Below are 72089 nucleotides of genomic sequence, written 5' to 3'. Positions count from 1 at the left end.
ATTGCTTTAAACAAATTATTAATTCATATGGTCTTGGATTCCAAGATTGAATCAGAGGGCAGATTTTTTTTCTTCAAAATAGGTGTTGGTTCCACTATATTTACTATAGCTAACTGGTACCTGCCTAATAGAGATCCAACCTTGGCATGTTCCCCTATGCTGTCCTTGTTATCTGATTTTGCAGACTCTGGTGGAAGGCGGCGACTTTAATTTCACTCTTGACCCGAAGATAGATACCTCTTCTGGCCGTTATTATATTTCCCTTAAACGGATCAATGCCCTCAAATGTTCTATTCAGGGTTTACGCCTGGTTGATGTATGGAGGGCCCTACATCCCACTGAGAGAGATTATACTTATTTCTCTACTACTCATTTGTCCTATAGTCAAATTGATATGCTCTTACTCAGTCAGCATGCTTTAACATGGCAAGCTAAGACATCGGACCAAGATATTTGACCAATCACGCTCCTGTTTTTCTCCACCTTACTGTCCCTGATGGCCTCCGTCATCCATGGACTTGATGACTTAATGATAATTTGCTTGATGGACATTCAGAATTCTATCGCTGAATTTTTGGAAATACATTTTAAGGACCCTACATCTCATCCGATGCAGTGGGAGGCGCTTGAGTGCGTGATAAGGGGTGTCTTCATCAAACAAGGTGCGAGGCTTAAAAGAGAGAGCAGCTGGCATTGTCTCTTTATTACAAAAGATAATCGACCTTGAAAAATGTCACTAAAGGTCTTGATCTTCTTCTGTTTTCGGTGACCTTGTCAAAGCTAGGGACGACCTTAAAAATCTCTTGGATCAGAGATTCCTTCATCATAAAACTAGACTACATAGATTCCTAAACGAACATGAGAATAAATGCGAGAGACCTTTAGCTAGGGTTCGACATCCCAGAAATGATCCTAGTCACATCCCCATAATCTGAAAACCCGAGGGGTCTACTACTCAAGATCCAAACCAGATCACGAGAGTGTTCTTTGAATACTATAGAGACCTATATAATATCAAGGGCCAATTTATTGATATGCCTCCTTCGTCTTTTAACCATAAGATTAATGAATACATAAAACAAACCGCTCTTCCCATTATTTCTGCAGGGTTAGCAGAGACAGTGGACGAGGACTTCTCAGAAGAAGGGATTATATCCATAACTAAGAATTCCCCGACAGGGAGGAGTCCAGGTCCAGATGGCGTTACCCCCAAATTTTACAAGGTATTTGGTGCCCAACTCGTCTCTTTCCTAACTAAAGTTTTTAATTCTGTCTCTGAGGGTTCCCATTTTGTTGCCCAGTCCCTAGAGACCCACATAAGTGTCACTCCTAAGCTGGGGAAGGACTATACAGTGGTCTCTAACTATACACCCATATCGCTGATTAACGTTGATATAAAAATTATCTCTAAAGCTCTGGCTAATAAACTAGCTCCCTTTCAACTAGGAATTATACATACTGAACAAGTGGGGTTTTTGATGGGTCCCGAGGCCAGAGATAACACTAATAAACTGTTTCTTCTTATGGACCGGGAAGAGCCAAAGCTTTTTCAATGTGCCTGCTCTCTATAGACTCAGAGAAGGCTTTTGACTGGGTCAACTGGAGTTTCATGCGGTCCTCTTTACGTCAACTGGGTAACAAATTTATTGAGAAAGTCTCTTCACTCTACAGGAATCCATCGGCCAAAGTTAAGGCAAACGGGTTTTTATCTTCCCCAATCCCTATTCACAAATGGTACTAGACAGGGATGCCCATTGTCTCCTCTGCTATATGTAGTGATAATAATGGAGCATCTGGCAATAGCTATCAGAAATAACTCTAATATTCATGGTATCCCGGTGGGCAATGGACAATGTAAATCTGCTATATTGGCTGATGATCTCCTTCTGTTCATCTCGCAACCTTGGATCTCCTCGGATGACACTAACTCAGAGGGGCTCAATGTTACGCTGTCCAATGTTACGCAGGTAAAACATATAACAAAAAATTTCCCTTTCAAATGGCAGAATACTGCTTTCAAATATCTGGGGGTAGCAGTTCCCTCAGACCCTTCTAAAAATTACTGTTTAAACTATCAATCTCTGTTAGACAGTACTGCAAAAGACTTAGATAGATGTGATAAAAGAAGGCTCTCGTGGTTTGGACGTATTAACGCTCTTAAAATGGATGTCTTACCCCGTTTTTTGTACATATTTCAAACAGCTTTTCTTTTCTAGACTCAATCGGTCATTTTGAAATTTGTTTGGGGAGGCCATAAACCAAGGATAGGTATTAAAGTGGTATTCCCATCCCCAATATCCAATCCCAATATGTAGGTGTAATAATAATAATATTAGCAATTACCGGCAATTAGAAATGTATAGTTTTTCTGATTCGCTATGTCTATTTCCTCAGGTGCGGGCATTACAGGACCTTAGGTATCCATAGTTATGACCACTAGCAACTAGCTAATTACATGTCACTGTATCAGTGGTCGTTACCATGGATACCTAAGGCCCTGCAATGCCTGCACATGAGGAAAGAGACATAGCAAATCAAAAAAACTATACTACATTTCTACTTGGAGATATTTGCTAATATCATTATTATTACACCTACTACATATTGGGATAGGATCTTGGAGATGGGAATACCCCTTTAACATCCTATATAGTCATAAAAATGCAGGAGGGGCCAGTCTTCCTAACTTTAAATTGTACAACAGGGCAGCCCTTTTGATGAGACTGTTTGACTGGCAGTTTCACAGCACACATAAGCAATGGGTGAATATCAAACAGGATAGCTCAAGTTTGCCTTTGCGGAACCTCCCTTGGATTAGTCCAAAAAATAGAGGTCAAATTGAACAAGAAGCTGACTTTTTAAAAACAGCCTTAAGATCCTGGGATCTGACAGGTAAAAAGGGCTCTCTCTCTCTCTTAACAGAGGACCACTTACACCTCTCTTTTCTTATCCGGAATTCCCTCCGGGGTTGAATACTAAACATTTTATGTGTTGGAAGGCCCCTGCTTTTATCATGTCCATAAGGGAGCCGCACTGCCCCTCTCTCTTCCTTCCAGTCATCTGAGGGTAATACTTCATAGCTGGAATACTCTTAATTGAAATCTTTCCTCCTCTGCTCTGGTAGAGAATTGTTGCGTATGTCTGCCCGTACCCAATTTGAAAAATTATTTTTATTGAAGTCGCCGCCTGCCCATGTTATTTCTCCTTTATATGCTTTCCTAAACCAAAGTGAGGAATCGGATAGGCCAAAATACATGGTGAGCGGGGAATTGACATCTCGGAGGCTGAGTGAAGAAAGGCATGTATATTTTCACATAAATTCTCTATAGCTTGCTCAGCTCAGGAGAAAAACTATAAAATCTTGACACGCTGGTATCGGTGCCCAGCTAACCTACATGCTGTTTTCCCCTCGGTGTCTGATAGATGCTGGCGCTGTAGTAGAGAAAGAGGCACTATGCTGCATATCTGGTGGAGTTGTAGCGACATTCAGCCATTCTGGGACTCATTTTTTTCTGTTTAACAAGCTATTGACAAAAATAGAATAGACAAATCCACTCAAATGGCTCTATTATCTATTTCCCAGGTTCTATTAAATCTCAAAAAAAAAGGGCTACTGAGATTTTTCTTATTGGCAGCACGTTAAGTTATTCCGAGACACTGGAAGTCAACTCAACCTCCATCTTTGAATGAGTGGTTTAAGGAGATGACCCGTCTTCATAAAATGAAAGACATTATGGCTGAGATTTGTGGCTCCAATGAAAAGTTTTTGCAAATTTGGAGCCCTTGGATTATGTTTTTGGATTCCCCCAAATTCGACCAAATCTTTAATGATCCATAAGAGGTCTTGTCATACCCCCTAGCCCTTCACTTAACCCTATAACCCTTCTTCCCCCTTTCTTCTTCCCTTCTTCTGTTTCTTTTCTTCTTACCCCTTCATTTATTACTCATCTTGTCCTTCACCTCTACTTAGTTTGCTTTCACATGGTGATTGGTTTCCTTCATGATTATAGCATCCTCAATTATTGGTCTGGAACTGGTTTCCTCACCAGGCCCGGCGCCAGCACCCGGGCAAGTGCCGGGGCCCTGAGTAGGCGGAGGGGCCCACTCGCCATCGGGCACCCCGCCGCGATATGGGACCCATGAGCGGAGGAGAGCAGTGCCAGCGCCCGCCCCCCCCCCCCACTTGCTCAGGGCCCTGTCAGCCAGCACAATACTTACCTCTTCCCGTGCCTCCGCAACAGGTCAGAGGGTGCGGTGGCGTCTTTCCACCGTGCCCTCTCCTGAGCAGTCACAGCGCAGAGCAGGAAGACGCCGGCGACGCTAAAGTCCAGAGCTGAGCAGCGGCAGCAGGTGAGGAGAAGTGAGGTGAGTATTTGTTTTTTTAATGTATGGAGGCATGAGGCATTATAGGGGGGGGGTGACATCCTGCATGGGGCATTATAAAGGGGGGGTGACATCCTGCAGGGGGCATTACATGGGGGGAAGCGACATCCTGCATAGGGCATTATATGGGGGGGGAGTGACATCCTGCATGGGGCATTATATGGGGGGAGTGACATCCTGTATGGGGCATTATAAGGGGGGGTGACATCCTGCATGGGGAATTATATGGGGGGAAGTGATATCCTGCATGGGGCATTATATGGGGAGGAGTGACATCCTGCATGGGGCATTATAAGGGGAGATGACATCCTGCATGGGGCATTATAAGGGGGTGACATCCTGCATGGGGAATTATAAGGGGAGATGACATCCTGCATGGGGCATTATAAGGGGGGTGACATCCTGCATGGGGCATTATATGGGGGGAACAGCCTGCATGGGGCATTATAAGGGAGGGGGGGTGACATCTTGCATGGGGCATTATATGGGGGGGAGTGACATCCTGCACGGGGCATTATATGGGGGGGAGTGACATCCTGCATGGGGCATTATATGGGGGGGAGTGACATCCTGCATGGGGCATTATGAGGGGGCGGGAAGTGACATCCTGCATGGGGCATTATAAGGGAGGGTGACATCCTGCATGGGGCATTATATGGGGGGAAGTGATATCCTGCATGGGGCATTATAAGGGGAGATGACATCCTGCATGGGGCATTATAAGGGGGTGACATCCTGCATGGGGAATTATAAGGGGAGATGACATCCTGCATGGGGCATTATAAGGGGGGTGACATCCTGCATGGGGCATTATATGGGGGGAACAGCCTGCATGGGGCATTATAAGGGAGGGGGGGTGACATCTTGCATGGGGCATTATATGGGGGGGAGTGACATCCTGCACGGGGCATTATATGGAGGGGAGTGACATCCTGCATGGGGCATTATGAGGGGGCGGGAAGTGACATCCTGCATGGGGCATTATAAGGGAGGGTGACATCCTGCATGGGGCATTATATGGGGGGAAGTGATATCCTGCATGGGGCATTATAAAGGGGTGGGGGTGACATCCTGCATGGGGCATTATATGGGCGAGTGACATCATACATGGGGCATTATAAGGGGGGGTGACATCCTGCATGGGGCATTATAAGGGGGGGTGACATCCTGCATGGGGCATTATATGGGGGGAACAGCCTGCATGGGGCATTATGTGGGGGGAACAGCCTGCATGGGGCATTATGTGGGGGGAGGAACAGCCAGCATGGGGCATTATGAGGGGGGAACAGCCTGCATGGTGCATTATGTGGGGGGAACAGCCTGAGTGGAGCATTATGTGGGGGCACAGCCTGCATGGAGCATTATATGGGGCCAGTTTTCTGTATGGAGCGTTATATGTGGGCCAGTATCCTGTTTGGAGCGTTATAAGGGGGCCAGTATCCTGTACGGAGCGTTATATGGGGGCCAGTATCCTGTATGGAGTATTTTATGGGGGCTAGTATTCTGTATGGAGCGATTCGCTAGTTTCTGAGCTATGTGAAATTTACAATAGATATCGCTCATGTAATGTAAGAAGTGAAATCTTTGGCCTTGTACTATATATATATATTTCTCTGCTGTATCTGTGCATGATGAATCGTGGTATGTGTTAAAGGGGCCCACTGAGACTCTTTCGCCCAGGACCCACAAAAACCTGGAGCCGGCCCTGTTCCTGACCATATATGATTTGATCCCAAATACGACATTCTGTATTCTTGTTTTACCAATAGAGTATTGTATATCCTGTGATTTAAAAGGAAACCCTGTCGGTTCTTTGTATTTAACCATATATTCATAAGGTACATTATAAAAACCACTCTAATGTAAGGTCCCAAATATTGGAAAAGTGGAGATTTATGCCACTCTATAAAGCTAATATATATGCAAACACGAAAAACAGGAGTTTTTTGGCAAAAGTTTGACAGAATATTTTATTAAACACTTAGGACAAATTACGTACAGCAAGGAACAACCCGGCACCAAAGTTGGGCAGCATACATAAGTATATTCATGTTGATACTCACAGAAGATAGAAATCTCAATGGAAAAAGTGCAGCAGTGCTTATTCCCAAGTGGGATAACTGTTTAAGGGCTACATACGACAATCAGAGTCCATAAATAAATTCATTGTCTATGCAAAATAATGTAACGGTCGTGTCAGCACATAAACACATAAAACCATTTGTTGAATCATAATATTGCACTCTTACCCACTGCTTAAAAGTAGCAGCCCAACAAGAAAAGATCCCCAACGCGCGTTTCGCGTGGAGTATTTGACAGCTTCCTCGGGGGGAATGCAGAAAAGGACCTTCCATGCATGTTTAAATGTGATCAGGACCTGCGGTCACATGGTCGCGATGGACCAATCATATCATGGTATATCGGCGCATGCGCACTGCGCCGTGCGCGTCAGCCGCACAGCCCACAGCCATCAAGGCAAACCGCGCATGTCAGGAAGACCATGGTGAGTAACCATGGCACTCAGACAACACGCAGGCTCCATAAAGATGCCAGGGGCAAAGCGGGGACATCAGACAGCGCAGCATGCACGTGCACACCATTTGAGAGAAGTTTGTGACAATAATATATATATATGTATAGATAACACAAAATATACATTCGTATTGATGACATTATTAGGTCCAATCCAAATGGTGTAAATTCATATGTGGAGAGATGATATTGATTCATACCGCATGATTATTAATAAAGCTATGGAAGAAAAAGAGAAAAATATAAAAAGAGACAAGAGACATTAGAAAATAAAAATATAATTAAAATTGGTTAAAAATACCAAAGGGTTACTATATATTCACAGAAACGGGGCAGAGTTTCATTGAGGCCATTAGGAGTCACAGTTCCCAGTTCTACTATCCATTTAGCCTCTTTTTGAGCTAAAAAAAATTTTATGCTGCCTCCTCGAATACCGCCATGGATGACTTTAATCCCCCGCACCATAAAGGTTTTGGGGCTGCTACCATGATATTTACCTGCATTTCTCTTATGTCGATACTTGTATTTGATATAATTTATTACTTAATAAAATAGATTAAACATAAAAACAGGCAGTGAAATGTTTTACTCACAAAAAGAATCAGCTGTGATCCCATGCTGTAATGTCTGTATACTCTTTTGCTTCCCCCCCGCCTAGGAGCTGTGGTATGATCAGACCATGTTCCTGTACGGTGAGACACAGCCATTACACAGTACACAGCAGGGGCACATTTATAAGGTTATCTCAGCACAGGAACATTATTTTTAAACACCTTCAATTGTGGAGCTTATTTTTATTCCAATATCTGTTGATCACAATATACTTTTGTTTGTGGCTCAACCCCTTTAACCCCTTTACGACATAGGGCGTATTAGTACGTATCTGTGCCCTGGGCCTTATGGACCAGATACGTGCAGGCTGTGCGGGCGCGATCGCCGCCGGGTGTCAGCTGATTGTCACAGCTGACACCCGGGGCTATGAGCAGGGAGCGGTCCCGCACCACTCCCGGCACATTAACCCCCGCAATGCTGCGATCGAAGTTGATCGCAGCATTACGGTGGCTAAGGAGAGGTGATCGGTGTACTCACCTCCTCTTCCGGCCTCCAGCGCTGTCTTCCGCGGCTTCCTGGATGTTGCCATGATGACACGATGTCGTCATGACAACATCCGGGTCACCAGACAGCAGGAAGATTTTTTGGACATGCGCAGTGCATTTCCAAACTATCTTCTCCCTGTCCAGCTCTCCAAACGCAACATGGTGTCCGCCGATTTTCCATTCAATTTGTTAGCGGACACCATGTTGCGTTTGGAGAGCCCCTGTGTGCCTAAACATTGGAGCTCCCCCACAAGTGACCCCATTTTGGAAACTAGACCCCCCAAGGCACCTATCTAGATGCATAGTGAGCACTTGGAACCCCCAGGTGCTTCACAAATTGATTTGTAAAAATGAAAAAGTGGAAAAAAAAATACTTTTTAATTTTTACGAATCAATTTGTGAAGCACCTGGGGGTTCCAAGTGCTCACTAGGCATCTAGATAGGTGCCTTGGGGGGTCTAATTTCCAAAATGGGGTCACTTGTGGGGGAGCTCCAATGTTTAGGCACACAGGGGCTCTCCAAACGCAACATGGTGTCCGCTAACAATTTGAGCCGATTTTCCATTCAATTTGTTAGCGGACACCATGTTGCGTTTGGAGAGCCCCTGTGTGCCTAAACATTGGAGCTCCCCCACAAGTGACCCCATTTTGGAAACTAGACCCCCCCAAGGCACCTATCTAGATGCATAATGAGCACTTAGAACCCCCAGGTGCTTCACAAATTGATTTGTAAAAATGAAAAAGTGGAAAAAAAAAAACTTTTTCATTTTTACTAATCAATTTGTGAAGCATCTAAGGGTTCCAAGTGCTCACTATGCATCTAGATAGGTGCCTTGGGGGGTCTAGTTTCCAAAATGGGGTCACTTGTGGGGGGTTTCCACTGTTTAGGCACATCAGGGGCTCTCCAAACGCAACATGACGTCCGCTAATTATTCAAGCAAATTTTACAATCAAAAAGTCAAATGGCGCTCCTTCCCTTCCGCGCCCAAACAGTGGTTTTTCCCCACATACGAGGTATCTGTGTGCCCAGGGGAAATTGCACAACAAATTTTGGGGTCCATTTTTTCTTGTTACCCCTGCGAAAATAAAAAAAATTGGGTCTAAAGTAACATTTTTGTGAAAAAAGTTAAATGTTCATTTTTTTCTTCCACATTCCAAAAATTCCTGTGAAGCACCTGTAGGGTTAATAAAGTTCTTGAATGTGGTTTTGAGCACCTTGAGGGGTGCAGTTTTTAGAATGGTGTCACTTTTGGGTATTTTCTGTAATAAAGACCTCTCAAAGTGACTTCAAATGTGATGTAGTCCCTAAAAAAATGGTTTTGTAAATTTTGTTGGAAAAATGAGAAATCGCTGGTCAACTTTTAACCCTTATAGCTCCCTAACAAAAAAAAATTTTGGTTCCAAAATTGTGCTGATGTAAAGTAAACATGTGGGAAATGTTATTCATTAACTATTTTGTGTGACATACAGTATCTCTCTGATTTAAGGGCATAAAAATTCAAATTTTGAAAATTGCTAAATTTTTCAAAATTTTTGCCAAATTTCCGTCTTTTTCACAAATAAACGCAAGTGATATCGAAGAAATTTTACCACAATCATGAAGTACAACATGTCACGAAAAAACATTCTCAGAATCAGGGGGATCCGCTGAAGCGTTCCAGAGTAATTACCTCATAAAGTGACAGTGGTCAGAATTGTAAAAATTGGCCTGGTCATTAATGTGCAAACCACCCTCGGGGGTAAAGGGGTTAAGGTAGCCAGACTCGCTCATTGTTCTTTTCCAGCTATCGCATTTATCCATATGTACGGGGACAGTGCATGCTCATCATGCTGTCATGCCAAAAAAGGAGATTTGGGGCCCCTCATTCTTGACAAAGATAAGGGTAACTGAGGTTTATTGTTCAAATGATTGATCACTTCACTAAGGTAAAAATAAGGTTGTCTTAGGGCAACCCATCTAAGTGTAGGTGATAAATGCTTGAACCTGTTTTTGAAATTAGATTTATGTGTAGTTTTATCATGCAGATAAGTGTTGGCGTCCATGAAGACAACCCTATTGTGAAATGTACAGCTACTGAGAGCCCCCAAGATCAGGTGCAATGGAAGTGTAAGGGTATGTGCACACGTTGAGTATTTTGTGTGCAGAAATTTCTGCACCATTTCTGCATCTCTTGGCAGGAAAACGCAGCCTAAAAAACGTTGCGATTTTGCCGGGTTTGAGAATTGACATGCTGCAGATTATTTTCTGTACTAAATCTGCAAGTCAAAAATACTCATCGTCTGCATGACACTTCAGGTTTCTCATTCACTTTGCTGGCATCAGGCTTTTCTAGCAAATCTGCACCAAATCTGCAACGTGTGCACACAGCCAATGTAGCCATTAAAATGTTTTCATTTTTTTTATTTTTTATTATGGTCACCTGTGGTCCTCCAGAACATAGAGACTTGGCTTTTAGCTTAGCATCCCTAATAAGATACATAAGAAAAATTATTAACTAGACAACAATGTTGCCAACATACAGTATTTTAAGTAAACCTTTACAAAGTGTGATCAAATGACTCTTTGATGATTATCAGCCAGACTTGCACACCTCACATATTTCTCTGATGTAATAAACAGCTTTCTATCTGGTCAATGAAGCATCCATTATTATCGATTGATTAGTACGATTAAGAGACCTGTTTCTTGTAAAAGGTTTCCATTCTGAAATCCCCTATATAAACACCACATGGTGATTTACATTAGATAATTACGGTACAGCAGAGCCTGTGCTTCATGTGTGATTGACTCAATTGGTACTAATGAAGCATATATAATGAGTCCGATTCTTGTACAGCTGGCATGTTCCTGGACAGCCAATAGAGATATGTCATGGGGTATATAAACTTGTGTTATTCACCAAGCGAGTCAGGAGTACAGGACACTGCTCACGGTAAGCAACATGGCGTCCGCCTCACCAGTCGCCATTGGCGTACAACATTGCAATGCGAGTTCTTATGGAATATTGATAAGGTTGTTGGTAGATGTACAAGGGCTAATGCTAGGCATAGAATATTAATTTACACCTGCTTACTCTATTATACTGATTTTCCCATCCATGACTCTTTAAATGGACACTTCATTTTACCTGCACTATAAGAGACCATGATGCTGCTGTATAACGCTGATCCAGACTTTTCCTGGACATGATACATTTTTTTGAAGATATGAGTATGTGTGTGTCCTCTGTTATGCATGTCATGTAGTTATTTGATCCATCAGATCACTCCTGTTGATGATGCAAGGCATTACATTGTGTGACATCATTGGAAAACAGTGGTTTTATCTAAGCACTATATAGCAGTATTAGGTTGGCATTGTGTGATATAAATATTTTATAATGAGGTATAACGGCTAACAAATGACTTCTTCTATGCAGATTAGAAACAAAATGATGGCTGCAAAATTTTTAGCTGTCTTTCTCACCTTTATTGCCTTGCACACCATTGATTGTGAAGAAACAAATATAAGGTAAATAGGAAATGCACACAGATCCGATATGCTTCTATTTAATGTGTGGAGTCGCCAATAAAGTATCTGAACAAAAACTGTTAAGGCTATAAAATAAAACTGCTGTGCTTTTATGTTAAAATCAATCGGTAATTGATAAGAGATCATATGTGAGAGCAATGGGAGGAGGTGGGTTCTCATTGTGATTGGCTGCCGGGAAGACCTAGATGATGGAAAGCCTATGTATATAACAGATAAAGCATTCATTGGAAGCTTTCATAGACAGACCGCTACTTCCAGTCCTATGTAAAGTGGTAACTGACTATATAATTGTAACCCTTCTCTCTCTTTTAGGGCATCAGCAAGCAGTGAGGTGGCACAGCCCATACAAAGACGATACTCAGAGGCTACTTTAGCCAATGACTACAGCAGATCAGTTGATAATATGCTCAAAAAGAATTTTGTGGACTGGTTGCTGGGCCGAAGAGTGAAGAAAAGCGAGTATGTTGTCAAGCTTTGTTTTACATAATGGATATCTCAAATCCTTGTTATTTTATCTTCACCAATGCATGGCTGTATGGGTCCATCATTATGGTGCTGGGTGTTGCTACGAAGGGCAGAAATACCTGGGGTTTTCTTCTTTTCATGATCATGGAGCAATCTCTCACCATCTTGTTTGTAATACAGTAATGAGAGTCCTTTGCATGTCCTCCCACCAGGAACACATATTTTGAAGTTGCAGGAAGGTTATATTAGTGCAGATTTCACTATGTTTTGTTTATTCTCAATATAGTGCATTGAATATGTTTTCTCCCCATAGACAATGATGATATATCGTTGGAAGTCCAACCTCTGGGTCCCTATCAATCGCAAGCCATATTTTTTCTTACACAACAGATAAACCAAAGCCTTATAGGAATTGCAGCACAGACCCATTCACTTGGTTGGATCTGTATTGTGATGCCAGGCACCAGGCAGATAACCACTATTGCTGCATGGAAGCAGTCACCCAGAATCATGTATGTTTGCCATCTTTTCCCTGGTCAAGTTACATAAAGAAGCACTCCCATCAAAGTTTTTATCCTAATACATTGCAGTCATCATATTATATAGCTCTGTGTACTTACAATTGCTAATTCTTGTCTTTTCCCATTAGGTCTATGATGTCATGTGATTAAAAACTGACTAGCTGAATCCTTCTAAGCTCTATGTAGAAACAAGAGGTCAAATTTCCCTGCACAAGTCATGAGTCACTGCAAAAGTCCCTGGTAGAGAGGAGGAGGAATCAGCTGAGTCAGGAGTTGAAGAGGGGAGTGATTGATGCAGGGACAAGAGATTTCCTGTTTCTACATAGAGCAGAGAAAACAGAAGAATTATCTGGGTAGAAAGGCAAAATGAGCAATTGTAAGTACACAGTGCTATATAATATGACTGCAATATATTAAGTGGGTAAAAACTGTAATAGGAGGAGTGCTTCTTTAACTCAACCAGCTGGTAACTGAGCAGTTACTTCATTACTAGAGCTGTGGCTTCCATCCTGGGACGGATGGTGTCTGTATGTGGCTTTAATGTGGCACATAATAATAAAAAAGGTCAGTGCCCAAATAATGTTTGTGCTTATTTCTTCTAAAGAAACCTATTATAACCCTCTGACACCGTCTGACCTGTGTCCGTTCTCTTCCATAGCAATATTTCAGACTTTGCCAAAAGACAGGTGGACTTCCAATTTCCGGACTTTAATATGGAAACCGAATCAATGGAAGGTTTTGAAGGAAGTAAGAAATTTATGCCCTGGATCTTGAAATACAGACAAATGAACAGGTAAATTAGTGAAAAGCCGTATTCTGTAATATACTTTATATTGCAGGAATTGCCTGAACAGACAATATGTAATTTCATTTGCTTCTGTTTCGATTGATTCTTTACAGTGTTCAGAATAACGTGAACGCAGCAGTGTGTCAGCAAACCTTGGATCTACTCATGTCAATGGATTTATGCAATGCTAGGTGGGATTTATATAACTAAGTATTAATCTAACTAATCAGAATAATAGTGCATTGGATAATATGGCACACTATGGGCCCAATTCATCACTATTTAAAACGTTGTACATTATGAATTAGGCAAAAACATCTGGAAACCCTGAATCAGGCCCACATTGGCACACTAGAAAAAAAACAGGTGAACACATTTAAAATAGACTTAAAAAGGGCGCAAATAGAAGGAGGAATTTGATGCAAACAAAAAAATAAGCACAAAACACCAAAAACTCGACCAAAAAATAGGTGCAAATAGAATAATAAATTGGGCCCAAATGTTCATAGGTATGATAGCATTATGCCCGCTATGTCCTTCAAAGAAATGTCAGCCTTAGGGCTCATTCGGACTTTCATTTTTCACATACGGGTTTTATCCGTATTTTTCACAAGTAGCACTCATACCTAGTATAGTCTATGCGGATGTTCACATGTCCGATTTTTTTTTTTACGTATCCACGCAAAATCATGAAGACATGTCCAATATTGATCCGAGTGTCACATCAAAATTAGCAATGCAAGTCTATGGTGCATGAAAAAAAATCGAACAGCACTTGGATGTCATCTGACTGCTGGCGGTATTTCACTAGATAGTAGATAGGAGAAGTTAGAGAATCTTTTTTTTTTCATTTGAGAAAAACTGATGAAACACGGACCAAATTTGAATGACATTCTGATAAAAAGCTGATGAAACGCTGAACAAAACCATTGATCAAACTAGGATTTCTTTCATATGTGAAAAAATGGCATCTAAGGGGTAAGTTTTCATACTCTACACTGACAAGTGACAGTACCCCGAAATACCGTGTCTGCAAATTGAGATTCTAGTTTGGCTTTTATCATAAGTCATATTACAAGGCTTGTTAAAGGGTCGATATTGACTTGTAGGATTGCTGCTTCCAATGGGTGGCGCTAGAGTTTTAGTCCTCTTCCTCTCTGAAGAGACAATTTGCATATGTAAAAAAACAAATGTCTGAATGTGCCCTTACAGGTTATCCCTCATGCTTCAAAACATCTGTGAAGACGGAGGAAATTGGTTCAAAAGTAATGAAATTTAGAGGAATATGAAACTATAGATATGCACACCAAATATCTCCAAATATCATGAACAATGGTTTACAAAAATAACAAGTCACTGGTAATATTAATGCTTCATTGACATCACTTTACATAGCTGGAATACCCCTTAAAAGAGGACCTGTCCGCTCACCTTACAAGTCTGTTGTAAGTTATTGCATTCTCCATAATATAACGTTTATTTTCTTACAGCTCTACGTTGTACCATTCCTCAGTGATTCCTATAAGAAATTCATGAATACATTGACAACTGGGAGTTGCCAATTTGGAGTGTGTCCCCTGCACACTGACACTGTCCAATCAGTGCTGAGAGTGTCAGACTGGGTAGGAATACACCATTATGACCAGGGAATTGGCAAAGCCCAGTTGACAATTTATTGAGAAAATTCTAGGAGGAATAACAGAGTTGTGAGCAAAGAAGCTCCAGAAACATTAATTCCCTGTGAAATAACTTATTTACTAAAACAGACACGGCATGAGAGGCAACTGGTCCGCTTTATCAGAGCCATGACAGGTATGACAATTATTTTAAAGCAGATCTCAAAGAAACCCAGCAGATCCCTTTGATGTAATTTGGGGTCGGTCAGGTTTCCTATCTTTTTCAATGTAAGAATATAAGAACATTGCTGACTGCTCCTGCCTTTGATAACATTGGAACTGAGCCCCTGAAGGCTCTGTACTATGAGAAAGGATGGACATTTTTCTGATTGCAGGATTTTTTTACCTCCACAGATTCCCCTAATTAATATCGCATCATCCAATTCAGTACCGGATTTTGGAGAGACAGTGGAAATATTTGCAGCTTTCAATATGTACTCACAATGCAATGTAATGCAATAAAACCTTCATATAAAAAATAATCAGCTTTCTGGTATTTCTTGAACTCATGAATGATGACATTTACTCTTAAGAGACCATAATGCCTGACTTCATAGCACATACACCAATATCAGCAGGCTGGGCCTACTAGTAATAGCGCTTGGTTATTTTAGACTTATCCCACAGAACCTCTGTCACCACCAACAAATGTGAGAGGTTGTAAAGAACAGCACTGGTATGTAAGCGACAATACCCGTCCTGCTTCGTATACAAGGACAACATGAAAATTGGGGGGTATCAGCTAATAGCGTGTTGGCTGAACAATGAACCAGTTATCTAAGCCGTATGTCACTTCTAGTAAACAAGTTGTCTGGTCCACCACATTGGCAAACAGCTTATTTTAACAGGTTAAGCTATGGCTGGTAAGAAATGAAATATAACAATACATGGCAGTTATTCCATTTATTAGGGGTCCATGTAATTCAATAAATAATCATTTTACTTCTATAGCGCCAATATATCCCGCAGCACTTTTACAATTCAGATGGGACCTGTAAAGACAATATAAGACATTACAGAGTAACGAATAATTCTACGATTACCAAAAGGCGTGAGGACCCTAATCTATGATGAAATAAGATGGACACAAAAGAAGTGCTTGAAGCGTATGGTCCAGCCATGATTATAAGAAATAGGGATATTCAAATAAGGCTGCATGAACCGGCCACCAGCCAGTACCTGTATAAGTACACGTTCAAAGTGCTAGTGAGTGCATGGAGGGTGAGGATACACATGATAGAAAGGACCAGATTATGAGGAAACTTTACGAAGACATTACAGTGAACTGGGGTAGCGTGAAAAAAAGTTTTGGAGATGTGAGTGTGATTTTGGATTATAGAGGATGCTAGTTTTTAGAACAGATGATAGCAGAATAGATAGCATGGGTAGGGTAGTAGACAGAGATAAGCATAGAGATGTAGTGGAGTACAGGACTGTGGAGAGCTTTGTAAGTGAGAGTGATAAATTTATATTGTACTCTGTAGTGGATAGGCAGCCAGTGTAATGACTGGCACAGGGTAGAGGCAGCGGTGTACTGGTTGGACAGAAATATGACCCTGGCTACTACATTCAGGATAGAGTGTACAATATGGGTGGTGTGTAGAGAAAAAAGGGCTGAACCTTAGGGAACCCCAACAGTCAGGTGAAGAGGAGAGGAAGATAAGTTGGCAAATGATACACTGCAAAAGCAGTCAGAGAGGTAGGAGGAAAACCAAGAGAGAGTGGTATCCACTATGCTAAGATTGAGCAGAGCATAGTAAGGAGGAGCTGGTGATCCACAGTGTCAAATGCTGCAGAGAGATCCAGGAAAATCAGAAGAGAATAGTGACCATTAGGCCACATTCACATGTTCAGTATTTGGTCAGTGTTTACAATCAGTATTTGTAAGCCTAAACCAGGAGTGGAACAATCAGAGGAAAAGTATAATAGAAATGCAGCGCCCCGAGGGTTCGGCCGCTACAGGGGTATTGCACCTCAAACCAGAGGTGTGATATTCCACTCCCGGGTAAGGATGGAGTGTGGACCAGGGCTCGTTTAGCTGCATGCATCACACACACCCCATTTCCGGGGGACAGCTCAACGGTGCTCCCATTAGACAGTAATGCAGGCACGACAGAATCTGTCCCTGGCTGGAGTGGGGAGGGGGGAGGAAAACCCAGTGATGTAGGAGCAGGAGGGGACGGTTTCTGGGCATAGGTAGGAGCCCATTGGTTGCAAGTCACCTGGGCTCATACACAGAGAGGGAGGTATATAAGGTGGGCACCATCTTAGAACAGTGTTCAGTCTGAGAGAGGAAGTGACAGAGCAGGGCCTCTGTGGAGCTCTGCTCCGGAGGCGGGCCTAGCCTGTGAGGCCCAGCCAGCACTGAAAGAGAAGTCAGTGCAGAGAGTTGGAGAAGAGAAGGAGTTCAGCCAGAGAGGGCTGACAGGGAGCTGTGGCTCAGTCTGGGCCCAGCTCCACGAGGCAGGCCTGGAGTGGAGGCCAGAACCAGCAGAGAGGACAGATACTGAAAGGAACAGAACGCCCAGAGAGGCCCAGAGACACGAGGGCAGAAGGAACCCCAAAGACCCAGGAGATTGTGGGTGACGGGTTGGCAGAACAGCGTACCGGATCCCAAGTTGGTGGAGGTGACTAATCCTCAGCCAAGGACCGGCGGTCGTGATCACATCTTGGTGCGACCCCTCGCTACACCTACTAGAAAGGCACACCACATAGGGTCAGGGAGGTGAGCACGAAGCCCGCCCAAGAGAAGGCCCGCGGGAGCTGGACAGACGTAGTGTCACTGGTGGGGCCCGGCCAGAGAAAGGAATAGAAGGGAGTCCTGTGACAGACTCTGGAATTGCCTGGGGGTTGACCGAGCCCCGCATCTGGTGGACGCAGCACGGCTCGGGCAGTCATTGTCGGCGGAGTGACTTGGAATATAAAGAACTGTGAGTAAAGAACTTGAACTGCAACCCCACGTCTCTGTGCTTCATCGCCGCACCAGCACTACTAGTGCTGGGACGCCCGTGCACCATCACTCCCATCATCCACTTTTACTGCCCTGGGGCTGCACTCTTCCCGTGGGGAGTCACACTACCTCAGCTGCATACACCATCAGCCCCAGCGGTCTAACTTGCAGCGGCGGTCCACACTGACCGCAATCCACGGGTGGCGTAGTCGGACAATTAACTTAAAACCCTATAAAGACTGCCACCGAATTGACCGCCCTGGGCACGGACCGGGTCATCGCCACGAGGACTACAACCCCCAGCATTCATCCTAAGAAGGCCCGCTTCCGGGTTCCCCACAGGCCCAGGGGGCGCGTCAACTTTGGCATAGTCGGCAGGATCGTTACCAACCCGCCACAAACGGGTATTGCGTGCCTGAAAAAGACTTTGCACTTACCTGAGGGAAGTTTCCCGCCATCCGGAGATGTCTCCCGCCATCTTCAGTCGTTTCCCGCCATCTTCAGCCGTTTTCCCGCCATCGGACGCCATCTTCAGGACGCCTCGCGGGAAGAAGAGGGGCGTGGACGTCAAAAACGCACGAAGTCCGAAGCCCCGCCCCACGCGCTGACGCCGCACAAGGTCCTGGAAGGAGCCCAGCGAGCTCTGACGTCAGCAGCGCGCGAAGTCAGGTCCTCAACGCAGACCATCGTGAGCCGAGCCGCGGCCTACAGAAGAGGATCGGCGGAAGGTAGGCCACGGTTAACCGGGGGGGAGGAAGACAGCAGGAACGGAGAGCAAGATGGAGGACCGGCAGCAGACTAAGCTGCCCAGCATCGGCAGTGCCCCAGCCGTCGCGGGTCCCGACCAGCGCCAGGAGAAGATGCGTGATGCAGGAGCAGTCGCGGGAGCAGGTAAGAGGAGTCTCCCTGTCCCGGACGCTGCCAGCGTCAGCCTGCTCCCGGGCCCGCTGGTGGAGCCGCCGATCCCGGGCGCTGCAGACACCGACCTGCTCCAGACCCCGCAACAAGCCCTGCAGCCGCGCCCTCAAGCCCTGGGCGCTGCCACCACCAGCCCGCGCCCTCTGACCCCGGGCGTCATCAACAGCGGCCCTCTCCAGGCCCCGCCGCAAGGCCCACTGCACCGCGGCGCAAGGGGCGGGTATGCCCTCAACATCCACCGAGTGGGGGCATAGAGTCGCACTGCTGAGGACCCGGACGGGTCTGAGTATCGTCGCCATGAGGAGCAAGGCGCGGCTGGAGGGTATCGCTACCAGTGAACAGTGGCATACCATTGTATATAGTTACCCGACAGAGTACATGGGACTGTTCCAGATTTGAGTGTGGTCCACGTTGGTACTATTATGGGACTGTTCCAGATTTGAGTGTGATCCCCGTTGGGACTATTATGGGACTGTTACCTGCTAAAGTTGTCCCCTTCCCCAAGTTACCTGGCTGAGGACTGAGAGCAGCCATCCCTCTTCTCTACCTGGCTGAGGACTGAGAGCAGCCATTCCCCTAATAGAAAAATGGACACCTGGTCGCAAGTTGCACAGTGGCCAGTGAAGAAGAGAATTTACTAAAATGTTTTACCTGAAAAAGTTTGATATACTGAATAGTTTTATATGCTGCTAGAAAATGTTATATGACAAAAGAGTTCCAGTAATATTAAAAGTGCAGTATAATGTCTAGTAAAGAGAAAGTGTTTCCCATAAAGGGAAGTTGAATAATGCCGGCCGGTTTCTAATGTGAAAAGTTTTGAAAAAGTATTGCATGTTTTTGAATTGTCTTTACTCTTTTCCAGCCCGAGGACGTGCTGTGGTTTACCAGGGGGGACTGCAGCGCCCCGAGGGTTCGGCCGCTACAGGGGTATTGCACCTCAAACCAGAGGTGTGATATTCCACTCCTGGGTAAGGATGGAGTGTGGACCAGGGCTCGTTTAGCTGCATGCATCACACACACCCCATTTCCGGGGGACAGCTCAACGGTGCTCCCATTAGACAGTAATGCAGGCATGACAGAATCTGTCCCTGGCGGGAGGGGGGAGGAAAACCCAGTGATGTAGGAGCAGGAGGGGACGGTTTCTGGGCATAGGTAGGAGCCCATTGGTTGCAAGTCACCTGGGCTCATACACAGAGAGGGAGGTATATAAGGTGGGCACCATCTTAGAACAGTGTTCAGTCTGAGAGAGGAAGTGACAGAGCAGGGCCTCTGTGGAGCTCTGCTCCAGAGGCGGGCCTAGCCTGTGAGGCCCAGCCAGCACTGAAAGAGAAGAAGTCAGTGCAGAGAGTTGGAGAAGAGAAGGAGTTCAGCCAGAGAGGGCTGACAGGGAGCTGTGGCTCAGTCTGGGCCCAGCTCCACGAGGCAGGCCTGGAGTGGAGGCCAGAACCAGCAGAGAGGACAGATACTGAAAGGAACAGAACGCCCAGAGAGGCCCAGAGACACGAGGGCAGAAGGAACCCCAAAGACCCAGGAGATTGCGGGTGACGGGTTGGCAGAACAGGGTACCGGATCCCAAGTTGGTGGAGGTGACTAATCCTCAGCCAAGGACCGGCGGTCGTGATCATATCTTGGTGCGACCCCTTGCTACACCTACTAGAAAGGCACACCACATAGGGTCAGGGAGGTGAGCACGAAGCCCTCCCAAGAGAAGGCCCGCGGGAGCTGGACAGACGTAGTGTCACTGGTGGGGCATGGCCAGAGAAATGAATAGAAGGGAGTCCTGTGACAGACTCTGGAATTGCCTGGGGGTTGACCGAGCCCCGCATCTGGTGGACGCAGCACGGCTCGGGCAGTCATTGTCGGCGGAGTGACTTGGAATATAAAGAACTGTGAGTAAAGAACTTGAACTGCAACCCCACGTCTCTGTGCTTCATCGCCGCACCAGCACTACTAGTGCTGGGAAGCCCGTGCACCATCACTCCCATCATCCACTTTTACTGCCCTGGGGCTGTGTAGCGTCGGCGTCCCTGCCTCCTGCTAGGCAGGGACGCTGTTCCCCTCACCCCTCTGCTCCGAGCCCGGCGTCCTCCTCCCTCTCTGCTGGCAGCGCGCGCTCCTTCCCGGCCACTGTGCTTAGGGCGCGCGCGCGCTCCCTCCCTCTTAAAGGGGCCGCGCGCGCCGTCCTAAGGAGTCCCCGGCCAATGGCCGGAGGACTTCACCATATATAAGGCACCTCCTCCAAAATGGAGGTGCCCGAGCAATGTTGTTGCACTGTTCACTACTCTGCTTCAGCCCTCAGGTCCCGTTGCCAGTTACCTGCCAGATTCCTGCCAGTTTGCTGTCTGATTCCTGCCTGATATTCCGCTTACCTGCCTGCTAGCCTGAGGTCCGACGGTCTGCCTACCGACTCCTGTCAGTCTGTCTAAGGACCAGCTTGCCCGCTCACCTGGGAGCGCTCTTCTGCTACCTGCCTGCTAGCCTGAGGTCCGACGGTCTGCCCTCCAACTCCTGTCAGTCTGTCTATGGACCAGCTTGCCCGCTCACCTGGGAGCGCACATCTGCTACCTGCCTGCTAGCCTACCTGGAGGCTCCGCCGTCACGTGCTGTGACCACCTGCCATTCCAGAGACTCCTGCCCGCTCACCTGGGAGCGCACATCTGCTACCTGCCTGCTAGACTACCTGGAGGCTCCGCCGTCACGTGCTGTGACCACCTGCCATTCCAGAGACTCCTGCCCGCTCACCTGGGAGCGCGCACCTGTTACCTGCCTGCTAGCCTACCTGGAGGCTCCGCCGTCACGTGCTGTGACCACCTGCCATTCCAGAGACTCTCGCTTGCTCACCTGGGAGCACACATCTACCATCTGCCTGCTAGCCTACCTGGAGGCTCTGCCATCACAGGTCGTACCTACCCTTTACCCAGAGACTGCCCCGATCACTTGCCGTGACCTCCTGCCCGTTCATCCAGAGACTGCCCCGGTCACTTGCCGTGACCTCCTGCCCGTTCATCCAGAGACTGCCCCGGTCACTTGCCGTGACCTCCTGCCCGTTCATCCAGAGACTGCCCCGATCACTTGCCGTGACCTCCAGCCCGTTCACTCAGAGACTGTCCCGGTCACCTGCTGTGACTGCTTGCCCGTCTTCCCTGGTCGCCACCCGCTCCCTTACAAGGACCGCCCCCTTGAATAGTAGCTCAGAGGTTCCGCCTCCCAGACCCGTTACAGGCTGCACTCTTCCCGTGGGGAGTCACACTACCTCAGCTGCATACACCATCAGCCCCAGCGGTCTACCTTGCAGCGGCGGTCCACACTGACCGCAATCCACGGGTGGCATAGTCGGATTATTAACTTAAAACCCTATAAAGACTGCCACTGGTTTGACCGCCCTGAGCCACGGGACCGGGTCGCCACCACGGAGACTACAAACCCCCCCAGAGACCTGGTTCCGGGTAACCCACTACACGTGTACGCTAGGCCCAGGAGGCGCGTCAGAAACACGTCACCACTTCTGTATTTATCACCCACTCCTGGTTTTCACTTACAAATACTGAGGTAAAATACTGACCAAATACTGAACATGTCCTAAATTAAGCTGTTAGTAGATCATTAGAGACTTTAGAGCAGTCTCTGTATTATACAAAGAGAAGATACCAGATTGTTCCAGGTGTTTAGAGATTTAAAAAAAGAGATTAAAAACTTGTCTGTAGTTAGCAGGGCAGTTCTGGTCAAAGGATAGTTTTTTTTAGTAAAGGGTTTTATGATGGCATGTTTGAAGAAGGAAAAGAACAGGATGAAAGAGAGAGAGGTTAAATATTTTAGTTAGGTGAGTAGAGACAGCCAGGGAGAGGGATTGGGGGAGATGTGAAGGAACCGGATCTCTGGTGCAGGTAGTAGGGCGAGAAGAAGCAAGAAGCCTGGTAATTTCTGTAAACAAACAGATAGTGAACTTGATGAAGTGCAGGAGAGAAGACGATCCATGCAACTAGGGGATTGGGTGAAAATTTCCTGTCATATATTGTAAATTTTTCGCTTTGAAATAAGTGGCCAGATTGTCAGCCCTGGGATTGGTGATAGGTGCCTGCACTTTAGGGCTGAGGAGGGAGTGAATTCTTGGATAGTGCGGTGATGAGGGTGGTGAAGTAGGCTTTTTTGACAAATTGAAGAGCAGACTAATATGTTTTGAGCATAATGGATAAAGTCTTCTGCCGAAAGTGATTTTCACCCCAGATGCTCAGCACACCTAGAGAACTGCTGGAGAAAACATGCTTGCAGCATGTGACAGGGTTATAGTTATCTGTGCCGGGGTGTTCTGTGTGTAGGGGGAGCGGCTTCCTTAAAGCGCACTTTCCAGTGGCTTATCATAATGTGTTAAAGATAGATCAGAACATGAGAAGGAGGAGAGAGGGGCCAATGATGAATTTCACGTACTCATTCTCAGTCTGCAATGTCTGTCTCCTGCTATACTGTCGCTGTGCTCATTGCTCAGTAGTTCCTCCTCTTTATCTCTTGTCTCCGGGTGATGAGTCGTAATCTTTCTGCTCTGTACATAATTACATAAAAACGCTGCAACGATCCCGACAACGATACGACCCGTCAGGGATCGTTGCTGCGTCGCTATGTGGTCGCTGGTGAGCTGTCAAACAGGCAGGCTCACCAACGATCAGGGGAGCAGCGACATCGTGGAAAGAATCTTTCCACGATGTCCTGCTCCTGGTTACCAGCCTGCTGAAGCAGGAGCAGGCTGGTAACCATGGTAAACATCAGGTTAATAGGGGCACACGCGCACCTAGTAACCCGCTGTTTATCATGGTTACCACTCTGCTACGGTGAGCGGGAGGTTACCGCTCACTTTAGCAGGCTCGTAACCAGGATAAACAGCGGGTTACTAGGTGCGCGTGTGCCCCTAGTAACCCGATGTTTATCATGGTTACCAGCCTGATCGCTGCTCCCGCTGGTCACACACAGCGATGTGTGCTGACCAGCGGGAGGGCAACGACCAAAAAAAGGTCCAGGACATTCTGCAGCGATCAGCGACCTCACAGCAGGGGCCTGATCGCTGCAAAATGTCACACATAGCGAGATCGCTGGTGAGGTCGCTGCTGCGTCACCAAAACCGTGACACAGCAGCGATCTCGCTAGCGATCTCGCTATGTGAGATGGGGGCTTTAGCGTAAATGCTGCAGTTTTTATATGCATGATTTCTGAAGGTGTTTGTGCTATACTAAGAATCTTCTCTGATTATTGTGTTTTTGCTGCATTTTTATGCCTTTTCCTTTGATGTGTTTTGGTGCAGATTTGAAGCAACATTTTTAATGCTTTTTTATAGTACAGAAAAGGTTTGATTCTGCACTTAAAAATGCAACAGTGTTTTCGACATGTGTTTTTTTTTCAGGCTCCCATAGATGCCCATAGAGAAAAAAAAGTATCAAAACCTTCACAATTATTATAATTATTATTTATTATTATAGCCCCGTTTATTCCATGGCGCTTTACATGTGAAAAAGGGGTATAATACAAGAACAATTACAACATTGAACACAATGTGACAGCGACTGGTACAGGAGGAGCGAGGGCCCTGCCCGCGAGGGCTCACAATCTACAAGGGATGGGTGAGGATACAGTAGGTGAGGGTAGAGCTGGTCTTGCAGCGGTATGGTGGAGCAGTGGTTACTGCAGGTTGTAGGCTTGTCGGAAGAGGTGGGTCTTCAGGTTCCTTTTGAAGGTTTCCACGGTAGGCGAGAGTCTGATACGTTGGGGTAGAGAGTTCCAGAGTAGGGGGGAAGCACGGGAGAAATCTTGTATGCGATTGTGGGAGGAGGAGATAAGAGGGGAGTAGAGAAGGAGATCTTGTGAGGATCGGAGGTTGCGTGCAGGTAAGTACCGGGAGACTAGGTCACAGATATATGGGGGAGACAGGTTGTGGATGGCTTTGTATGTCATGGTTAGGGTTTTGAACTGGAGTCTCTGAGCAATGGGGAGCCAGTGAAGAGATTGACAGAGAGGAGAGGCCGGGGAATAGCGGGGGGACAGGTTGATTAGTCGAGCAGCAGAATTTAGGATAGATTGGAGGGGTGCGAGAGTGTTAGAGGGGAGGCCACAGAGCAGGAGGTTGCAGTAGTCAAGGCGGGAGATGATGAGGGCGTGCACTAGTGTTTTTGCAGATTCATGGTTGAGGAATGTGCGGATCCGGGAGATATTTTTGAGTTGGAGTCGGCGGGAAGTGGAAAGGGCTTGGATATGTGGTTTGAAGGAGAGTTCAGAGTCCAGGGTTACCCCAAGGCAGCGAGCTTGAGGGACTGGGGCGAGTGGGCAGTCATTGACGTTGATAGATAGGTCAGTTGGGGGGGTTGAATGAGATGGCGGAAAGATGATGAATTCTGTTTTGTCCATGTTAAGTTTTAGAAATCTGGCAGAGAAGAAGGATGAAATAGCAGACAGACATTGTGGGATTTTGGTTAGTAAGGAGGTGAGATCGGGTCCAGAGAGGTAGATCTGTGTATCATCAGCATAGAGGTGATAATGAAAGCCATGGGACTCTATGAGCTGTCCCAGGCCGAAGGTGTAGATGGGGAAGAGCAGGGGTCCTAGAACTGAACCTTGGGGGACACCGACAGATAGGGGGCGATATGAGGAGGTGGTGTGTGAGTGGGAGACACTGAATGTCCGGTCTGTTAGGTATGAGGAGATCCAGGATAGGGCCAAGTCTGTGATACCGATAGATGAGAGAGTCTGTAGTAAGAGGGAATGGTCCACTGTGTCAAAGGCAGATGACAGGTCTAGGAGGAGGAGGACAGAGTAGTGTCGCTTAGATTTGGTGGTTAGTAGGTCGTTGGTGACTTTAGTCAGTGCAGTTTCAGTAGAATGGTGCAGTCGGAAACCAGATTGTAGGCGGTCAAAGAGGGAGCAGGAGGAGAGGTGGGAGGACAGCTCAGAATGGACATGTTGTTCCAGTAGTTTTGAGGCATAGGGGAGAAGTGATATGGGGCGATAGCTAGACACAGAGGATGGGTCAAGGGAGGGCTTTTTGAGGATGGGTGTGATTGAGGCATGTTTGAAGCATGAGGGGAAAACACCAGTTGTTAGTGACAGGTTGAAGAGGTGGGCTAGGGCTGGGATGAAGATAGTGGTAAGGTTTGGGATGAGGTGGGACGGGTTTGGGTCAAGGTGGTGAGGTGTGATTTGGAGAGTAAGGAGGAAAGTTGATCTTCAGAAATGGTGGAGAAGGTGGTTTTGGAGGAAGAGGGTTGAGTAGGTGTGGGGGGGGCTGTGTGGGCTTTAGGCAAAAGCTTTGTCTGATGGTGTCAATCTTCTGCTTGAAGAATGAGGCAAAGTCTTCGGTTGAAATAAGAGGAGAGGGAGGAGGCACTGAGGGACGCAGGAGAGAATTGAAGGTGTTGAATAGTTGTTTGGGGTTGTGAGACAGGGAGGATATGAGAGATGAGAAGTATGTTTGTTTTGCTGCGGTGAGTGTGGACTTGAAGGTAGTGAGGGACTGTTTGAATGCGATGAAGTGCTCATGGGAGTGGGACCTTTTCCATCTATGCTCAGCAACCCTGGAGGCCCATCGCAGTTCTTTAGTTAGGCTGGTGTGCCAGGGTTGTCTGTTGATTGTGCGAGCCTTGGTATGTGTGAGGGGGGCGACCGAATCGAGAGCTGCAGCGGTTGTGGTGTTGCATAAAGTGGCAGCAACATCTGCATCATGTAAGGAACTAATGTCTGTAAGAGGGAGGAGGGTTCAGAGAGTGAGTGTAGGTCAAGGTGTTTGAGATTTCTGCGAGGGTATGCAAGCTTGTGGAGTGGGGATTGTTGCCCCGGGGAGGAGAGAGAAGAGAATGTGAGTAGGTTGTGGTCAGAAAGAGGGAGAGGTGAGTTAGAGAGGTTAGATAGGGAACAGAGGCGGGTGAAGATGAGGTCCAGTGTGTGGCCGTCTTTGTGGGTGGGTGTGGAAGACCACTGAGTAAGACCGAAGGATGAAGTGAGGGATAGAAGCTTAGAGGCAGCTGAGAGGGAAGTGTCAATGGGGATGTTAAAGTCGCCCATGAGGATAGTGGGGATGTCAACGGAGAGGAAGTGAAGTAGCCAAGTGGTGAAGTGGTCAAAGAAAGTGGTGGTTGATCCTGGGGGGCGGTAAATGACAGCCAGTTGGAGGTTGGAGGGGGAGTAGATGCGCACGCAGTGCACTTCAAAAGAGGGGAGAGTAATTGAGGGCGGCAGTGGGATATGGGTGAAGGAGCAGTTTTCTGAGAGGAGGAAACCTGTTCCTCCACCGTGCTTGCCGGTGGGGCGGGGGGTATGGGAGAGGTGGAATCCGCCATACGAAAGTGCAGCAGGAGAGGCCGTGTCAGAGGGGGTGAGCCAGGTTTCAGTGATGCCGAGGAAGGAAAGCTTGTTAGTGATGAAGAGATCGTGAATGTACGAAAGTTTGTTGCAGACGGAGCGAGCGTTCCATAGAGCTCCTGTTAGAGGGACTGGGGAAGCGGGGGCTTGGCAGATGGGTATAAGGTTAAAAGGGTTGCGAGAGTTTGGAATAGATCGTGGGTAGGAGGTGGAAGTGAGTGTAGGGATGTGGTGAGGAGGACCGGTATGTGGAGCGAATGTCGCCGGCAGTAAGGAGGAGCAGAGAAAGCGCTAGTAGGTGGGAGCAGGAGAGGACATGAGGTGGCTGTCTGTGTTTGGAGACAAAGGATTGTATGTTGAGGAATAGCTCAGAGGAGGAGGTGAGATGGGTGGGGAGAATGGAGGGAGAGATGAAGAGTTCCTTACTAGGTGTAGGGATTAGGGGTGGTTGTAAGAAGTGCAGGATTAAGGGGGTGAGAGTGAAAACTAACACAAACATTGTTTACTGTGACTTAGTATCCAGTTACCTTCAGTTCACTTCAGGTTCAATTCAGGATTAATTCAAATTTCAGACACTTCAGCTAATGGACACTTAAGGTGATGGACACAGACTAAAGTCTAACAGACTCCTGGCCCACAATATATTTGTAACAGAATTTAACAACATCTTTAGACACACAGTGGTCAGGAGTTTTCATGAAATCACATCATCTTTGCTTGGACCGTTAGGTGTTGTTCACGCACAACATAAATGCAGCAGTTTTTTCTGCTACATTTTCTTGGCCAAAAAATCTGGTATGGACCCCTTTACAGCCTGTGACGTATTCTTACGCACAGGCTGTAATCCCCCGGTTCAGTGAGGGCTCCGGCGGTGAGCCCGCACTGAACCGAGCACATGTCAGCTGATTATTACAGCTGACATGTGCCCGCAACAGCCGTGGGTGGAATAGCGATCCACCCGCTGCTGTTAACATGTTAAATGCCGCTGTCAATCTCCGACAGCGGCATTTAACGGCCGCTTCCGGGAAGCGCGTCCTAAACCCCGCCCATCGGTGACCCCCGTCACGTGATCGCGGGTCACCGATGGGTGGGCATGACAACCCAGGGTCTGCAGCAGACGCCTGTGGTTGTCATGAGCTGGTCGCTATGAGCGCCACCTAGTGGTCGGCGCTCATAGCACAGGACCATTTCTGCTGCATACAGGGGATCTGCTGATCCCCTGTATGTAGCAGAGGCGATCGGACAGTTGCTGCTTCTAGTCTCCTATGGAGATTACAGAAGCATGCAAAAAGTGGAAAAAAAAAAGTTTTTAAAAAATATTAAAAAAAATATAAAAGTTTAAATCACCCCCCTTTCATCCCATTAAAAATAAAATAATAAAAAAAAACCTGTACATAGACATATTTGGTATCGCCGCATTCAGAATCACCCGATCTATCAATATAAAAAAAGAATTAATCCGATCGGTAAACGGCGTAATGAGAAAAAAATTCTAAACTCCAGAATTACGTTTTTTGTTCGCCGCAAAATTGCAATAAATTGCAATAACGGGCGATCAAAACATCGGATCTACCCCAAAATGTTATCAATAAAAACGTCAGCCCGGCACGCAAAAAATAAGCCCTCACCCAGCCCCAGATCTCGAAAAATGGAGACGCTACAGGTCTTAGAAAATGGCGCTATTTTTTTTTACCAAATTTAGAATTTTTTTTTCACCACTTAAATAAAAAAGAACCTATACATGTTTGGTGTCTACGACCTCGTAATGACCTGGAGAATAAGAATGGCAGGTCAGTTTTAGCATTCAGTGAAAGTGGTAAAAAAAATAAATAAAAAACAACTGTGGTATTGCACTTTTTTTGCAATTTCACCGCACTTGGAATTTTTCTCCCGTTTTCCCATACATGATATGGTAAAACTAGTAATGGCGTGAAAAGTACAACTCGTCCCGCAAAAAATAAGCCCTCACATGGCCATATTGACCAAAAAATAAAAACGCTATGGCTCTGGGAACAAGGGGAGCAAAAAACGAAAATGTAAAAACGACAAATCCCAATGTTGCGAAAGGGTTAACAGTCCAAGAAAGTGGATAAAAACTCCTGAACACTGAACATTTAAATATATTGCTGAATTGTGCAGTTTTGGTGCATTTTTTCTCTATAGGTTTTTATGGGGAGCCTGAAAAAAATAAAAAAGCACTTATGTTTTTAAGTGCAGAATCAAAGCTTACCCGTACTATACAAAAGCATTATGAACGGTGCTTCAAACTTGCACCACAAATAACTCAAAAATGGGTGAAAATGCACAAAAATGCAATAACCAGAGGGCACTGTGATAAATAGTAGCAGAAAAAATGCAGCATGTATGCAATGTGTTAACACAGCCTTTCAGACGTGATCAGCAAAATGGCACTTAAAAACTACAGCTTATCTTACAAAAAAGCAAGACCTCATATAGCCTACTTAAAAATGAAAAAGTTATGGCTGATACAACTATAAGTGAATGAAGAAAAAGTAAATCCATAGACCCCAATCGTCCCATATAGAGAGGGACAGACACAGATTTGGGTGAGCGCTCTGCTGAATGTCCCTCACTGCCACCATGCCACCTCCTCCTACCAGGATAGAGAGAAATGGTAAATGGGTGAGACTAAAGGGTGCGGTTTGGCATATGGTCAAAAAAAATGAAATGCCGCTCTGCATAATTTGTCTATCTTTATTCCCTGTAAAAGTTAGGATGTATAATTATAAATCTTGCAAAATCACCAACCCCAACCATCGGCTGCATTCAGAGCAGCTCTCCTAATAATGGCTATCACTGTCCTGAGTTGTGTGTTTGTCCAAATGCACTGTTACCTCCGTATCTACTAGCCCTCCGACGTTCAAGTGGCCATCATAAACCGACTGCCTTTATTGACCACTTCTCCACCTGGCTTCTACACTTTCTCTCTGCTGACATTCCCACCATCATCATGGGTGACTTCAACATCCCCACTGACACCCGCCAGCATGCAGCCTCCACACTCCTGTCGCTTGCTTCATTATTTGGCCTTACTCAGTGGTCTTCCATATCTTTACTCCACGACACAGACAGTGCCACACTAGCATCAGCTATTGACACGGTCACCCCTCTCATGTATGGCAGAGTGCGACGAATCAATAGACAACCCTGGCACAGCAACCTCACTAAAAAGCTTTGACAAGTGTCCAGAGTTGCGGAGCAGTGCTGGAAGAAAACCCACTCACACAAAGACTTCACTGCATTCAAACAAGCAACTTTCACATTCAAATCGGCCCTCACCTCTGCTTAACAAGTTGTATGTTCTCTGTCCCACAACCCCAAACAGTTATTCAACACTTTTAACTCCCTCCTCTGCCCTCCACTGCCCCCGTTGACCTCTCTCATCTCTGCAGAAGACTTTGCCGCACATTTCAATAAGGTTGACCAAACAAGGCAAGTGTTTACTGCCCATCCACGATAACCCTTATTTATAGAACATCACTACCCCTCGCCTATAACCTTCTTCCCCACCAACACTGAAGGAGAGCTTACTCATCTCCTCTCCAAATCGCACCTCACCACTTGTGCACTTGACCATATCCCATCCCACTTCCTCCCCAAACTCACCACCACACTTATCCCAGCCCTAACCCATCTCTTCAACTTATCTCTACCTTCAGGTACCTTCCCTTCCGCTTTCAAACATGCCACGATCACACCTATCCAAAAAAAGCCATCCCTCAACCCAACCTCTACGTTCCAGCTGTCACCACATATCACTACTCCCGTTCACCTCCAAATTCCTCGAACAGCATGTCCATTCAGAACTTTCCTCCCATCTCTTATCTAACTCACTTTTTGTTAAATATTAATTACAGATATTCATTTTTATTTTAATTCTGAATTCTGTACCATACATTGCATAAGATTGCATCAGCCATCGTGCTAGGGTTTCAAGATGACATGCGCTATTTGTGTATTTTTAGTTCAGTACCATAAGTAGAAGAACAACTGGTATGACCGGCTATATAACCCCATGTTAGAGACAGGGGGCGCGCTCTTGCCATTTCACATTACACTGGACGAGGATCTGTGTGTGAAGGAAACAGCTGCTGATGTAGGCCCAAGGAGACACGTCCTTTACCCGGACACATGGTGTCATCCTGACACACGTGCTGGACACAGACAGACGCAATCTCCCATCCAGGATCCCAGGGAAAGATGGGTGAATCTCAACAATTAAGCTAATTATGGACAAACGGACAATCACTTTGTAACTATTTAATTATTTTATGTAACTAATGCAATCATTCTTTTTAATGGACAATCCAAGAATAAATCAATACATTTTTTATAAGAATATTGTGATATAGTCTGTGATCGATCGCATCTGATAAGAAGTCCTTGATAGAAAAAAAATATACGGAAAGAAGTATTTTTTTTACACTTTTTGACGACCTACAATCAGGCTTCAGTCCCCACCATTACACCGAAACTGCCCTGACCAAAATTAGTAACGACTTGTAGTTAAAGCTAATAGACAATTCTTTATACGACACAGTCGACCACTCCCTCCTACTACAAATCCTCTCTCTGTCAGTGTTCCTCAAGGCTCTGTCCTGGGACCCCTACTCTTCTCAATCTATACCTTTGGCCTAGGACAACTCAAAGTCCCATGGCTTCCAGTACCACCTATAGGCTGATGACACTTAGATCTACCTTTCCGGCCCTAATGTCACCTCTCTGATGTCCAGAATCCCAGAGTGTCTATCAGCCATATCCTCCTTCTTCTCATGACGCTTCCTAAAGCTCAATGTGGACAAAACTGAACTCCTCATCTTTCTTCCATCTCACCTATCACAATAAACGATATCACATTTTTCCCTGTACTGCAAGTCCGATGTCTCGGAGTAACCCTCGACTCTGCCCTGTCCTTCAAACCGCACATCCAAACTCTTTCCACCTCTTGGCGCCTCCAGCTCAAAAATATTTCCAGAATCAGTCAATTCCCCAACCCTGAATCTACTAAAATGTTAGTGCATGACCTCATCATCTCGCACCTCAACTACTGCAATATCCTCCTCTGTGGCCTACCTTTTAACACTCTTGCACCTCTCTGATCCATCCTCTGGTGCCCGATTTACCCACCTTTTGCCTCGCTACTCCTCTACTTCTCCCCTTTGCAAATCCCTTCATTGGATCCCAATTCCCCAGCTAATTCAGTGCAAACTACTAACACTGACCTACAAAGCCGCCCATAATCTGTCTCCACAGTATATCTCCAAACTAATCTCCCGATATCTTCCAACACATAATCTCCAGTCTTCTCAAGACCTCCTTCTCTAATCCACACTTATGTTTTCCTCTCCCAACCGCCTCCAAGACTTCTCCACTGTATTCACTATCCTCTGGAATTCTGTTCCCCAACACATCCGAATTATCCACCACATTCGGAACTTTCAGGCAGAACTTGAAAACCCATCTCTTCAAGAAAGCTTACAGCCTGCAATGACCCCACTAACATCAGTTCTGCTGCAATCCCCCCCAACTACTGTCTTTTTCCCCATTATCCTATAGCAGTGCTGGTGAACTTATAGTAAGCATGCCAGAGGGGGCACGCATAGCCCTCCCTAAGGGCACGCGTGCCATTGCCGCAGCGCTTGCGCTCCTGTATCGGGCCCGGAGGGTGAGTACTCTGAACCCGCTCAGTGCCGACGCCAGCCCCTACTTCAGCTAGATGTGTGTTCTCTGATACACATCTAGCTGAAGTGTATTGCAGCACACAAAATGCCAGGCCCGTGCACCGCTATACACGCTGCTGGCCAATCATAGGCCAGCAGCTGAGGTCAGCGTACACGCGACTAGGCGCATAACAGTGCCGTCGTACGCCCCCGTCGCTAGGACGCTGAAATCAGCTGCGGGCTACAGGAGAGGACGCGGCGCGGGAGAGGAAGGAAGGTGAGTAGGAGTTTTTTTTTTATCTATATGCGATGAACAGCTGTGCCGGCGGGGGGGGGGGAGCATATACATGGATTGGGGGAGGCAGACATATATACATACATACATACAAGGATTGGGGGCCGCATATGTGACACCCCAGGGGTCTGGTTGCCACAGTGATAGAGATATTACGTCTGAGAGCAGGTGGGAGGTCTCTTGGTCAGGGATCCTATGCATGCCACACCTCCTGCCCAGTCCTGGGAGGGGAAGAACTTCCCCTATATAAACCTAGGGCTGAGGCAGGGTTAGTGAGTAGAGAAGAAGTAGAGACAGAGAAGCAGATATAGGAAAAGAACATCAGGAGCTCTGTGGGAACAGTGCTACAAGGAGTCAGGGGCTGGCAGCTGCAGAGCTCGCCCTGACTGAGAAGTATCACCGGACTCGGAGTCCGAGGCTGTGGGGACTAATCTCTACCCAGCAGCAGAAACCGACCGGCAGGGGATTGCAGGTCCTCTGGCCCAGAAACCCGAAGGCACGGTCACACGCGTGGGACCAGCACCGCCATCGTGGAGCGGAAGCCATTAGAAGGCCCCGAGTCACCGGCCATACGGGTGAGCACCACACGGTACACTCAGGGACGTGGGCTACTTTTACCCGCCTCTAGCAAGGTAGCCAGAAGAGTACAGTTAGTTGGGAAGGCCTACAACTCCGCCTGGCCAGGGGAGATCCCATCTGCTCAAGGACTGACCAGGCCCCGATTGCTAGCAAGTACTCCGGGAGGGTCTATCTTTGTCACCAGTAAAGACCCTGAACTACACCGCATCGTCTCTGAGTGGTTCCTGCTACCCCCATCATCCACGTCGGCTGCCCTGAGGCCATACCCCTCCCGTTGGGGGTTATACCATCCACGCTGCACCATCCTTCCACCGGTCTCAGCGGTCTGCCCTGCAGCGGCAGCTCCATAGCTGCATTCAACAGGTGGCGTAGTCATCCACCATCTACTGCTAATAGACTGCCACTTAGTCTGACTCCCTGGGCACGGACCGGGTCACCGCCACGAGACTACTACCCCCATCTGATCCGGCTCCGGGTAGGCTCCCTCGTGCGCAACGCTGCGCGACTCAGGCCCAGGGGCGCGTCAACTTTTGGCGTAGTCGGCAGGATCTCGTGCCCGCAACCACCGGGTACTGCGTGCCTGAAAAAGAGACTTTTAAAACTTACCATCCGTGAAGTTTTCCCGCCATCCGGCGCCATCTTCAGCCTTCTTCCCGCCATCCGTGAGGTTTTCCCGCCATCCGGCGCCATCTTCAGCCTTCTTCCCGCCATCCGTGGAGTTTTCCCGCCGTTGGCCGCCATCTTGAAGACGCCGCGCGGGAAGAAGAGGGGCGTGGACTCCGAAAGCGCGCGAGAACTGAAGCCCCGCCTCACGTCCGGACGTTGCGTAAGGTCCTGGAAGGAGCCCAGCAGACGCCGACATCACAGGAGCGCGACGGAAGGTCCTCAACCCTGACGATCCACTGCGGAGCCGCGGCCTACGGAACAGGATCATCGCAAGGTAGGCCACGGTCCACTAGGGGGGAGGAAGATGTCGGATACGGAGGAGAGCTTCACCGCTTCAACCCCCGCCAGCGCCACCGCTGTTGCGGTCATGCCTTTCACCATGCCCTATATCCCGGGGGCAGCCTGGCTTCCCCAGTACTCAGGGGAGTCCCATACCCTGCATGACTTTAGAGAAAAGCTGGATAGCCTCTTCCAGGTGTACCCCCTCACAGAGGAGCAAAAAGTGAGCATCCTGGTGGCCCAACTAACCGGGGCAGCCCAAAGGGAGGTAAAGTCCTGGCCACCTGGGGGGAGGACTGTCGCGGGGATACTAACCCGGCTGAGGGACACCTTTGATACCCGCACCTCAGCCGAGATCAAGCTTAGATTCTACGGGTGCAAACAGCGGGCACATGAGAGTATAAGGGACTATGCCCTGAACCTACAAGAGGCCCTGAGAGCCATTAAGCAGACCGACCCTGACGGCGTGGGAGACGAGGACAGGCTGTTGACTGAACAATTTATAGAGGGTTTATATTGCAATGCCCACCGAACCCAGTTGCGGGCAATGGCCTTACAGGACCCTCATCTGGGATTTGCACAGTTCAAGGACAGAGCCATCCGGGTGCTTCGAGAACCGGCACCCGGTGGCGTTGTGACCCACAGACGCCCCACTACCACTTACCACCAGGAGGCGGCGCCCTTGTCGGCAGGGCCTGTGGGAGCTGATGCGCAGGCTTTGAACAATGACCCGGCTCCAGACCTGCACCATCAGGTCCAAGAGCTAGCTAAAAGCGTTGCTGCGCTAACCCGAACTGTGCAGTCTTTACAGGTTTCCACTCCAGGGAAGATCCAGCTGGCATCCGGACCGGAGGACATCCCGTGGCGTCGACCAAGGAGGACCCCACCGGCCAGAGGAAGACCCAGCGACCGATACAACGAGGACGGACGACCCATCTGCCGCCGCTGCAATCAACCCGGACATATGGCAAGGTACTGTCCTTTAAACTGGCACAACCTGGGGTAGAGGGCCAACCCCCAGGAAAAAGATCACCAGGCCCATCGAACTGGCGCGACAAATATGTGGGAGGACGTCCAGTCTTACCCGTGGTACTGGATGGCATTCCTATGAGTGCCCTGCTGGACACCGGGTCACAGGTCACCACCATCCCGTACGTGCTCTTCAAGCAGTACTGGAATGACTCGGATATCACCCGCTACCCTGACGACTTGAGTATCATCGCCAGCAATGGTCAGCCCGTGCCACAGATTGGATTTAAAGAGGTGACCATTAAAATCGGTAGAGTCGAATTGGCGGCACAGGGACTGATCATTGTAGACATTGACAAACACGAGAGTCACCCAAAGATAACTCTAGGAACTAATGTAATTGAAAATTGTCTTGCAGAGGTGATTTTCCTTTTACAGCAGGTTGCCAAGAACGCCAGCTCCGGCCAGCAGCGAGTGCTCCAGAAAGAGATCCGGGCACTGATGCGACGGCAACAGCTAGAACTCTCCGGTGGTGAGATTGGTAGCGTGCGAATGTGTGACCCTTTCCCTATTGCCATGCCCCCAAAAAGTGAAATGATGATTTGGTGCCGGGCAGCTATTGGTCTGAGAGGTAGAGATTACCAGGCAATGGTAGAACCAGTTTACTCAGATAGTAGGCCCACCATTTTGACAGCACGGGGGGTGGTCAATGTACGCCATGGGAGGGTGCCCGTTCGCATAATAAATATCGGGAAGAGGGAAGTGTACCTGCCCCGGTATGCCACGCTAGCCAAATTGTATACCATCAATCAAGATTCCATACAGTCCGTAGAACCCTTGCCTCCATCTTCCCCGGAGGAAGGTAACGGCTCTAAGAAAACGATGGAGGACTGGTGTCAGCAACTACATTTGGGTACTGACTCCACTCCCTCACACCAGAAACAAGGAGTCTATCGGGTGGTTCAAGAGTACGAGAGAGTGTTTAGTAAACACCCGTTAGACTTCGGGCGAGTCAAGGGGGTAGAACACCACATCCCCACGGGAGACCATCCTCCCATAAAAGAGAGGTATCGACCCGTACCCCCTGCACACTACCAACACGCCAAGGGGATGCTTAGAGACATGAAGGAGGCTGGGGTGATCAGGGATAGCTGTAGCCCCTGGGCAGCTCCACTAGTCTTAGTCAAAAAGAAAGACAACACCATGAGGATGTGTGTAGATTACCGGAAAATCAACCGTATCACACACAAGGATGCGTACCCCTTACCAAGGATAGAGGAGTCTTTGGCTGCTTTAAGATCTGCTAACTTCTTCTCTACCTTGGATCTCACTAGTGGGTACTGGCAGGTTCCTGTAGCAGAGGCGGACCGGGAGAAGACCGCATTCACCACCCCGATGGGACTTAGCGAGTTTACCTGCATGCCGTTCGGACTCTGCAACGCACCAGGAACCTTCCAACGATTAATGGAGTGCTGTCTGGGCCACAGAAACTTCGAGACGGTCTTGTTGTACCTGGACGATGTCATCGTATATTCCAAGACGTATGAGGACCACCTGAAACACCTGGCGGAAGTGTTCGAAGCTCTGGCAAGCTACGGCCTAAAGGTGAAACCCTCCAAGTGCCACCTCCTGAAACCAAAGGTGCAGTACCTGGGACACGTGGTGAGCGCTGACGGAGTGGCTCCCGACCCTGATAAGATCACCGCAATTAAGGAATGGCCAAGTCCCTCCAGTGTAAAAGAAGTGCGGCAGTTCCTCGGGTTGGTAGGCTATTACCGCAGATTCATCCCCGGTTTCACCAAAAAGGCAGCTCCTATGCAGGACCTCCTGATAGGCCAGTCCCACAAGGCCAAGAACCAGAAGCCACCCTTCAGATGGGAGAAGTTAGAAGAAGAGTCCTTCCTCCAGCTGAAGATGGCCCTCACGGGGGATGAAATCCTGGCGTACCCTGATTACAGCCAGACCTTTATCCTCTACACCGACGCAAGTAACATCGGGCTAGGAGCCGTGCTGTCCCAGATCCAGCAGGGGAAAGAACGAGTAATCGCTTACGCCAGCCGAAAACTGCGATCCACCGAGAGAAACCCTGAGAATTACAGCTCATTTAAGCTAGAGTTCCTGGCAGTGGTGTGGGCAGTCACCGAACGCTTTAAGCACTACCTCGCTTCTTCCCGGTTCATCGTGTACACGGATAACAACCCGTTGACACACCTGGACACGGCAAGACTCGGTGCCCTAGAGCAGAGATGGATGGCCCGTCTGTCCAACTACGAGTTCACAATCAAATACCGGGCAGGACGCTCCAATACCAACGCGGACGCCCTGTCCAGGATGCCAAACCTACCGGACGTAGGAGAAGATCCAGAGGGACTGGAAGAAGTTGAACTCCCCGCGTTCCACCGTCATGGGACTATCCAGTATTCCCATCGGGTAAAGAGTAAGCAAGCCGCTACGTTTAACCCCTTGCCTCACTACAACTGGGAGGAAACGCAAGACAGTGACCCTGCCGTCCGACTGGTGAAGGAGATGCTGACTCGGCCAGAGGCTCGCCTTGACCCAGACGCTCCGGAGGAAGCCAAGCAACTATGGGCTGAGAAGAGTCGACTGTTCCTTTACAAGGGGAAGTTGTGCCGCAGAATGGTTAACTCCCGGACGCATGAACTAATCTGGCAAGTAGTGGTGCCACGAAGAGACGCAGCCATGGTGATGGAGGCATACCACGACGGGGCTGGACACTTCGGATGGAAGAAGCTGGAGTTCCTGCTGCGCGAGCGGTTTCACTGGGTAGGCATGAGGGGAACCATCGAGAGGTGGTGCAGAGACTGTGGCCCGTGCAACCTAAGAAGGAAGGACCGTGCCAGCCAGAAGACTCCCCTGCAGTCCATCGTCACCCGGCAGCCGTTGGAACTGGTAGCCTTGGATCATGTAAAACTGACCCCAAGCAGAAGTGGCTACGTCTACGCACTAACCATCGTGGATCACTACTCCCGGTTCTTGGTTGTCGTCCCCGTCAAGGACTTAACAGCTCGAACAGCAGCTAGAGCCTTCCAGCAGCATTTCTGCCGTCCACACGGGTACCCGGACCAAGTGTTGACAGACCAGGGACCTGCCTTTGAAGCGGAGGTCTTCCAAGAATTCTGCACTCTGTATGGCTGCCGGAAGATAAGGACAACACCCTATCATCCGCAAACTAATGGACTTTGTGAGAAAATGAACCAGGTGGTAATGGATCTTCTGAAAACGTTGCCCCTAGAAGAACGCAGTCTGTGGCCTGAGAAGCTGCCCGATCTGGTGGACCTATACAACCACATCCCGGTAGGTTCCACCAACTGTACCCCGGCTTACCTAATGAGGGCGAGACCTGGTAAGTTACCTGTTGACCTGGAAATGGGAGTCCTGACACTCGAGGACACTTCACCAGAAGCAGACTGGGACACAGAGAGGCAGCAGCAGTACCGGAGAGTACAGGAGAGTGTGGAGCGAAGTCTCTGTCAGGCTAGGGAAAGACAAGAGAAAACTTACAACCAGTATGCTTCCGCTGTTCCCCTGGTACCCGGAGAGCAGGTCTTGAAGAGAAAAAGACGGCTCCACAAGTTGGACGACCAGTGGGAGAAGGACCCGTACACCGTACTGCCCTCAAGCCACGACAACCCAAAGGTCTGTACCATCAGTAAAGACGGAGGGGAAACCACGACCATTGTATCCCGGGATCACCTGAAGAAGTGTCCCGAACAGCTACGAAACCCTGAAGAGGAACAAGAAGACCCTTGACCCGTAGAGGAAAGGGAAGACATGGTTAGTACTGTGCTCGGAGACTTCCCTCGGTCTTGGACTCAAGTCAATGGCGCAGTTGTGGTACCCGTACTCACCTTCCTCCAACCAGCATCCCAAGCACCTACGGAGCGACAGGTAGAGCTGGAAGAGCAGCCGGTCCAGGAGGCAGAAGACTCCACACAAGCAGAACAGGAGGATCAACCCTCTGCTTATAGTGAGCCTGCCGTACCCCTAGTGAGCCAAGGAGCCGGTAGACAGCTGCCCAGTTTACCCTTGACAGCTCCTACACCCTGTAGTTCAGGGCTAGACAGTCAGCTCCGTAGGTCCACTAGGGCCACTAGAGGCCAGTTACCCGCACGTTAGAGGATTTGAAGTGTATAAATTGTTTTATTTGTGGTTACCTGTTTTTCTTGTTGCTTGTGTATAATTATGTGTTTCTAGTTGTTTATAGGAGTCTTTGGTGGATTTACCGGGAATCCTGTGTACATAGTTGGAGCGTAACCCAGGACGGACTAAAGACTGTTAAGGACTCGGGGTAGGACAGACCCCTACCTGGTTACGTCTCCCTGTTTTGGTGAAATGGACACCTTGCTTTTCTTCAAAAACTGCACCCGGTTGCGGACACGCCGTGACCATCTTTATATGTTTTTCTTATTGTACTATTATTGTTTATACCTTGTTATGTTTTTCCAAAAATATGTTTAGTCCCGGAGTACTAAATTTCACTAGGGGGGAATGTGACACCCCAGGGGTCTGGTTGCCACAGTGATAGAGATATTACGTCTGAGAGCAGGTGGGAGGTCTCTTGGTCAGGGATCCTATGCATGCCACACCTCCTGCCCAGTCCTGGGAGGGGAAGAACTTCCCCTATATAAACCTAGGGCTGAGGCAGGGTTAGTGAGTAGAGAAGAAGTAGAGACAGAGAAGCAGATATAGGAAAAGAACATCAGGAGCTCTGTGGGAACAGTGCTACAAGGAGTCAGGGGCTGGCAGCTGCAGAGCTCGCCCTGACTGAGAAGTATCACCGGACCCGGAGTCCGAGGCTGTGGGGACTAATCTCTACCCAGCAGCAGAAACCGACCGGCAGGGGATTGCAGGTCCTCTGGCCCAGAAACCCAAAGGCACGGTCACACGCGTGGGACCAGCACCGCCATCGTGGAGCGGAAGCCATTAGAAGGCCCCGAGTCACCGGCCATACGGGTGAGCACCACACGGTACACTCAGGGACGTGGGCTACTTTTACCCGCCTCTAGCAAGGTAGCCAGAAGAGTACAGTTAGTTGGGAAGGCCTACAACTCCGCCTGGCCAGGGGAGATCCCATCTGCTCAAGGACTGACCAGGCCCCGATTGCTAGCAAGTACTCCGGGAGGGTCTATCTTTGTCACCAGTAAAGACCCTGAACTACACCGCATCGTCTCTGAGTGGTTCCTGCTACCCCCATCATCCACGTCGGCTGCCCTGAGGCCATACCCCTCCCGTTGGGGGTTATACCATCCACGCTGCACCATCCTTCCACCGGTCTCAGCGGTCTGCCCTGCAGCGGCAGCTCCATAGCTGCATTCAACAGGTGGCGTAGTCATCCACCATCTACTGCTAATAGACTGCCACTTAGTCTGACTCCCTGGGCACGGACCGGGTCACCGCCACGAGACTACTACCCCCATCTGATCCGGCTCCGGGTAGGCTCCCGCGTGCGCAACGCTGCGCGACTCAGGCCCAGGGGCGCGTCACATACATGGATTGGGGGCAGCATGCATACATACATACATGGATTGGGGCGGGCAGCATACATACGTGGATTGGAGGCAGCATACACACGTGGATTGGGGGCAGCATACATACAAGGATTGGGGGAGGGCAGCATATATACATGGATTGGGGGAACATATATACAAGGATTGGGGGAGCATACATACATGGATTGGGGGAGGGCAGCATACATACATGGATTGGGGGCAGCATACATACATGGATTGGGGGAGGGCAGCATACATACATGGATTGGGGGAGGGCAGCATACGTACATGGATTGGGGGAGGGCAGCATACATACATGGATTGGGGGAGGGCAGCATACATACATGGATTGGGGGAGGGCAGCATACATACATGGATTGGAGGCAGCATACATACATGGATTGGGGGAGGGCAGCATACATACATGGATTGGGGGTAGCATACATACATAGATTGGGGGCAGCATACAAACATGGATTGGGGGAGGGCAGCATATATACATGGATTGAGGGCAGCATACATACACGGATTGGGGGCAGCATACATACACGGATTGGGGGCAGCATACATACATGGATTGGGGGCAGCATACATACATGGATTGGGGCAGCATACAAGGATTGGAGGCATATACCAAGATGGGGGTGAGCACATTCTTTATTTCTGCACTCTCATACCCCTGCTCCTTTCTGTGGCTGCTCTATGCTGCCCTCGCCTGCTCTCTGTATGAGTTGTTTTTTCTAAACTAAAACCTCATTATTCGGGTTAATTTGCCGTGTTGGCACTTGGCGATAAATAAGTGGCTTTTGGGTTGGAGTTTGGGCACTCGGTCTGTAAAAGGTTTGCCATCACTGTCGTATAGAATGTAAGGCTATGTGCCCACGATGCAGAAATGCTCAGGATTTTTTCCTGAGCGTTTCTGCATCTCCCTGGCAGAAAAAACGCGGATTGTACATGTGGATTGTACATGCGGATTGTACATGCGTTTTCCTGCCAGGGACATGCGGAAGTGAAGCGTTCTTCACATGCATTTCTGCATGCTGGTTGACAAGCGCTTTCCAAGCGATTTTAGCATCACTTGGAAAGTGCTTGTCAACTTGGTCACACTATATAAATCCATGCAAACTGCATGGATTTATATAGTGTGACCGAGAGAATGTCAAAAAATAAATGTATACTTACCCTCCGATGGCCCGCGCTGTCTTGCTTCACCGTCCCGGCTGCCGGCAGCGGTGGATTGAAGGACCTGCCGACGTCAGCGTCGCGTGATCTGTCACATGACTCTGACGTCAGCGCAGGTCCTTCATTCCATCGCGAAGTGCCGGGAAGCAAGGAGGAGCGCACCGCGGGCCGCCAGAAGGTAAGTATATATTTATTTTTTATTTTATTCTTTTTTTTACAGCTTTTTTTAATGGCACCTGGGTGTGGATGAGACTCTCCTCTCCTCTACACCCGGGTACCATCCGCACATTAGAACGCGCCAATTACGCAAGTACACATGCAGTCTTGCGGAATTGGCGCGTTCCAATGCAAGTCAATGGCGGCGAAAACGCAGCACTTCCGCAAAATAATTGGTAGTGCTGCGTTTTTTTCCGCAATGATAATCCGCAGCGGAAATTTCCGCAGCATGTGCACAGCACATGCGGATTATCATTGGGGGACATGGCAGGCCTTCTACCATGCGTTTTTTAAGCGTTTCTGCAGCATTTTTGCCGCTGCGGAAACGCTTAAAAAACGCATCGTGGGCACACAGCCTAAGCCTGCAAGGGCAGGGTCCTCTCCTCTCTGTACCGGTCCGTCATTTTCAGTTTGTTCACTGTAATTTATATTTGTATTTTGTATGTAACCCCTTCTCATGTACAGCACCATGGAAACAATGGGGCTCTAAAAATAAATAATAATAATAATATGTAGGCTCAGAACAAACCACTAATGGCTGAATGTGCTACAGAAAAGCTTGTGCTGAGCTTCATAGTTCTACAAATACTCACAAGAGCTGTCATTCAAGGAATGTCCACCCTGACAGAATCCATTAAGTTAAGGAGGAGACTGCCTAGCTCTGAGCTGCTCAAGAGACAACTTCAGAATACTTCTTTGAAATAATTTGTAAGGAAGAAGCTGTGAATGTAGCAAGGCTGTGGAGTTGGTACGTTAAACCTCCGACTCGGACTCCTCAGTTTCCCTGACTCGGACTCCACAGCCCTGCCTCACTTCTGAGCATGTACATAAAGTGCAGCACAGATTCATCTCACTGCCTCACTACTGAGCATGTACATAAAGTGCAGCACAGATTCATCTCACTGCCTCACTACTGAGCATGTACATAAAGTGCAGCACAGATTCATCTCACTGCCTCACTACTGAGCGTGTACATAAAGTGCAGCACAGATTCATCTCACTGCCTCACTACTGAGCGTGTACATAAAGTGCAGCACAGATTCATCTCACTGCCTCACTTCTGAGCATGTACATAAAGTGCAGCACAGATTCATCTCACTGCCTCACTTCTGAGCATGTACATAAAGTGCAGCACAGATTCATCTCACTGCCTCACTACTGAGCATGTACATAAAGCGCAGCACAGATTCATCTCACTGCCTCACTTCTGAGCATGTACATAAAGCGCAGCACAGATTCACCTCAACCAAAAGCCTAGATCCTTAGATCAGGAACAGAACAGACATTTATAGGACATTTCATAACCTTCCCAAATTCTTATGAAAATATTTACAGCACATAAATTAGGAACAGTAGTTCAATGAAGTATTATATATTTTAGGAGTCGGAGTTGGTCCATTTTATACCGACTCCAACTCCACCAAAATGGACACAAACTCCACAGCCCTGGAATATAGGGGAGTTTGTTACACAGGAGTTCCAGAAGGCACAATTGAAGGAAATGTACTAGTACAAGGAAGGCCAGGGTTAAGGGAAATATCTCCTGTGACCAGGCCCGCCGTCAGCACCCGGGCAAGTGCCGGGGCCCTAAGCAGGCGGGGGGGGGGGGGGCCCACTCGCCATCGGGCACCCCGGCGCGCTATGGGACCCGTGAGCGGAGGAGAGCGGTGCCAGCGCCCGCGCCCCGCTTGCTCAGGGTCCCGGCACAATACTTACCTCTCCCCGTGCCTCCGCAGCAAGTCTTGTATCATCCGCGGCTGCTGCACTGTGACGTCTCAGGTCAGAGGGCGCAATGACGTCTTTCCACTGCGCCCTCTACTGAGCAGTCACAGCGCAGAGCGGAAAGACGGCGACGCGGCTGAGGAGTCCGAAGCAGCGGCATAGATGAGAGCAGCAGCAGCAGGTGAGGTGAGGTATTTGATTTTTTTTTTTTTTTTTTATGTATGGAGGCATGGGGCATTATATGAGGGCCCAGGAGGCATGGTACCACAGGTAAAAAACGCACGTGTGATTTTAGTGCATTTCCACTGCGGAAATGCATCAAAAACACATGTAATCCACACATTACTATATCAATAAACTTTTGTCAAAGCCAAATACCAGGAAGTATCAAAAAGAAAGCAAGTTTGTTTAAAACACGACATACTAAAAACCGCAGCGTCAAAAAAAAGATAAAAATGCCTGTAAAAAATGTAAGAACCTCATTTACATAATAGGTGCAGAAAATCCAGAAAATCTGCAGCATCAAAAACTCACCAAAAGCTCATTGTGGGAACAAACCCTAAGGCCACGGCCCCACTATCAGTATTTGGTCAGTATTCGGTCAGTATTTTTTCTCAGGAGTGGGAGCCAAAACCAGGTGAGGAACAATCAGAGAAAAGGTATAATAGAAACAAGTCACCAATTCTGCATTTATCACCCACTCCTGGTTTTGGCTCCCACTCCTGAGAAAAAATACTGACCAAATACTGATAATGTGGCCGTGGCCTTAAAAATAATGCCGTACCCTTTTTACCTAGAGGGACTTTCTGACAATTTAAGCAGGAACACCTATATTTGGGAATTCCGGAATTATTGTTCAAAACAAATCCGTTGTATAGCTTAGACAAACAGAAAGGCCACGGCCCCACTTATCAGTATTCCCCACTATCAGTATCTGGTCAGTATTCGGTGATTACTTTTTCTCAGGAGACAAAACCAGGTGAGAAACAATCAGAGAAAAGGTATTATAGAAACAAGTCACCAATTCTGCATTTATCACCCACTCCTGGTTTTGGCTCCCACTCCTGAGAAAAAATACTGACCAAATACTGATAGTGGGGTCGTGGCCTAAGACAATCCCTTTTCTCTGGACGGTTTTAGTAAGGTAAGACTATGTGCCCACGATGCAGAAAATTTCTGCAGCGTTTCTGCATGTTCTTGGCAGTCGAAAACGCTTGCGGATTTTACACGCATTTTAGACGCGTTTTTACATGCGAATTTGACTTGCGTTTTTCAAATGCATTGGGACCTCAAATCCGCACGCGGAAACGCACAAATAATGGACATGCTGCGAATTTTTCCGCAAGGAAAATCCGCTGCGGAAAATTCCTCAGCATGGGCACAGAACATGCGGATTTACATTGGGGATCATGGCGCACGGATTACCAAGCGTTTTGCAAGCGCTGTGGAAATTCCGCAGCAAAAACGCTTGAAAAACGCATAGTGAGCACACAGCCTTATGAAGCATATCCCTTTTTTTCAAAAAATGTTGTCAGCGAAAGTAAATAAAAGCAGCTGACAGCCCAGTTCATGATTCCAGAGAATAGATAACAGACAGCAACACCTGCACACCATTATAACATGTCGTCAATAAGAAAGTTACTGCCGGGAGACGTTCATTAATTGGTCTTCAAAAAGATGGCCGCCACTCTATAGCTGTGCAAAGAACAGAAGACACATTTTAAAGGGTGTTTGTTGTCAAGTGCTCCCTCTAGCGTGCACAAACTATTAGCTGAGAACGACGTCATCACCGAGTGTCTGTGTCGCGCACTGGTGACGTACCCACAGTGCGGAAGTGAAGCTGTGAGCCGCAGAGATGCACCGGAGAGGGGTGGGAGCGGGGGCGATTGCAAAGAAGAAGCTTGCGGAGGTGAACGGGCTGGGGATGACCGGGGCATGGGCTCCCGCATGTAATCAATGTGTACACGTAGGGGAGGCTCGTGTTGTGCCCGGTGTTACCCAGTACAGTGCTGACAAGTCTGGAAAGTATAGGGTTGCGTGTCAGTGACGTCATCAGCCCAACACCATGTCACCCAGTATGGGAAATAATAATTAAAAATGGCTGCAGAGGAGGAGTAGCACTGTCACCCCTAGCAACCTGTCAGCTCCTGTAACCCTGTGCTTCATCCTCCTTATAATGAGGAGCCCACCTGTGCCCTGCACTCCTCTACATGTCTATCTGCCTGTTATACCCCGCTCTTGTGTTCAGAAGGATTTTATTAATTGGTTTGATTGTTAAGGGGATTGTCCAGAGGATGAAAATAATTTGTAAATGGGCTCCCACTGGTATAAGAAATAAGTAATGCCCCGCAGCTCCCGTTTTGATGCTCACTAGCAATGGTCTCTACTTTCTGGTCCCTACACGCTGGAAATGACTATCACGGACTGCGGACGGTCGCCCTTTTATTGTTATTTACTCAAACAGCATAAAAAATGCAAAAGGCTTTGGTGAAGTTGCTTTTTTTTATTGTACTACTCCCTAAAATATTGTAGGCTAAGATATATGTACCCCAAGAGGGTCCTGTTACTTTATACAATTGGATCAGCAAAAAAAACAACAATCCAAAGCCCTTATTATATATGTGGGAAACTTTTATAATACCCCCTTACATTAAAATATTAGGACAATCTGGCGCCCAGACCAAAAAAAGTTGTGCACCTATGCTTATGGGGGATGAAAGAAGATTGTGCTACTAGAAAAGACTAAACCCCCAACCGAATAGATGCTCCAAGGAAATTAGGTCCTTTATGCAAATTGAGCTTTCTCCTTAGCTGATTGGTCAGTCGGGGGCCATTTGGCTGCATTCATTGCAGTTTATATACTAAAGGGCCATGGATGGAGCTGCATAGTTTAGGAAACTCAATTTGCATATAGGGTGCAGTTTAATTCAGCACCACAAGAGGCATTTGTTTGAGTGGAATCTTGGCAGTTACTCCTGAATTGTTCTTGGTAGGCTATGGTCACATTATCAGTATTTTACATCAGTATTTGTAAGCTAAAATCAGGAGAGGAACAATCAGAGAAAAAGTATAATAAAAACACATCACCACTTCTGTATTTACCACCCACTCCTGGTTTTGGCTTGTAAATACTGACCAAATACTAATAGCGTGACTGCAGCCTTAGGGTGCAGTTAGACGGCCATATAAATCGGAACAAGATGGGGACGCAATGCTTGGACAGGCTGCAGTGACCCAAGCGTGACAGCTTCATGTATTTCTATGCAGCAGTCAAGCACAGGCCGGTAGAGCCACAGCCTGTCCGAAGATTGTGTTGCGATCTCTGTCTGACTGTGCCCTTAGTGTGCCTATGAGTCCAGTTGCATATATCTGTCATTTGTGGTCTAAGTGCGGACTGGTCGCTGGTCTCTTGACCCACACTTGACAGCCCCATGTATGCCTATGAGGCTGTAGTGTTTAGGCCAGGAGACCTGCAGCCAGTCTGTACATCGCTTTCTATACTTAGACTGTGAATGTTGGCTGTGTGGAGACGGCGTCAGATGTACTGCTGAGTGCCTCCACTCCTACACATAATGATAATTTTAAGATACCCAGCTAAAATTCAGAAGGATCACAAGCTGGGCAGGTAGGACAAAATACACGTAGGGGCAAGCAGCTAACAGGTTTAAGTGAACATCATACTCAATGATTTGTTCTTAAGGAGATCAGTCACGTCAGAGTTTAGGCAGCGACCTATTACCTTCCTGTATGCTATGCCTGTCGAGGTATACTTATGTATGGGGAATGCTTACGTGATTGATCCATCCTAGTGCTGCTGCATTTTGCAGATGGATGATCTTTTACATTTACTTGGAAGCAAAATATACTGTAGAATATTACATATAACTATCAAGATTCTGATATCCTTTCTCCAGGCCAAGTACAAGGAGCGAGGGACTGTCCTGGCCGAGGACCAGCTTGTACAGGTGACCCAAGCTGTATTTTCTATCAAGTTTTTTCTGCGGGAAATATGTATAAGTTGTGACTCTGCATTGCTGTTGTAGCTTTACCACTGGTTACTTGGTTCTGTTTTAGGTTATTTTGGAACATAAAAATGGGGGGGCAGAGCCCTGCATCATGTGGGATCAAGTGCTGCCAATTGTTGTTCATCAACGGGTTGTCAGGAAATAGTAATTCATACATTCATTGTGCTGCTTGGCAGTGTGTGCCGCAGGGGATGGGCACCACAGTGAGACATACACCCGTAGCAATATTACTTGGCATACCAATGAAAGTTTTGTGGTGCGTATTGCTTGGCACATCACTTTGTGCACACACTCAAGCCCATCAGGCTTGCAGTCTAATTTTATTTTAATTTTTTTAATTAAGGGGGTACATTTTTCATTATTTTTTCTCTTGCTGTATTAAAGTGGTTGTCCAACAGTAAAATATTTTTTGTTATCCATGGATTGAATAAAAAAAATAACTGGAAGCAGTGCATATTCACCTTCCAGCACCCTCAGCGCTAAAGGTTTCTGGCGGTTCCGGAAGCGGTGTTAGCCCTATTCAAAAGTCCCAGCACCGCTGCAGCCGTCAGGTGACTAGATGAGCCTGTAATTGGCTGCGGTAATCAGCTGACTAGAAAAGCATGTCATCAGATATTTCTCCAATGACTTGCTCTTATAGTTACCTTATACATATAGACGCCCTATAAGTCCCTACTAGGACTTCTGAACTGGGCAGACACCGCTTCCTGGGTAGACCTCTGGAGCAGCCTAATCTACGGGGGCGCTGGAAGGTGTATATGCCTCTGTTTATTATTTTATATAATCCAGTGCTAATAAAATTGTAATTTACTGTCAGACAACCAGTATAAGGGGTAGGAGTATATGATGTCTCCTTCCAAAAGATTTTATTTTTAGTGTGTTGTTTCACTAAATAGATTAATGGAAAGTCGCTGAGATATGCCATTGATTTCTGCTTGGAGGGGATCCGACCCTGTGACACCTGCCAATCACTAGACTGCAGAAACTCAAGAAAACAAACTGACAAAAGTAAAGGGGCTATAACACTTTCCTAGCACTTCTGCCATCTTGTTCTCACATTTCACAGGGTTCACAACAGTTGAATTCTGACCAACAAGTCACTCATATACTAGTGGTAATCTACATGTCTGTAGTGAAGACAGTCACTTTTTTAAAGAGGTTACTCCACAATCACAACTTATCACCTATCCATGAGGTTGGTGATAATTTGATGATCATTAACGTTCCCACTGGTCATGAGAACATTCCCAAATTCCCTGTTGGACTGGAGTGGTGGTCAATAGTGTTGAGCGAGTGTGCTGAAACATAGATGCCGAGCACGCCAAAACTACTCGGTGAGCACCCGAGCATGCTCGTTTAAAGGGTTGAACGAGCACGCTCGCTCAACACTAGTGGTCAAGCATGTGCACTAGTTACTCCATTTAAAGCTTACGGTACTAACTGAGTTAGCCAAGTGCAGTGTAAGTGGCAGTGCACATGTGTTTGACCATTTTGCGCCATTAAAAGCGGGATTTGGGACCTGTGTTCTCATGATCAGTGGGGGGGGGGGGGGGTCCTAGCAAGGAAGCGATAAGTTGTGATTCTGTCATGACCCCTTTAAGCTTGGCCTAAATATGTAAATGCGCTTGTCTAATCCTGCTATTACCCATCCTTTGTCTTGTGAATCTCTCTATCTTTTCATTATTGCAGATGTCTAAGCAGCTAGAAATGTTCAAAACAAATCTAGAAGACTTTGCCAGTAAACACAAGCAGGAAATTCGCAAGAATCCTCAGTTTCGGGTTCAGTTCCAAGATATGTGCGCCACAATTGGAGTGGACCCACTCGCCTGTGAGTTTCAGTAGATTGTAGTATTCATTGTTTCTGGCTTCTTCCTCCTGTGAGTTCCATACACTGCTTGCGATTTTTGGGTATTGTAGTGCGAGATGAATAATGTCAGACTATTACATCACCCCTGTATTCTAGTGGGATTATCATTCATAACCTAGTTTATTAATCATCTATGTTATCTTCTAGAAGATGCATTTATAGGGAGACTGTTGTGTTTCTTTTCCAGCTGGTAAAGGCTTCTGGTCAGAAATGCTGGGTGTCGGAGACTTCTATTATGAGCTTGGTGTGCAGATAGTAGAAGTATGCCTGGCTCTAAAGCACCAGAATGGAGGTAAGTGTTAGGCAGGGGTTGTGCAAGGGTGAGTGGAACCACGGAATAATGGCTTGTCTGTATAGGCCCAAGTCAGTTAACACTCTAACCCCACCTACTGCTGGGCTATTAGAAAACTGAATATATTTTATTAACCCCTTTACCCCCGAAGGTGGTTTGCATGTTAATGACCAGGCCAATATTTACAATTCTGACCACTGTCGCTTTATGAGGTAATTACTCTGGAACGCTTCAGCGCATCCCCCTGATTCTGAGAATGTTTTTTCGTGACACATTGTACTTCACGATAGTGATAAAATTTCTTCGATATCACTTGCGTTACTTTGTGAAAAAAAATTGGAGATTTGGCGAAAATGTAGCAATTTTCAAACTTTGAATTTTCATGTCCTTAAATCAGAGATATGTCACACAAAATAGTTAATAACTAACATTTCCCACATGTCTACTTTACATCAGCTCAATTTTGGAACCAACATTTTTTGGGGGGTTAGGAAGTTATAAGGGTTAAAAGTTGAGCAGCGATTTCTCATTTTTCCAACAAAATTTACAATACCATTTTTTTTTTTAGGGACCACATCACTTTTGAAGTGATTTTGAGAGGCCTTTATGATAGAAAATACCAAAAAGTGACTCCATTCTAAAAACTGCACCCCTCAAGGTGCTCAAAACTACATTCAAGAAGTCTATTAACCCTATAGGTGCTTCACAGGAATTTTTGGAATGTGGAAGAAAACAATGAACATTTTACTTTTTTCACAAAAATGTTACTTTAGACCCAACATTTTTTATTTTCGCAAGGGTAACAGGAAAAAATAGACCACAAAATTTGTTGAGCAATTTCTCCTGAGCACTCCAATACCACATATGTGGGGGAAAACCACTGTTTTGGGCGCACAGCAGGGCTCGGAAGGGAAGGAGTTCCATTTGACTTTTTGAATGTAAAATTTGCCTGAATAATTAGCGGACACCCTGTCGCGTTTGGGGAGCCCCTGATGTGCCGAAACAGTGGAAGCCCCCCACAAGTGACACCATTTTGGAAACTAGACCCATCAGGGAACTTATTTAGATGTGTGGTGAGCACCCTGAACCCCCAGGTGCTTCTCAGAAGTTTATAACATTGAGCCGTGAAAATAAAAAAATCAAACTTTTTCCACAAAAATGACCTTTTAGCCCCAAATTTTTTATTTTCACAAGAGTAAGAGGAGAAAATGGACCTCAAAAACTGCTGTGCAATTTCTCCTGAGTACACTGATACCCCATATGTAGGGAAAAATACACTGTTTGGGCTCACGGCAGGATTCAGAAGGGAAGGAGCACTGTGTGACTTTCGAACGCAAAATTGGCTGGAATCGAGAGCTGACACCATGTCGCATTTGGAGAGCCCCTGATGCGCCTAAACAGTGGAAACCCCCCACAAGTGACCCCTCAAGGATTTGATCAAGGGGTATAGTGAACATTTTGAACCCAGAGGTACGTCACAGAATTTGATAACATTAGGTCATCATATTGAATAAGTTGTCATTAGTCTTGAGCGCAAGTGCTCGCTACTTGAGTTTGCATCGGGTATGCACCAAGTATCGCAGGTGCTCGAGTGACATGCTCAAGTCCCCGCATGTTTCACATTGTTAGACACCCCAAAAAAAAACATGCGAGGATTGCTCGTACATGGCAAGCAATCCCCACGAGGTGTTTTTGGCTGTATAAGGCTATGTTCACACATGTTGGTTTTTTTTCGGTGTCACAAATCTGCAGCAAAACCCAAATCTGGCAGGAAATCAGCTGGGTCAAAAACACAGGTTTTGCTGCATTTTTTGCTTCGTTTTTTTGTGTGTTTTTTTTCACTGTCCTTTTGTCTCTTTATGTATGTACATAAAGTTCGTTGAAAAAAAAAATCTCATTCTGGTTTTGGCATTGTGGGGGAGGTGAATTGTTCAGGAATAGTTTAGACACTGGCAATGCATTGAGTTTGTATGACACTATTTACTTTCACACTATGGTCTGCCATTCATATGCTCAGGGCATTGTTTAATTTCACACCTCACTGGGCCACAGGTATTGTTCAATCTCACATGTAGCTCAGCTAATGTTTACAAATTTACACATCACTAATTTAATTAAACTCTCCTAATACAAACAACAATCTCAGTGACCAAGACAAGATGGTAAAATCACAAAAATAAATTTCTTCCAATGGGTGAAAAACGCTGAAAAAAGTGACATGCTCTAATTTCCAAAAACCCAAACCAAGGCACAAAATACGCAACAAAAAAACTAAATGTGTGAACAGAGAATTCTGGTTTCTCATCAACTTTGCTGATACTGTAAAACGCTGCTGAAAATTTGCATGAAAATCTGCAGCAAAAAACGCTGAAAAACCCAACACGTGTGAACATAACCTAACAGCCGTGAAACATATGGGGCAGAGACTCGAGCATGTCACTCGAGCCCCCGGGATACTCCGTGCATACCCAAGCACCCAATGCAAACTCAAGTAGGGAGCACTTGCGCTCAACACTAGTAGTCATATCGTCATAATTTTTTTTTCTTTACTTTTGAAAAAATCCCAACAGAACCCTATCACAACCCTAATACAACCCTGGCACAGCCCTTACCGTAACCCTAGCACAACCCTAACCCTAGAGTTTATTTTTTACGCCGTTCCTCGTGCGGTATAAGTGATTAGACGACTTTATTATTCGGGTCGGTGCGATTACAGCGATACCAGATTCATATCGGGTTTTTATGTTTGGCAGCTGTCACACACTAAAAGACGCTTTTTTTTTTTGCAAAGACTAGTTTTTGCAATCATTTTTCCTTATTTCATCCGACAGTCATGTAAGGACTTGTTTTTTGCAGGACAAGTTGAAGTTTTTATTGGTACTATTTTCGGGCACGTGACATTTTTTGATCGCTTTCTATTCCGATTTTTGGGAGGCAGAATAAACAAAAACTTCAGGAATTGTTTTTTGTTTTGTTTTTTTTTATGCCGTTCCGCGTGTGGTAAAATTGATAAGGTGTCTTGATTCTTCGGGTCAGTACGTTTACAGCGATACTACATTCATATTGTTTGTTTATGTTTTGGTGCCTTTACACAATACAAACTATTTTATAGAAAAATTATTTTTTTGTATCACTTTATTCTGAGAGCTATAACTTTTTTATGTTTTGGCTGATGAAGCTGTATGGCGGCTTGTTTTTTGCGGGACAAGATGACGTTGTCAGCAGCACCATTTTTATTTACATTCATCTTTTTGATCGCATTTTATTCCATTTTTTGTTTGGCGGTATGACGATAAAGCATCTTTTTTTTTGCTTCGTTTTTTATTTTTATTTTTTACCGTGTTCACTAAAGGGGTTAACTAGTGGGACAGTTTTATAGGTCAGGTCGTTCCGGATGTGGTGATACCAAATATGTGTATTTTTATTGTTTGTTTGTTTTTTTCATATTATATATTTATGGGTACAGTATATTTTTATTTTTTTTTTTGGGGGGGGGGGGGGATTATTATTTCAATATTTTTTTTATATATGTTTACAATTGTATGTATTTATTTTTTTTCACTTCACTGTTTTTTACTTTTACATTTTGTCCCATTATGGGATTTTCATTTTTTGCAGGCTCCCTGTGCTATGCAGGCTGCCAGCCCTGCAGACACAACTTAGAATGATCGTGCACTGAGCACAATCTATCTAACTTGCTGATGCCTAGTGACCCGGATGTCGTCACGAGGGGCCCTCTTACCGATGCCTGCCCTGGAAATGCTGTGAACGACTTTAATCGCAGCATTTCAGGGGTTAATGTGCCTAGAGTGGTGCGGGACCGCTCCTGGCACATAGTACCGGGTGTCAGCTGTGAGAATCAGCTGACACCCGGCGGCAATCACCCCGCAAAGCTTCTATGCGGGCGCAATCACTTTGTGCGTAATAGCACGTACCTGGTTCAATAGGCCCAGGGCACAGGGACGTACCAGTACTCACAATGTCAGTAAGGGGTTAATACCATAACATAATAACACATTCATCTAGTATCCTAATGCATAAATTAAAGTGATCATAGTCATATGCCAGTAGGGAAAAATGACTGGAGATTCATTAAAGACTTATCACCTACTGAAAAACTGCATAAAGGGAGACTAAAATATAAAATCTTTCTCAAATCTATATAATTAAAAATATATTTTACTACAAAATATATTTTTAATTAATCTTAAAGGGGTTGTCCAGACTTGGGACAAAAGTCTGCATTCACAGCCGCACGCTGTCACGATTCTCCAGTGTGATCACACGTGACTCGTATATGCAATTTCAATACTTGTGCTCACGTGCCACCTACACTTATTCAGCTTCTCTAAATAGAAGAGAATTGAGAGAAGCGAAGGAATCTAGTTGGCACGTGACCGTAAGTATGCAAATTACAGGTGCGGTCACGTGACCAACCCCTCGTACTGTTAATACTAGGGAATCACAACCGCATGCCCACTGCACGCTGTTATGATTGGCAGTCTCCAGTCACACAGTGTGACTGGAAATTTTTGGCCCAAGCTCGGACAACCCATTTTAAAAACAAAACAAAACACAATGTTGGGGTTCTTTGCTGTATCACTCTTTTGACAACTTTGAGAATTCCTGCTTCTGAGCTGGTTGATTCCTCTGTGGAGGCAGAACGGGAGTGTGCAACATGAAAAAAGTGGAGAAGGGAGGAGATCTGTGCTGTTGACTTTCTACATATTGGATGCAGCTATGTAAGAAGAGATGTAAGATAGACTCCTTTGTATTAAAGAGCAGTAGGAGAAAGCTACACATAGCAACTGAGGTAAACCCTATCATAGCCTTCTCATTGTGTTGTGACTGGCTATCTATGTACAGTATGTAGCGAGAGACTGAGATTAAGTCTTGGCTGCTGATTTTTTTTTTTTTTGCAGATTAATCCTTTACAAGCGGCTATGTCCTCCTCTTGCAGATTAACCCTTGAGTAGCAGCTGTATCCTTCTCCTTTATCTGGGCTGCATAATACACAGGGACATCTTGTTACATGGATGATAAATAACAGTATTCTGTTAAATTTTAACCTAATTCACTGCTTCTTGTGATGGAATGGTGACATAATTCACCATGTTGGTGATTCTCTCGGTGAATTTATGAGAAAAATAGGTAAATAAATTCTCCCATTGCATTCTATGGACCAATGAGTCTGCAAAACAGGCCAGATCCTGCCATATATGAGCAGAAGTCTCCATTCTGCCATGCAGATGCTCATTGTCTATCCTTAGATTAGACCATCATTGTGTGATTGGCTGCTGCCGATCCTTGGAAGACCAAGTGATTATTAGAATCAAGGAGTAGGTTAGTACCCATTTTTCATGGACATACGTAAAGGTACAAGCGTATAAACCCCTAATGTAAAATTCAGATCTTCTAATTTTTCTTTTGACAAGTTAGAATATCTGAAAATGGAGTACGACTTTATATTTGATAGCATGTTCCACTTCCTGCTGTGTAAACCTTCATTAAGCAGTGCAGAGCTGTATTTCTTGACTCTGTCACCCAGCACCTTCCCCTCTAGTCTTCTTACTTGTTGTTATTTGTTCCTAGGTCTGATAACCCTGACTGAGCTCCACCAGCAGGTATTAAAGGGAAGAGGGAAGCTGGCTCAGGACGTCAGTCAGTGAGTACTGTTCACATGAAGCGGGGTCACTAGCAATCAGCATATTAGTTTCATTGTTATGTAAAAATAGTAATTGCCCCAATATTGTGTATTTATCACACTGTATGATGATCTAATAATTAATATGTGATATTAGTAATACCAGTTTTTCTATTATCTAAACATATAGCAGTCACAACAAAAGGTACGGTATTGAAGATGTTAATGTCTGTTTTCCAAAGATCCCAATGTTCAGCAGGTCGTATATATTAACCCTTTTCCATATTAAGACGTGAATAAACGTTCAGGGCAAGGGTACGTGAGTATGGAGTGGTCTCCTCATGTGGTTCATGCCAGCTAGGTTACATGACTGGCATCTGTTAATTATTTAGATGCTGTCAATCTCTGACAATGACTTTTAAATGGTGCTCACGTGAATCGGCACCAATGGGCGCCCACGACACAATCACAGGGTATTAGTGCGATACCCTGGCAGCCAGGGACCTGCCGAAAGCCTCCATAGCTGCCATCTTCATATTTCTGTGAAGCTCAGCTCATATGAGACCATGATTTTTCCTATATTGCAATACTGTTTTATTGCAGTGTACAGTACAAGTGATGAAACGATCACAGGTTCAAGTCCTCTAAGGTGACTAAACAAATAAGTGTAAAAAAAAAAGCTTTTCAGATATAAAACGTTAAAAAAAATATAACCCCCCCCCTCCTTTTTTTTCCTGTTAAAAATAAAGGGAAAAGTCATATATTTTAAAATATTAAATGAATGAAAAATATGAACAGAATTGCAATCAAAAACCTTTTATATACCCCAAATTAGTAAAAATCAAAAACGGACTAGCATCTTCAAGCAGAATGATACTGCTGTATTCTTTTGCTGTAAGCGCTAAAATGTCTGCAAACATTGAATATATGAAATTTGTTCTGTATTACTGCTATATAATATATACTTATATAAATGAAGGTACTTAGCGTACACGTTGCCCAACCAGCCACGACAAGGCGACCTTTCTCAGGAAGGACCCTAGACCTAATATTATCAAACATGCCTCTCCAGGGGAAAGCCCACAAATTGTACCTTAATTTTATACGTTTGGTATTACCGTAATCTCAATGACTAGAACAGTCGTGTTTTTTACAGCAAAAAACAAAACCCCAAAAAAACAAATTGCATTTTCTTTTATCATTTCATCTCACTTGGAATTTTTATCCCGTTTTTTAGTAAAATTAATGATCTAATTCAAAATTTCATTTTGTCATGCAAAAAACAAGCCCTCATATGGACACGTTGACGAAAAAGTAAAACTATTATGACTTTGAGATGAAGCCGTGATAAAAACGAAATTAAAAAATTCACTGACCATTAAAGGGTTAAAGATTATCTGCACACTCATAAACCTATTAACGGATCATAGTGAGATGTCAGCAAGTTTTGATTAGCCAGATACTGAGCCCTCCAACAAGAACTAAAGTAAGGGTGGGCTCATAACTCAAAACAGAACTGTTTTGAGTGCTTCTGCCCCTTTAACTTTGCTATTGGTGGGGGGGTCTCAGCACAAGGATCTCCACTGATCAAAACTCAGAGGGCCAAAATGAAAAACTTGGAACAAAGTTGCGGGCCAACCAGTATACAGTATAATGAGCCCCACATAGTCCTCCATACAGACTAATAGGCCCCACATAGTCCTCCATACAGAATAATAGGCCCCACATAGTCCTCCATACAGTATAATGGACCCCACAAAGTCCTCCATACAGAATAATGGGCCCCACACAGTCCTCCGTACAGAATAATGGGGCCCACATAGTGCTTCATACAGTATAATGGGCCTCACATAGTGCTTCATACAGTATAATGGGCCTCACATAGTCCTCCATGAAGAATAATGGGCCCCACATAGTGCTCCATACAGAATAATGGGCCCCACATAGTGCTCCATACAGAATAATGGCCACCACATAGTCCTCCATACAGTATAATGGGCCCCACATAGTCCTCCATACAGTATAATGGGCCCCACATAGTCCTCCATACAGTATAATGGGCCCCACATAGTCCTCCATACGGAATAATGGGCATCACATAGTCCTCCATACAGAATAATGGGCACCACATAGTCCTCCATACAGAATAATGGGCACCACATAGTCCTCCATACAGTATAATGGACCCCACATAGTGCTCCATACAGTATAATGGGCCCCACATAGTCCTCCATACTGTATAATGGGCCCCACATACTCCTCCATACTGTATAATGGGCCCCACATACTCCTCCATACTGTATAATGGGCCCCACATAGTGCTCCATACTGTATAATGGGCCCCACATAGTGCTCCATACTGTATAATGGGCCCCACATAGTGCTCCATACTGTATAATGGGCCCCACATAGTGCTCCATACTGTATAATGGGCCCCACATAGTGCTCCATACAGTATAATGGGCCCCACATAGTGCTCCATACAGTATAATGGGCCCCACATAGTGCTCCATACAGAATAATGGGCCACACACAGTGCTCCATACAGTATAATGGGCCACACATAGTGCTCCATACAGAATAATGGGCCACACATAGTGCTCCATACAGAATAATGGGCCCCACGTAGTGCTCCATACAGTATAATGGGCCCCACGTAGTGCTCCATACAGTATAATGGGCCCCACGTAGTGCTCCATGCAGTATAATGGGCCCCACATAGTCCTATATGCAGTATAATGGGCCCCACATATTCTTGCATACAGAATAATGGCTCCACATAGGGGTGGCGGTTCTGGTGTCACGGGCCAAATATAATCACCCTGAGGGCCAGATTTGGCTCACAGGCCGGAGTTTGACACGTATGCTTTAGCTACTGCAGTGTTCATAGAGGAAAAAAAAGCTATTACACGCTTTAACAGTTTCTGTAAAATATTTATTAATTTCTTGTCTCATGTCTTGTTTCAGGGACGATATCATCAGAGCAATTAAAAAATTAAAAGTCCTCGGTAGCGGGTTTGGTATCATCCCAGTGGGTGGATCATATCTGGTGCAGTCAGTTCCTGCTGAGCTGAACATGGATCACACGGTGGTCTTACAGCTGGCGGAGGTCAGTAAGGACATCATTTGCTGGCAGCAGTTTTTGATAGTTTATAGATTTCATAGATATTATAGCTACATCCATCCTCCTGGATCTTATGATCATTTTTGCATACTCTTCTTTAAAGGGGTGTTCTCTTTTATCTAAAGGATAGGAAATAACCTTCCAATTGCTGGGGGTCCACCTACCATGGCTTCCACCAATCCCAAGAACCTGGGCTCTGAATGGAGCAGAGATCCGTCATGTGCACTGCCGCTCCATTCATTCGAATAGGAGTACCGAAGATCAGCCGAGTGCAGCGCTTAGCAACCTCTGGCGCTCCCATTGAGAATGAATGGAGCGGCAGTGTATACGATCGACCTCTGCTCCACTCCTTGGGATCGGTGGGGGCCACACCGGTCGGACCCCCAGCAGTCGGAAAGCTATTCCCAATCCCATGGATAGGGTATAACTTAAATTTAAGAACACCCCTTTAAGGACACTCTTCTGGCCTCCATTAGGTGAACAGAGCCCTACACGTATGTTTGATGTATGATGTTTGTTTATTATTTCTTCAAGTAGTTTCTTTTTTGTATATTATGCTTTGTCTTCTTGAATAGTGCTTTATGGTGCACATACCTATATTGCTACGTTTTGGGGATATTTTCCTTCTTACTTAGGTTAAAAAATGTTCGATGTATGTACCAAGAGCTTTCCTGGTGTATGTGGTAGGTAGATACTACAAAATGTGATGGGCAACTCCTAGCTTTAAAATGCAAAGAAAACGTGATGTTACCCATAACTAGATTAACATAGTGTTAACAACATAGTGTTGTGCTGTATGGAAAATGAGCTTTCATCTGCTACTACAAGGCCAATGTTTTAACGCCCATTTGCCTGTATTCATTTGCAAATGTGTCAAAGGCACTGCAGAAATCTAATAAGTTAAAATGATATGTCTGGTGAATTTCGTATTCCTAGAGAATTTGGCAAGGTCACCAATGTATGATTTCTGAGGGCCCAAGTGAATGGATCTGAGGGCCCAAGTGAATGGATCTGAGCAGTAGTACCAGGTGCAGCCACATGGATGGATGCATTATTGATCCTGGATTTAAAGGATCTATATTGACAAGACAAGAGCATTTGAGAGACTCATTGGCCCTTTGTTCTGCTTATTCGCACTGGAGCCAAGTACAGCAGAATTTCTCTAGGACATGGTAAGACGCGCTTCTTTCCCATCAATAGCTATTTGGAAACATAAAGGAACCCAGCACAGGTAAAAAAGGGAAAGCTTTTACTTCACCAGTCCTCCGAGGTGGTAATATCCTGTGCTTTGGAACTGTCGTACAGTGACATTACGTATTTAGGTGTTTTGTATGGCAAATGTGTATTTAACCTGGTCTTTTTTTCCCCTGCAGAAGAAGGGCTATGTTACAGTCAGCGAAATTAAATCAAGTCTGAACTGGGAGAAGGAAAGAGCTAAACACGTCCTGGTGAGTCTTGTCATTAGACTTTGTAGTAACATTGGCCATTATCTTTCTGTAATGTAGATTTGCAGCAAAGGGGCACAAATATAATCACTGGTGCCCGGAGTAACCGTGTGTGTGTCCAGTAGAGTGGTCTCTTCTTCTGGAGATCTTCCGCCAATATTCTCATCAGTTCAGTAATCCTGACATGCATCTCTTGGATCCAGTCTCAATCACAAGACCTCAACTTATCCATCAGGATTAGTGGCGCATAAGCTGGTCACTTGGGAAGTGAATTTTGTCCTTTGTCTCTTCTCTCCTGCCAGTCAATGTAATACCTCTGCATTTCAGTGATCCTTACAGCTCTGGACTGGCCTCACTGAGCCTCATGTTGACCTGGTTCATCTTTTTCAACCTCTTTCTTGAGGTCTGCTTTTTCTTTTTTCCTTCCGTAAGCTCCGTTTTTTTGACTTGGCTATGGATGACCAGGTTCTGAATTTCATGAATCGTTTGTGACTTGGTTATCTGAATCCTGCTTAAGGCCCATAAGTCTATGTTTGCTAAGGTTTATCTCTGTATGTGTAAGTAGTCTTCTGTTGGAATGAGCAATTGTTCTTCCATCACTTCAAATATTTAGTTGTCCTTTTCCAGTCTAGTTTGAGGGTAGGACTTGATTCCCTTCTGTGACAAGTTTCTTAATTTTACATCTTCTATTGCTCTTGGCTGTCCATGAGCAGAGCCTTTGCCCTTTCTCCGTCCCATTTTCTGGAGGGTTTCCTGCATTGTCTGAATTGGTCGGGGCTATTAGGATATTTTTGACGGAACCTTTCAGTGTTCCAGTTCTCCTTTCGCAATCCCTGGTGGGCATCATAGTTTGGCCAGCCGCTATTGCAATCTTTTTCGAGTGAATTTGGTCTGTGATTGTGGAAGCCTACAGGTCCACAGGTAGCGTTGCTCTATTTCACATTACCGCTTTTTCCACAATGGCATTAGGGGGCCCCCTTTTACCGTCCATCCCCAAGTTTGGCAAGGCTTATTCCTGGAGCTCTGGTTTCCATCTTAGCCAGGTTGTTCAAGACTCTTATCATAGTCAGTTTTGGCATTGCCCACCCTCTGGGACTGATGTAGAATGTCCCACAGTGAGACATTAATGAGATTAATCTATTACTGAGAAGATTGGATTTTTGTACCTACCATCAAATATCTTTCTTGATTATATTGGGGAACACCTCTTTCCTGGGGTCTGTTTTGGTTGCTTTTGGCCTTAGTGACAAACCGGATCCAACATTACCTGGCCTCAAGAAAGAGGACAGATTTTCTGCTCTCCTGCTGCCTTTGGAGGAAACCAGAGCTCCAAATGTCTGGGGAGAGGGTAAAGGGAATACATTTCTACCTACCTAGTGCTGTCTTCCCCCATGAATTCAGCCGCAAACAAAAAAGGGATCTATGGTAACCACAAATGTTTAATGCTGATCTTTAGATGAGATACGACAACTCTGATTTGATGCAATATTTCAGTTGTGAAATCCACAACATAAGTTAGAGATATACAAAACTCAATTTTCTTACAGCCAGGGCTGTGGAGTTTGGGTTGTGGAGTCAGTGTCCATTTTGGTGGAGTCGGTATAAAATGGACCGACTCCAACTCCTAAAATATACACTGCTCAAAAAAATAAAGGGAACACTCAAATAACACATACTAGATCTGAATGAATGAAATATTCTCATTGAATACTTTGTTCTGTACAAAGTTGAATGTGCTGACAACAAAATCACACAAAAATCATCAATGGAAATCCAATTTATTTAAGTAGAAAAACACACTACAGGCTGATCCAACTTTGATGTAATGTCCTTAAAACAAGTCAAATTGAGGCTCAGTATTGTGAGTGGCCTCCACGTGCCTATATGACCTCCCTACAACACCTGGGCATGCTCCTGATAAGGTTGCGGATGGTTTCCTGTGGGATCTCCTCCCAGACCTGGACTAAAGCACCCGTCAACTCCTGGACAGTCTGTGGTGCAATGGTGGATGGAGCGAGACATGATGTCCCAGATGTGCTCAATCGGATTCAGGTCTGGGGAACGGGCGGGCCTGTCCATAGCTTCAATGCCTTCATCTTGCAGGAACTGCTGACACACTCCAGCCACATGAGGTCTGGCACTGTCCTGCATTAGGAGGAACCCAGGGCCAACCGCACCAGCATATGGTCTCACAAGGGGTCTGAGGATCTCCTCTCGGTACCTAATGGCAGTCAGGCTACCTCTGGCGAGCACATGGAGGGCTGTGCGGCCCTCCAAAGAAATGCCACCCAACACCATTACTGACCCACTGCCAAACTGGTCATGCTGAAGGATGTTGCAGGCAGCAGATCGCTCTCCACGGCGTCTCCAGACTCTGTCACGTCTGTCACATGTGCTCAGTGTGAACCTGCTTTCATCTGTGAAGAGCACAGGGTGCCAGTGGCGACTTTGCTAATCCTGGTGTTCTGTGGAAAATGCCAAGCGTCCTGCACGGTGTTGGGCTGTGAGCACAACCCCCGTCTGTGGACGTCGGGCCCTCCTACCACCCTCATGGAGTCGGTTTCTAACAGTTTGTGCAGACACATGCACATTTGTGGCCTGCTGGAGGTCATTTTGCAGGGCTCTGGCAGTGCTCCTCCTGTTCCTCCTTGCACAAAGGTGGAGGTAACGGTCCTGCTGCTGGGTTGCTGCCCTCCTATGGCTCCCTCCACATCTCCTATTATCTGCTCCATGCTCTGGACACTGTGCTGAGAGACACAGCTACCCTTCTTGCCACAGCTCGCACTGATGTGCCATCCTGGATGAACTACACTACCTGAGCAACTTCTGTGGGTGGTACTGTAGACACCGCCTCATGCTACTGTACCTCTAGGGCTGAGAGCAATGGCAAAATGAAAAAGTGACCAAAACAACAGCCAAAAAGGATGAGAACAGAGAAATGGTCTGTGGTCACCACCTGCAGAACCACTCCTTTATAGGGGGTATCTTGCTAATTGCCTATCATTTCTACCTGTTGTCTGTTCCATTTGCACAACAGCAGGAGAAATTGATTCGCAATCAGTGTTGCTTCATAACTGGACAGGTAGATTTCACAGAAGTGTTATTGACTTGGAGTTACATTGTGTTGTTTAAGTGTTCCCTTTATTTTTTTGAGCAGTGTATAATAAATTGGGTACAGTAGTTCAATGCAGTTTGTGGGGAATATTTTTTTCATAAGAATTTGGGAAAGTTGTGAAATGTCCTATAAATGTCTGTCCTATTTCTGATATACGGGTCTAGACTAGTGACAGACCGAGTGCCCAAACTGCAACCCAAAACCCACTTATTTATCGCCAAGTGCCAACGCGGCAAATTAACCCGAATACTGAGGTTTTCGTTTAGAAAAAACAACTCGTATAGAGAGCAGGCGAGGGCAGCATAGAGCAGCCACAGAAAGGAGCAGGGGTATGAGACTGCAGAAATAAAGAATGTGCTCACCCCCATCTTGGTATATGCCCCCAATCCATGTATGTATGCTGCCCCAAATCCATGTATATAAACCTGCCTCCCCCAATCCTTGTATGTATGTCTGCCTCCCCCAATCCTTGTATGTATGTCTGCCTCCCCCAATCCTTGTATGTAAACCTGCCTCCCCAAATCCTTGTATGTATGCTGTCCCCAATCCATGTATATAAACCTGCCTCCCCAAATCCTTGTATGTATGCTGCCCCAAATCCATGTATATAAACCTGCCTCCCCAAATCCTTGTATGTATGCTGCCCCCAATCCTTGTATGTATGTTCTACCTCCCCCTATCCATGTATATACAGTACAGACCAAAAGTTTGGACACACCTTCTCATTTAAAGATTTTTCTGTATTTTCCTGACTTTGAAAATTGTACATTCACACTGAAGGCATCAAAACTATGAATTAACACATGTGGAATTATATACTTAACAAAAAAGTATGAAACAACTGAAAATATGTCTTATATTATAGGTTCTTCAAAGTAGCCACCTTTTGCTTTGATGACTGCTTTGCACACTCTTGGCATTCTCTTGATCAGCTTCAAGAGGTAGTCACCGGAAATGGTTTTCACTTCACAGGTGTGCCCTGTCAGGTTTAATAAATGGGATTTCTTGCCTTATAAATGGGATTGGGACCATCAGTTGTGTTGTGCAGAAGTCAGGTGGATACACAGCTGATAGTCCTACTGAATAGACTGTTAGAATTTGTATTATGGCAAGAAAAAAGCAGCTAAGTAAAGAAAAACGAGTGGCCATCATTACTTTAAGAAATGAAGGTCAGTCAGTGCGAAAAATTTAGAAAACTTTGAAAGTGTCCCCAAGTGCAGTTGCAAAAACCATCAAGCGCTACAAAGAAACTGGCTCACATGTGGACCGCCCCAGGAAAGGAAGACCAAGAGTCACCTCTCCTTCTGAGGATGAGTTTATCCGAGTCACCAGCCTCAGAAATCGCAGGTTAACAGCAGCTCAGATTAGAGACCAGGTCAATGCCACACAGAGTTCTAGCAGCAGACACATCTCTACAACAACTGTTAAGAGGAGACTTTGTGCAGCAGGCCTTCATGGTAAAATAGCTGCTAGGAAACCACTGCTAAGGACAGGCAACAAGCAGAAGAGACTTGTTTGGGCTAAAGAACTCAATGAATGGACATTAGACCAGTGGAAATCTGTGCTTTGGTCTGATGAGTCCAAATTAGAGATCTTTGGTTCCAACCACCAAGTCTTTGTGCGACGCAGAAAAGGTGAACGGATGGACTCTACATGCCTGGTTCCCACTGTGAAGCATGGAGGAGGAGGTGTGATGGTGTGGGGGTGTTTTGCTGGTGACACTGTTGGGGATTTATTCAAAATTGAAGGCATACTGAACCAGCATGGCTACCACAGCATCTTGCAGCAGCATGCTATTCCATCCGGTTTGCGTTTAGTTGGACCATCATTTATTTTTCAACAGGATAATGACCCCAAACACACCCCAATTGAGATGGTTTGGGGTGAGCTGGACCGCAGAGTGAAGGCAAAAGGGTCAACAAGTGCTAAGCATCTCTGGGAACTCCTTCAAGATTGTTAGAAGACCATTTCCGGTGACTACCTCTTGAAGCTCATCAAGAGAATGCCCAGAGTGTGCAAAGCAGTCATCAAAGCAAAAGGTGGCTACTTTGAAGAACCTAGAATATAAGACATATTTTCAGTTGTTTCATACTTTTTTGTTAAGTATATAATTCCACATGTGTTAATTCATAGTTTTGATGCCTTCAGTGTGAATGTACAATTTTCATAGTCAAGAAAATAAAGAAAAATCTTTAAATGAGGTGTGTCCAAACTTTTGGTCTGTACTGTATGCCTCCCCAATCCTTGTATGTATGTCTGCCTCCCCCAATCCTTGCATGTATGCTCCCCCAATCCATGTTTATATGCTTCCCTCCTCCAATCCATGTATATATGTATGCTGCCCGCTTTGTTAGCAGTTTGGCAGTATGCTTTGGGTCATTGTCCATTTGGAAGACCCATTTCTGCCCAAGCTTTATCTTCCTTGATGATGTCTTGAGATGTTGCTTCAGTATTGCTGCATAATCTTCTTTTCTCATGATGCCATCTAATTTGTGAAGTGCACCAGTCCCTTTTGCAGCAAAACAACCCCACAACATGACGCTGCCATCCCCGTGTTTCACAGTGGGGTGGTGTTTTTAGGCTTCAAAGCTTCTCCCTTTTTCCTCCAAAGGTAACAATAGTCATTACGCCCAAAAAGTTCAATTTTAGTTTCATCAGACCATAGGACATGTCTCCAAAAATTAAGGTCTTTGTTCCTGTGTGCATTTGCAAACATTAATCTGGGTTTTTTATGCTTCTTTTGGAGTAATGGCTTCTTCCTGGCAGAGTGGCCTTTTAGCCCATGTTGATACAGTACTCTTTTCACTGGTTATTGATACAATCTTACCAGCTTCCACCATCATCTTCACAAGGTCTTTTGCTTTTGTCCTTGGGTTGATATGCACATGTCGGACCAAAGCACGTTCATCTCTGGGACACAGAACCCGTCTCCTTCCTGAGTGGTATGATGGCTGGACATTCCCATCTTATTTGTACTTGCATGTAATTGTTTGTACAGATGAACGAGGCACCTTCGGGTATCTTGAAATTGTACCCAAGGATGAGCCTAACTTGTGCAAGTCCACAATTCTCTTCCTGATATCTTGGCTGATTTCTTTAGACTTTCCCATGATGCTATACAAAGAAGCAGTGTGCTTCAGATGTTCATTAAAATACATCCACAGGTGTGTCTCTAATTAACTCAGCTGCTCTGAAGCTTCCAAACACATGACATCATCATATGGGCAGTCCAGAATTGTTTAAAGGCATAGTAATCTTAAAAGTTTACATACACTGACTTTGCAGTAAGTAATAAAAATGCCTTAAAACATTCTCTCTCTCATATTATTCTGGCATTTGGCAAATATTAAAAGTTATGGTAATCCTAATTGACCTTAAGCAGGAAAGGTTTATTCTGATTTCATGTCAGATATTGAGAAAAAAATGCATATGTGTCTTTTTATATAGTGTATGTAAACTTCTGGTTTCAACTGTAGATTGAATTATCTGGCGCAGGGAGGGTCAGGTAAGGCGCATTTTACTCCAGCTGAATACTCATTAAAACTAGTGCATATTATGCCATTTTTTAAGGAATTCCTACAAGGCTGTGTACTTTCAAGTCCCTTAATTTGCTTAAAAAAGTGAAGTAACTGATAATCCAAAAAACATTGTGTATTATGTCCCCTCCAGGAGCACTTACTGAAGGAAGGATTGGCCTGGATTGACTCACAAGAAGAAGGGGAGCCCCAATACTGGCTGCCAGCTCTCTTTTCTGAACTCTATTCTCAACAGATTACCCCCGATGAGAGCAGAGTGGAGGCACCTTGAACCCAGTTCCTGACACCAGAAATGTCCACTACCTCAGACTTACAATTTATATTAAAGAGAAGCCTTTGAGTGATAATGACTTTCTGCTGGGGTGTAGCCAACGTGGGGCTGCAGTGGGTATATATATATCTCTTCTCTGTAACTTAGCACTCCTCTCCCCATTCATATCTGACTCCGGGAGCTTTTCTTCCCAGAGGGCAGTAAGTGTGGTTACGATGTATGGTGATTGAGCAGAGGACAGTGTGTTTGCCGTACCCATCTCTGCAGCCAGTAAGGACAGTGATCTGGATATATGCAGAGTGCCAGTTATATTTCTTATGTTTTTGAGGCACTGCAAGTACTCAGAAATGTATGCAATCCAACCTGAGGGACTGGGCCTTTAACAGCCATTGGTCCCGCACAGCCTGGATGAAGATCAATCTTATGTATCGATGTAATATACTTTCTATAAATAAAATTTTGGAATATTTAGTATGTATGTCATGTCCTATGTACAATATGGGGTGTTTATAGCTATGCAGCAGGGGACGGCTATGGCTACTGGACCCTCAACCCTATGAACACATTGCGGACCGATGACAATAACTCGACTCCAGCACAGAGATTCAGACAGGAATTTTTTTTATTCGATTTATAGAAGATTCAGGTTTACCAAAATTACTGAACCTGTTTCATCCACGTACCTGTAACAAACGCCTCTGACATGATTCGCAATGAACATCACAACATAACAGAGGCGAGCAGTGTTCTTGAATGCCATGTGGTTAAAAAAATGGAAGGAAATATTGATGAAGGTTGGAAATGAGTTCCTCGCCCAATCAAATCTGCACGTGTCAATACCAATATAATGTCCTTTACTAAACACACACAAATTAACATTTTAGAAGAGCACGCTGTCATTTACCAGACAATGATTATATGTAGGATTTCCTCCTCTGTACAGCTGTAAACCTACAGCACGTGTACTGTTAAAAAGAGTATTCTGGGGTAGTAAATTGTGACAATAAGCAGAGTTCTTGAAAATTAAGGAACAGATACAAAAAGGAAATCCAAAAATTCTGGATGTGGCATTAATGGATTTACACTTTCATTTGGGGGGGAAAAAGCAAATAATTATTATGGCACGTACAAGTACGCACCAGTTTCCTGTTTTTACTTGCCAACTTTTTACAGCCTGAGGGGGCTTAGTAGGAAAGGCCTATTACTTACTATACACCAGAAATTGGTATAAAAGGCTAAAGAAAATCTTCATAATTCCGAGTAAGAGATTGCACCTCCTAATAAATGAAGTGCATCTTGCTCCAGCTATCATCATGTTAAGACTAGCTTATGACATGCCGGTCTTATTACCCCCACCCACTGAAACAGAATACCCTTTACCTACAAACCAAATGGCATTAGATAATTGAATTATGAGAAATATGCAATCGAAGGGTCATAAACCTGGAGTTGCACCACTCTTTAGTTAACCCTTGCCTCATGTGGAATTTGTCCATATTACCGCAGCCGAGAACCTTGGTTTATTCACTTGACAGCACTGTGACCAAAAGCATTTTAGAACAGGAAACTATGGAGCCATTCAATTAGCCAGAGAAATCAGGTTATCATTAATTCTCAATCACACGTCAATTACTGCTTACACACAATAAGTCATTTTACCCTGCATGGCAGAATACTAGCGGCTGGTGCGCCTGTAGATATAGCCTTACTGAGCAAATGCCCATTCTTAGAGCAACACACTTACTTCCAGCATCACCGCAGCCGGCCTTTATCTGCACACTGAAGGTCTGGTCGGTACGTGGAAGCGCAAGCACAAGATGATATAAGGGAAAGGCTATTCTTGTATCTACTCCTGATTATGGCTTAGAAATACAGAGGCACCATGATGATCACAGCTGCACTCTGAATAAAGCCTTCCATAGATTGTTCATTTTGTCCATGTCCGCCCTATGGCTGAAGTAAGGAACCTGGGCTTCATGTGTTGCCTCATGTGCAGGTGGTCACTTTTAGCATGATAGTGAAGAGTCAGCAGGAAACTGATCCGATCATTTCCAGCACAGTTTTTTTTTACCCAACATTCCACAAGACCTGTCCACAACTTTGTCAAGGGCTCAGACATAAAAAAATAAAAATATTCATTGGACACAATGAATATGCATAAAGTTGTCCATGAGGGTATGTTCACATGTTGTGTATTTGCACGGCCACCTGCTGGGGCGAATTAGCATACATGTTTGTGGGAATAATGAGGTGTTCCCAGAAAACTCCTGTGCATATAGGCCTCAGCTCATGGAGGTGGTCTTCTGCCTGAGGCAGCCGCCATAACACAGGGCCAAACAGACTATTCTTGGGGGGCAGATTTAGATTTAAAATAAAAGAAACTTTGACTTGATAATAAATCAGTTTAGAACATCTTACAGGAGAAAGGAGATGAGAATTGAAAAAGAATCTGTCACCAGATTTTTGCTATCCCATCTGAGAGCAGCATAATGTAGGAGGGGACAGAGACCCTGATTCCAGCGGTGTCACTTACTGAGCTGCTTGTTTTCATTTTGATAAAATCACTTCTCTTCTGCAGATCTAGCAGTTCTCTGAATGCTGAGCTCTGTATAACCCCGTCCACACCACCCAATGGCAGCTTTCTGCTAATCAGTGGGGGGAGTCATACAGAGCTCATGAATATGCCCGACTATCTGGCACCAGGATTACTAGTCCTCTAATGGCAAAATCAACTTTTTATCAGCAAAAGATTATCAAAACTACAGCAAACATCCCAGTAAGTAACATCGCTGGAATCAGGGTCTTTGTACAGTATGCTGCTTTCAGATTCGGTGACTGATTCTCTTTAAGACCCTATTAGATGAGCTCACAGACTGGCTGACTGTTTTCTCAGTCTGTGTATAGTTATACATAGAGGCTGTAGAAGCCCAATTGTTCAATATTTTTAATGAAACCTTATTGTAAAAAGGTATCCATATTATTTAGGGTGGGGCTACAAGACGACACACGGCCAAAGTTTGTAAGGTTCGCTGTTACATCATAGCACAATACAAGTAAATATGATCGCATTGCGACCCCGAGGATACTGGGAGAAGCAAGTCACCAATAATCTTCTGCAATGAAGCAGTGACACCTAGTAAACTTGGGTCGTGCGACAGGTGTCGAGGCAAAAGTCGCCATGTAGCCCCCAGCCTTAAGGACGTAGCTATGATTTCTAAATTCTCAATCCAAATGACAGGGCACATAGCACAAATACTTTACTACAAAACATCGATCCTTTCCTCATTTCTAATGGATTAATATCTTCCTCACTAGGCACTTGACACGATCTGACATAAGAATAAGCAAATGTCAGAAATTATCAGTTTCACATCTGCAATAACAGATCATTTTTGTGTTAGGAAGGATCAGATGACTTCAGTTTACAGAGCATGCTCCATAGAAATCACTCTGGACGTTATTATATTCTTAAAACCTGTCACTTACAAGATCTGGAGGACAATTACAGAAACGTTTGGAAGACTAATCCTGAACGAGTTAAAGAATTACCACAAGCTGAATGGGTGCTATTGTCAGGACCAGCTTTTCTACAGCTTTAACAAGAGTCTATGGTTCGATTCACATCTTGACATAGACCCTTTTACAATCAGAATTATTGTAAATTACAAGTCTAACGCAAAAGATTTTCCTTCTATTGAAATGAACAGTCTTGTGCATCACACAGATGTGAAGAGCCACAATGAATTCTGCATGTGTTTTGTAAAGTTACATTCACATTACTTACCCAGGTTTACAAGAAGAAACCATACAAAAACATCAGAATAAAATAAAAAAAAAAGTACATAGGTCCTTACTTTATTCCTGTAGGAAATCTATGGTTGTAACAGATGTAAGAACACACGCTGTCAGGTAAAAGACAAAGTGCTGGTATTGGGACGGGGAAGCAAGGGGACATAAAATAAAAGATGGCGGGTGGTGGCGTCTGTTATGTGATTAATCCTGTAGCTCGGCTTGACTGGACTGAACTCTTTGGCTTGTCTGGGCTGATAAAAGACCATTTCACAAAATACACAAGGTTTTGTGCATGTGCTGCCTTCACGTCTGATCCAGGATCCATCAGTTCAAGCCTCACTGCTGTGTTATGTATAAATCAACCACAGATCGTCTTTCCGTAGCACTGGCCGAGAGATTCACCGACTCTGCTTCCAAATAGCCGCCAAAAGCATAAGTGGCTTTGTGCTCAAAGTCTTATTATCCAGCATCACCGCTAGAGTCTGATGTGATGACCACTCATTGCTCTATGCCTTACACTCCCATACCTTAATGGTTTAAACTTCCTTGCGTGTCCATGTCTGTCTCAGAAGAGCTGGAGTCAGAGTCTATATCCACTGTCTCACGCCGGTGTTTTTCCCGCACTCTCTGATGGATAAGTTGTAGACGACTGAGAAGAGACTGGTAGTCAAAGTGTCCTCGCTTT

General features: G+C 45.7%; 3 protein-coding genes across 3 annotated transcripts in view; 2 read left to right on the top strand and 1 right to left on the bottom strand.

Moving 5' to 3' along the window:
- The first annotated feature begins 10831 nt into the window (after positions 1-10831).
- GIP (gastric inhibitory polypeptide) lies at positions 10832-15474 on the top strand. The gene is made up of 6 exons (XM_073681129.1): positions 10832-10944; positions 11431-11522; positions 11856-12002; positions 13188-13322; positions 13430-13507; positions 15347-15474. Exons 2-6 carry the CDS (start codon positions 11443-11445, stop codon positions 15354-15356), a joined length of 450 nt encoding a protein of 149 aa, XP_073537230.1. The 5' UTR covers positions 10832-10944; positions 11431-11442; the 3' UTR covers positions 15357-15474.
- Positions 15475-46065: 30591 nt separating this feature from the next.
- SNF8 (SNF8 subunit of ESCRT-II) lies at positions 46066-68083 on the top strand. The gene is made up of 8 exons (XM_073683527.1): positions 46066-46202; positions 48208-48258; positions 50008-50146; positions 50373-50477; positions 56070-56142; positions 59089-59230; positions 60619-60693; positions 67475-68083. Exons 1-8 carry the CDS (start codon positions 46149-46151, stop codon positions 67610-67612), a joined length of 777 nt encoding a protein of 258 aa, XP_073539628.1. The 5' UTR covers positions 46066-46148; the 3' UTR covers positions 67613-68083.
- Positions 68084-71434: 3351 nt separating this feature from the next.
- The window catches only part of UBE2Z (ubiquitin conjugating enzyme E2 Z), a 19070-nt gene continuing 18415 nt past the window's right edge, over positions 71435-72089 (bottom strand). Inside the window, exon 7 of the mRNA XM_073683526.1 lies at positions 71435-72089. This exon is cut by the window's right edge and continues 14 nt beyond it. Within this exon, the coding sequence (XP_073539627.1) occupies positions 71933-72089 (157 nt within the window). The 3' untranslated portion in view covers positions 71435-71932.

The sequence above is a fragment of the Phyllobates terribilis genome, unplaced genomic scaffold (assembly GCF_046119375.1).
Source record: "Phyllobates terribilis strain yellow unplaced genomic scaffold, ASM4611937v1 Scaffold_5__5_contigs__length_657084704, whole genome shotgun sequence".
Classification (NCBI taxonomy): Eukaryota; Metazoa; Chordata; class Amphibia; order Anura; family Dendrobatidae; genus Phyllobates; species Phyllobates terribilis.
The sequence above is the reverse complement of the archived record's forward strand: the minus strand, read 5'-3'. Positions and strand labels throughout refer to the sequence as shown.

What these genes read in the sequence shown, in the direction of transcription:
- GIP (XM_073681129.1), top strand. Translation starts at nt 11,443, where the DNA reads ATGATGGCTGCAAAATTTTTAGCTGTCTTTCTCACCTTTATTGCCTTG. An exon ending in TGTGAAGAAACAAATATAAG is followed by an intron (nt 11,523 to 11,855) that starts GTAAATAGGAAA and finishes TCTCTCTTTTAG; the next exon opens with GGCATCAGCAAGCAGTGAGG. An exon ending in CGAAGAGTGAAGAAAAGCGA is followed by an intron (nt 12,003 to 13,187) that starts GTATGTTGTCAA and finishes TCTCTTCCATAG; the next exon opens with CAATATTTCAGACTTTGCCA.
- SNF8 (XM_073683527.1), top strand. Translation starts at nt 46,149, where the DNA reads ATGCACCGGAGAGGGGTGGGAGCGGGGGCGATTGCAAAGAAGAAGCTT. An exon ending in CTGGCTCAGGACGTCAGTCA is followed by an intron (nt 56,143 to 59,088) that starts GTGAGTACTGTT and finishes GTCTTGTTTCAG; the next exon opens with GGACGATATCATCAGAGCAA. An exon ending in AAAGAGCTAAACACGTCCTG is followed by an intron (nt 60,694 to 67,474) that starts GTGAGTCTTGTC and finishes TGTCCCCTCCAG; the next exon opens with GAGCACTTACTGAAGGAAGG.